At 37.6% G+C, this 60,948-nt stretch overlaps 6 protein-coding genes, 1 long non-coding RNA gene and 1 other non-coding gene across 9 annotated transcripts; 3 read left to right on the forward strand and 5 right to left on the reverse strand.

The window, feature by feature from the left end:
• Positions 1–4,519: 4,519 nt before the first annotated feature.
• LOC116288587 (alpha-1A adrenergic receptor) lies at positions 4,520–6,386 on the reverse strand. The gene has a single exon (XM_031695390.2). The coding sequence runs from the start codon at positions 5,787–5,789 to the stop codon at positions 4,617–4,619; it is 1,173 nt and encodes a 390-aa protein (XP_031551250.1). The 5' UTR covers positions 5,790–6,386; the 3' UTR covers positions 4,520–4,616.
• Positions 6,387–12,145: 5,759 nt separating this feature from the next.
• LOC116288586 (uncharacterized) lies at positions 12,146–21,568 on the forward strand. Its single transcript, XM_031695388.2, has 9 exons — positions 12,146–12,963; positions 15,112–15,434; positions 15,719–15,818; positions 16,624–16,845; positions 17,382–17,476; positions 17,776–17,907; positions 18,657–18,797; positions 20,165–20,452; positions 20,754–21,568. The coding sequence occupies exons 2-9, from the start codon at positions 15,159–15,161 to the stop codon at positions 21,012–21,014; spliced, it is 1,515 nt and encodes a 504-aa protein (XP_031551248.1). The 5' UTR covers positions 12,146–12,963; positions 15,112–15,158; the 3' UTR covers positions 21,015–21,568.
• LOC148909828 (uncharacterized) lies at positions 21,411–28,292 on the reverse strand. Its single transcript, XM_089032154.1, has 2 exons — positions 21,574–28,292; positions 21,411–21,489 (listed from the first exon to the last, which is right to left on the reverse strand). Exon 1 carries the CDS (start codon positions 28,290–28,292, stop codon positions 21,816–21,818), a length of 6,477 nt encoding a protein of 2,158 aa, XP_088888280.1. The 3' UTR covers positions 21,411–21,489; positions 21,574–21,815.
• Positions 28,293–28,400: 108 nt separating this feature from the next.
• On the reverse strand, positions 28,401–30,027 carry LOC148909829 (pyridoxal phosphate phosphatase PHOSPHO2-like). 2 transcript variants are annotated; one of them, XR_016120131.1, is made up of 3 exons: positions 29,985–30,027; positions 28,564–29,374; positions 28,401–28,479 (listed from the first exon to the last, which is right to left on the reverse strand). XR_016120131.1 is itself a non-coding variant. In XM_031695392.2 (2 exons), exon 2 carries the CDS (start codon positions 29,355–29,357, stop codon positions 28,626–28,628), a length of 732 nt encoding a protein of 243 aa, XP_031551252.2. In that variant the 5' UTR covers positions 29,358–29,374; positions 29,985–30,027; the 3' UTR covers positions 28,401–28,625. The 2 variants fall into 2 exon arrangements, 1 of the variants encoding a protein (XP_031551252.2); XM_031695392.2 differs by having other exon boundaries at positions 28,401–29,374.
• Positions 30,028–30,035: 8 nt separating this feature from the next.
• On the forward strand, positions 30,036–36,020 carry LOC116288585 (cilia- and flagella- associated protein 210). Its single transcript, XM_031695387.2, has 16 exons — positions 30,036–30,211; positions 30,281–30,333; positions 30,445–30,600; positions 30,831–30,884; positions 31,104–31,223; positions 31,698–31,814; positions 31,920–32,008; positions 32,491–32,617; positions 32,827–32,877; positions 32,989–33,063; positions 33,151–33,194; positions 33,401–33,521; positions 33,648–33,719; positions 34,108–34,191; positions 34,648–34,728; positions 35,330–36,020. The coding sequence occupies exons 1-16, from the start codon at positions 30,064–30,066 to the stop codon at positions 35,687–35,689; spliced, it is 1,752 nt and encodes a 583-aa protein (XP_031551247.1). The 5' UTR covers positions 30,036–30,063; the 3' UTR covers positions 35,690–36,020.
• Positions 36,021–36,755: 735 nt separating this feature from the next.
• LOC148909830 (uncharacterized) lies at positions 36,756–37,410 on the reverse strand. The gene is made up of 2 exons (XR_016120132.1): positions 37,113–37,410; positions 36,756–36,868 (listed from the first exon to the last, which is right to left on the reverse strand). It is a non-coding gene; the product is annotated as an uncharacterized LOC148909830 (long non-coding RNA).
• A 796-nt stretch (positions 37,411–38,206) lies between these two features.
• LOC116288584 (arf-GAP with GTPase, ANK repeat and PH domain-containing protein 1) lies at positions 38,207–60,334 on the forward strand. The gene is made up of 16 exons (XM_031695386.2): positions 38,207–38,478; positions 41,109–41,173; positions 42,483–42,653; positions 43,649–43,790; positions 44,426–44,560; positions 51,874–52,073; positions 53,824–53,895; positions 54,106–54,210; positions 54,993–55,551; positions 56,014–56,087; positions 56,223–56,300; positions 57,348–57,444; positions 57,884–58,106; positions 58,496–58,583; positions 58,995–59,162; positions 59,486–60,334. Exons 1-16 carry the CDS (start codon positions 38,319–38,321, stop codon positions 59,639–59,641), a joined length of 2,493 nt encoding a protein of 830 aa, XP_031551246.1. The 5' UTR covers positions 38,207–38,318; the 3' UTR covers positions 59,642–60,334.
• On the reverse strand, positions 43,651–45,430 carry LOC116288588 (uncharacterized). The gene is made up of 3 exons (XR_004196211.2): positions 44,882–45,430; positions 44,350–44,441; positions 43,651–43,774 (listed from the first exon to the last, which is right to left on the reverse strand). It is a non-coding gene; the product is annotated as an uncharacterized LOC116288588 (transcript).
• Positions 60,335–60,948: the final 614 nt, after the last annotated feature.

The raw sequence follows: 60,948 nt of genomic DNA on the forward strand, positions 1-60,948 counted from the left end.
TTGTCGGCAAACGTACGGAAATAAAACTGACGGGGGCCGGCAGTTACATAAAAGGTAAAGGTTCTTATAAAAACTTGAAGTTTTAGTAAATAACATTAGGAAAGTGGGTGTGTTGCCAACGCCCGCCACTTTAGGCGGGTAAGATTCAAGGTTATCTAGAAAATCTAAAAAAAATTAATTATGAGATTTACCACTTAGGAATGGACGGCGGAAAGCCTAACAGGTTTTACAACTACTTGATGAGGCAGCCGATAGATCGATGAGAATTTAGAAGTTGATTTTTGCGGACGGAGGAAAACCGGAGAACCCAGAGAAAAACCAAAAACTCTACTCACATACGACACCGAGATTATACGATGTCCAGGTTTCAAGTAAAATGAAGCCTTTTAGGTTTTCCATTGGGAAGCAATGGTGGCGTGCACTGCTAATGCGCCACCTAGCTGGAGCCTAGCTCTGTTGTGATTGTCTCGGCACACTGTGATACACAAGCGAAAGCTTAATTTTTCATTCATGTTTTTTCCCCCATTTATTTGTTTCCTTTTTCTTTTCTTGGTTGTTAAGCCTTTATAATTTGACATACAAGTTCTAGCTAGCTTTTCGCAAAGTATATGACCTGCTGAAATCATTCGCACAAATCGGAAAAGATAACAGAAATATGTAACATCCTTCCATAACTGAAATTGCCGTAACATACAATATTGAACAGTCATTATCACAGTGTAAGGTCATATGTCGTTTACAAAAAATTGTCTTTCATGTTTCAGTTACAAAAAAAAAACACGATTTTTTCCTCGGCCTTATAATCTGGAGGGAAAAAAACGTGTCACAGTTTTGACTTAAAATGCATCAATTATCAGAAACTAAACAACATGTTTAACGAGTGGTCAGTAGGGGAAAATAGATAACTAGTGCCGAAGATACCAAATGCCTCTTAGGAAGCTGGTTTTTTTTAGACATAACAAATTCAGCCCGCGGCAAGGAAAGTCTGGAATTTCTAGAAACGTTCGCTAACACGTATTCTTCATCTTCTGTTGTAGATTAGGATTGTTTGGAGCCTTTTTCGTCCAAAAGCTTTAATGGAAAGCGCAAAGCAGGTTTATTTTTGAAAAGAGGCTGAAGTAGGCGGATGATGATTATTGATGCCCCGAATTGACACGTCCTGAAAAAGCCGAGGGGTTTCAGGGCAACTGGGAGAATGCAATGTCCATCTTTCCATAAAGAAAAGATTTCAATTCTCAAAGAAAAACATTTTTTATCAATTTTTTGCCCCATAACTTGAGCAGCCCTTTTTCTTATTTCTCTGAGTCCGCATGCCTTCAAATTTCAACTTCAACTTCGAATCATGTTTTGGCTTTCACAACACGTGCTTGCTTTCAGTTCAGCATAGTCATGATTTTAGTGTTTTTTGGCTCTAAACGTGCGTGCAGTAGCGCATGCGGCATTTATAGTAAGATTAAAATGTGAGAAAAAGATTTTAGAGATTAATTATGGTTTCAAAAGGCATAAAGTGAACTCTAAAGTGTCCTCAATTATGGCGCTTCATTAAATATGCAGTACTTATCGGAGATGGAAAAGACTGGTAATTCCATCAGCGATACTCGATGCTTCTGAACTTTAAGTCATAATTGGAAGGGCGAAATGAAGAGCTCGTTGAATTCGTAAACTACTTTACTACTTCGTTAAGAAACCACCAGCTTCTAGTGAATTATGGTTAAATATTGTCGACTGATCTATTATACGCTGGTTTGCTAATATAGTTCTTCTCAATATAGCACGCGCGCAATTTACGTCGGTTTTGGTGGACGTCAATGCGTTTCATTGAAGACATTCCATAGGCACATCCTGCCCTTGAAAAATTGTCCACCATTTTCTTTACATCCACCTCTTTTGTCGCGACGGCAAATATCGTACTTTTTTTACGTTTATATTTTACGCCGGTGCGATTAGGAAAGCGCTGTAACGCCTAATGGTGTTAACATCATCAGTGTAAATTAATACAACACGATGATAAAACCGACTCCAACAAACAGAACACCACAGTGGTATTATCATAGTAATATCCGCCAGTGAATTAATATTTACCCGATGATACCATTCACAGTTCCACACAAATGAAAACCATAAGTTTAGTTAAATTTCGGGCGAAACGATTTCTTCCAGAAACCAGTGCACGACGCATTGCGTTCTTTCTGCGTCGGCAGGTGTATTTGTAACATGTTTAGGAGTCACAAAAATTGAAAAAAACTCCGAGATCTTTTGATTCATTGAGTAAATGATTATCACAATTAGTAATTGAAGATTCTATCATTTTCAAGAATCATAACGTCAGTATGTAAGAAATGAATTTCTGTGTTTTTACATTCCATTGAGATAGTGAACTCTTTCGATTCTTTTTGCGATTTACAATTGCAGCTTTATTTTTCATGGCAGCTGGCTTCTCTAACTACTCGTCTAAAAATCTTTATTTCTTAATTTTTCAAGGTTTTACAATTATTATATAAGTACTAGATCCTCGTATAGATAACAGTAAAGCTTACCGTTGCTTATAGTTTACTTTATTATTTATGATGATGTTAAAACACTTTGGTCCAAACGTGATACTCATATGTCAAAACGCAGCACGCGTCATTTAGGCGGGAAAATTTCGCGCCTAAAAAGAGAAAATTTCTTTTCATTTTATCAAACAGGGAAGACAAATTAGGAAAGAATTGCGAAAGAAAAAGTAAAAGGATTACGAAAGAATATAATCTAAGTAATATAATTTCATGAATTTAGTCGGAAGGATTTATTAGTAGGCAGTCATTTCATTAGCACACATACACACTTTACCTCAATACCTGAAGTACCAATTCTACCTCTTAGTCAGTTTAATATCTTCAAGTTTAAAAACACACCATTATCGGTTTTGAAAAGCCGCTTTAATCTTTGCTTGGAGGAAGAAGTATTTCCTTTGTATGTGATGTTTGGTGCTTTCGAGCACGTCGCATTGGCTAATCTAGAAGAAATGCATATGTAGAATTCGCTCAAGATTCTTCTGTCTATGAGGGGATAAAGTATTGGGATTACTCTTTTAGGGCTTGACAATTTTTGACAGCAAGGTTGGGAAAATCTTTATTCGTAATTAGCAAATTTAGGCAGCGTTGATGTATTAGACTGTACAAGTTATTCAAGTCAATTTACAGATAAAGACGCTTTAACCTAATTAAAAAAAAGAAAGAAGGGAAAAAAGCTATAAAATGTATGCATCAAAATGTATTAGACTCTACAATCTATATTTTCAATTTACTCTTTTTGTGTCGGCGAAGTTTAGAATTAAACAAGCCTTTTTATATACTAAGTATTGTAACATTTAGCAAACTACTATTTACGATTTACAATTTTTTTTTTCAATCTACAACAAAAAATCGTACTTTATAAAAAAATAATCCAAAGCAGGATTATGTCGGGAATAAAATTCCTAAGGTTATTGGAATTGGCTTGAATTGTCAATACTAATATTACTAATAATAACTACTAATATTAATTACGTATATTACATTTATGTGATGTCAGTATTTTGACTTTTACCTTTTTAAAATTTAAAATCTCAAATTATATAAACCTATTTATTTTTCTGTAGAATTATTTTCCTTTTTGCAACTCAGTAAAGAGCTTCCTTCTTAAAGAGCATTAACTATCAATCAGATACGAATTTTCTCAATATATTTTTCATAGTTTTTCATGAGCTAAAATGAAAGAATTAAACACTGTCTGTTCGAATGATCGATTCCTTGAGATTGACATTCATTCAATCTGGATAATCAAAGCGAGTTTAATCTAAAGCTAATCATATTTTTTACTCTTGATTTAAGAACTCTGGCTTAATTCCCACTGCAACAGAAAAGAAGTAACTGAAATGCGTTCGGAATTCTCTAGAACTGATTTTTTTTAAGTATGTGAGATTTATTAGTAAAAATTTCGGTCAGATATTTACAGTTTGAACTTTAGACAATACTGAAAATTCAACCTCGTTAACCGTGTTTGAAAACATCTGCAACTAAATTTCTCTCTTCACATAAATCAGGGTCGTTTGTCAGTTGTTTCAGGGTTTAGTGTTTCATTTTAAAAGCATTGTGTTTATAAATTAAACTCGAGACAATAAAATCGAGTTGGTGCGACAGTAGGGTGCGTGATTGCATAACCGTTAACTTCAATATATTTGGATCGCCTAAGACCTATAAATATATAGATATCAATAATGATCCCAAATAGATCAACCTTGCTCAGTTTCTTCCTCAAGTACTCAAAGGTTTTTGGCATCTTTTCATAGCTGTTCTTTGCTGAATTTCATATGAGCTAGTAAACAATAATTTATACTTCAAGGTTTTCCAGATGTTTAGTTTGGACAAATTCTCAGAAAAAATATCAAAATGGTACTCTTTCCTTTCGCTTGAATTACAGTTTTACTACTTTTAATTCAACTTTGCAAACTCATGAAAATTGTTTTTTTCATTGGATTACCTGAATAGATGTACGCATGTTTCACGATTGTTTACGTTTCATCAACCAAAAAATACATTTTGTTTTTCCATCTGTTCGTTAAAACATTGTCTCATTTTTCACTTAATGGTTTTTGATTAAGTCTCTGATACCCCGGGCCTTTGGTCCCCCGTCCTTTGTTTTCCAGCTTGTTTAGTATCTTGGGTTTCTCCGTATTTACCATACATTCTCGAGAAGGCATTTTGAACCCCCAACTCCGAAACACTTGAGTTTTCTCTTGGCCTAACGGCACCCGTGCCTCGTATTTTGCTCGAAAGCACCTCAAAAAACCTGACAAATGCTTGTCGAAGTTTCTTACTGAATATAACGTAGATAAAAGGGTTTAGAGTACTGTTAATGTTAGGAAGTGTATATACAAAGGTTATGTTGGCAAACATTATAAGCCCTCGTTTTGTAGCGTCTCCATAGTCCTGAAAACAGGTTAGACACCAGAATTTAGCCATAAGTATGATGAAAAATGGAGCCCAACAAACAACAAAAGCACCAACTACAATTGCAAGGGTTTTGGCTGCTTTGATTTCGCGGGTCAAGGCTATGCGTTGGTTGGACGTGGTGTTCAGTCCTATAGCAGGTAATGCCGGGACGGTAAGACGCCGTATAGCCCGCCAATGTCCGATAGCAACTTTGAAGACGTACGAATAGGCGATGATTATGATGGTCAGTGGCAAAAAAAATCCGAGACAAGACGCAAAGGTGTAGAAATATTTATCTTTCTTGAAGCACCCATCGTCAATGAATACCACGGGTTGGTTTGGGATTGTCCAGTTGACAAGGCCACTAGAGGCAACAATGATTGAATATAGCCATACTATTGAAATCATGGCGATTTTGGTTGTCTTTGACAGCAAATCTTGGTAGGTTAGCGGATACATGGTGGCCAAAAATCTATCCACGGAGATCAAGGCAAGATTACCAATAGACGCGCAACAGCAAAATAAGTCGATACAGACCCAAAACTGGCAAGCACCTTCGCCAAGACACCATTTCGTGTTGTGTAACGTCTGGTGGATGCGAAACGGTAAAGATAATGATCCAACCATCAGGTCACTAACAGCAAGAGATGCCACGATGTAGTTGGTAAAACTATGAAGACTTTGAGATATGAAGACAGTTATACAAACAGTGAAGTTCCCAACAAGTGTGATGACGAGAATTATGAGCAAAAACCCAGTCTGTACTGCAAATGATCCACTTGTTCGCTCTGAACAGGAATCCAAGCCGGTTGTCGCGTTTACAGAGTCTGAACTCATTTCAAATGTCTTGTGAGAAAACCGAAGGTTCAGTGAGGCAATTAAATATAGCTTTATCACATTCAACTTGAATCGGATTTGACTGCGATTGGATGTATTATTCTGTCAGCTTAGTATGTTTTCTTGATCGAATCAATATCTCTTCAAGAAAAAAAAACACGTTTATGGATCAATTTTGTTCAACAAACATCGGAAGAAAAAAGTTAGCTTATTCTCGGATGTTGAAAAGGCCTTAGCATAAACGGTTGAGATAAGCGCTAGCTCTCGTTTGCTGTATATACGTGGCTTCGTTTTTGTTAAATCCAGAATCTATCAATCAAACTGTATCAAGTTTGTATCATAAGCAAACCAAAGTTCTCTGCTCTCGATCTCACAACAGGGTTTTTTCCAGTTCGCGTTGAAGGAACTCTTCCTTACTGTCGTCTTTGAGACAACCAGCCTACAAGTGTAAGCTAAGCGAAATACTACGGCGTTTTATAGTGCTATCAAACTTGCACTTCTCTGGCGGATGATTAGAGATTGTCAGCTTTGAAGTATCCACTGATTTGATTGGCTACCTTGTATACATCCGTGATAGCTCATTTTGAGCGCCACTGTCAAGACATGACATCTCACACAAAAAAATCAAGACAGCGACAGAATATAAGTTTCAAACTTGATTGACATAACAAATCATATTGAATATTAATAAAAATGTTTAGGAGATCGCTAATGAAGAGGATTGTTTCCAATAGTGACAAGCTAAATTTCGCTTTGTTATTTTGTTCACACAGACGGAAAAGTGACTCATTGACAAAACACCTTTCACATGAATACTAAAAAAAATTATCTTCACTTCAAATTCCCTTCGTTAAAAGATTGCGATATTAGAATCATTCTGAGAACCGTTTCTATAGTCTTTTTGTAAAAACTATTCAATCTATAGGTTGTTTACTTTAGTCGTGTCGAGGGTCTGGTAGTGTGTCATTTTAGAAGCAAAGCCAAACTGAAATTATGACAAGTATTGGTGCGATTGCCAATACCACGTCGATAGGAGAAATATCACAGGCCTATCTGTGTTGACTTTTCCACCCGTCATTAGATATTGCAGGTTTTCTACTCAGTAATTAAAGGAAAAATGATTTTAATCTGACACGACACCGATAAAAAGGAATAACCCACAAAAATACAGAGAGTTAGAAAAAAAAGACGATAATCTAGAAAACCCATCGCCGATCAGTGCTTTTATTATTTGTGCCATTGAGATAGCGAAGCTAGATTTTAGTTGTCCTAGACCTTATCTTTTTTCATTATTGCGCTGTCATATAAAAGTCGTAGTGCGGGGGCATGGAAGTCATTAGTATACCAGTTACTAAAGATCTGCGCTTAAGGACTCGATTCATGCAACAGAAAAAGATAAGAAACATCGAAACAGCTCCTCCGATAGCCGCAGTTCGGCTTTCCATGGTAGATCTAATCATGTTTTTGGATTTCATATATTTTGAGTGCCGACAATGAATGCTAGAACTTTATCAGCGCTTAATGTCTTTACTGTGATGCGATGATGTTAATCTTCGATTCTTCTGTCAATCACTAAAACCGCAGTTTTTTAATTGTTTTTATTTGGTAGTCATTTGTAAGGCTGGATCATTTCTAGTGTTTTCTTGATGAGAGAACGTAATTTGTGTTTTGCAGTGTGATTAATATGTTTTGATGAAGATGTGTCGGTACAGCGGGATTTGGTGGGTGGATGGGTGTCTGTTGTTATTCCAGTACACCAACACATGCCTCACCTGCGAACAGCTTAACAAACTTACATGTCACGCAGATATAAACTCGAGTTTAAGACACCTGCAAGAATCGATCGTAGCGCACTAGATATCAAGCCATAATGGCTCTCACAAAATGAAATATTCCTTTTCTGGAGATGAAGAGAGCTTCTTAGCTTGTATATCTCGAACTTACACCGAATTTATGCTGGGTCCACCTGCCATAGGTTGCCAAATAACACATAGGTATCCACTAAAGGCTTGAAGTGCGCATTCGTCTTCTGCCACCATCTAGATAAAAGTACTCATTATTTCTTATGAACCTGAACTAGGCATGACCTTCCTTCAACCACCTTAATAACACATAGGTATCCACCAAACGCTTGGAGTGCGCATTCGTCTTCTGCCACCATCTAGATTAAAGTACTCATTATTCCTTATGAAACTGAACTAGACATGGCCTTCCTTCAACCAGCTTAATAACACACAGGTATCCACCAAACGCTTGAAGTGCGCATTCGTCTTCTGTCACCATCTAGATTAAAGTAGGTCCTACCTCACTCCAATTAGCAGGTCCATTATACAAATTTACTCTAAATTCAATCAGCCACACTTGCCATAAAAGTATAGCACGTCTCGCAAAACTCTTGGGGCACGCATCCATCTGTCCAAGGTGCTAAGTATTCTTTTTGGAGACAAATTGAACATGACCTCGAAATAGAGGGTTATAGGAATACAGAAATATTTTAAAATTTCATCACAAAACTTTAATAGAAAAAGGCTAAGGCCAAGGGCCATTTCAAGCGCTTACACTGCTTTCAATTTTGTACTTGCAGTATCAGCATTATATGTAATCTGTATGTACTGTAGACTCGTATATTTATTTTATTTTGTAATCATATTTATCTATACATGCCTCCATTTAAACTAGCCTATGCTTAACTGGATGTTCCTGTTAAAATATCGAAATAAAGAAAATTCAATAAAAAAGGTGCTGAGTTCCAAAGATTTTCGGGCAATAAGTAATTCTCAAACACTGAAGTTCTTCAGAAAGTTCTTGGTTTTAAATATCAGCAATATTTTTCCTGTGCAGTTGTTTGTTTGTTTGTTGTAGAGTACAAACAATATATCCGTGAAACACTAATTACTAAATTGTTCAAAATAGTGCTTATTAAACAATAGAAAATAATAGAATTAGCATAAAACAGTGTAAGTTAGTATTACTAATATTTCACGGATATATTGTTTGCACTCTATGTACGTTTGTTTGTTCGTTTGATTGTTTGTTTTATGTTCTTCGTATTTCATTTGTAATTAAGGCAATGTAGTGGAGGCAATTCAAAACCGCGGATGGATTTGAACTAAAAAAGATGGTCCTAATATACACGATATCTGCCGCGTTAGAGTGAAAAATAATGACCCAACTGTAACTTGCACGTTTACTATAGATTCAAACGACAGAAAAAAATCAAGCTTGTGGATTTTTAAGTGTATGCTCAAAAGTGCTAAGTCAAGGTGAGGAAGTACAGCTCTGGTTTTATATGGTCCAATTTCCATTTACAACATCAATTTTTAAGAAGCCGTATAGTAATGGCACCATCTCATTGCCAGAACTTCCGACTCTTTGGCACCCCTTTCCCCAAACATTTTCCAATAGCGCCGATAAATCAGTGCCAAACGCTTAAAAGGTGCAGTTTGTAAAATAGTCTTTGTCATTCCGCCGACTTAGGAACTTTAACGCATATGAATGAGAAGGGAAAAAAAGAGAGAGACAAGTAGAATTACAAGAAAGAGCGAGGCTCGCATAGAATAAATATCACAACAATTGTTATTGAAAAGAACGAAGTCTAATGGTGCAATTATCAAAAACTGTACAAAACGTTTAGTTCGGTTGGTTAAAAGTAGTCTGTCATTGCTACTTTGGAAGTACTGTGTTAAAGTAAAGCTTTGTTAAGTAATGCTGTGTTGAAGTAATACTGTGTTATTGCTATAGGTGCTGTGCTGAAGCTCTTGTCATTACTATGCCAACCAGAGTTTGATTCGTTGGTGAAACAAAGCAACTTGGCACTAGAACTATTGTGATAATGGTTGGCAAATCAACATCGCAATGCTAATGTTTGTAAACACCATCTAGCGCTATACCGTGTAGAGCATGTGCAGGTTACGTCATAACCACCATCTTGGTTGACGATAATAAAGCATTCCTCATTAGCTTTTCTTGTTAGGTCAACCAACATGGCGGTTGTTTCATTGTTATTTATATCTCAAGGGATTTTTGTTGCACTAACTTTATTTAAACGTTTGAAATATTTGACTACATTTGAACACTGAAATCTTGCTTACCGTATTTTCTGGGTACTGGACTACTTTAGAATTAGCTGCAGCGTTTTGTAGTTCTTTATTCGAAAAAAAGCCTTGAAACTCGGGAAGAAATCTCAGGTAATTGACACGTGACTTCCACTCCTCTTCATAACTGGTTTTCAAAACCTGTTTCAAACAAGAATGTCATGTTATCCTTAACATAACGACCTTTAGTGCTTTTTGTATGCTTCTTCCGCAGTCTCCTTTCCTTAATATTATTTATGGAGTTTTATCTTTACTTGCGCTATTAATATACTCTATGGCCTTCAATAACTTGTCTATGTCATATATATTGAATGACTTGAGGTTCTTTTTATCCATTTTCGGACAAGTGAGTAAAAGAATTGTCAAGTAAAACACTTCAAAGTAAAACGCTTTATATCTGGTACTTTATCTCTATATCCTCTCAGAAAAAAAAGGGCTTTATGTTTCGATGTACTTTTATTTCACTGTCATTCATTTAATAGTGAATCCCCCATTCGCAGGATTCTGTTTTCTCTTTCCCTTTTGGGTTAGGAAAAAGTGATCGGTCGCTAAGGCCATTTGCAGGAAATAATCACCTGACTGTTACTTGTCGGTGAAAACAGCGGACTTCCTTTATTTAAATAACTTTAGCTGGATAACTAATGTTAACTAAACCTTTTCCGAAATACTTTTTTTCCCTTTTTAAGGCTGCGTTCATAATGTATGTCACAGGGGGGCAGGTGAAATTTAGGGGGGATCGGAAAAGGGGGGGGGGGGGGGGTTTGAAAACTTTTATCAGAGAATTGGGGGGTGATGCAACATTTTTAGAAGAAGCTACGTGACAAGCCTCGCTTGTCACGCACAAAGGTTTCCATGTGAGGCTTCGTGCATAATGCCCAGTGATTCGTGAACGGACAAAAGAATAAATTTAATTTAGCACGTAGCCTCGTACTGAAACCTTTGTTGACAGGCGAAGCATATCTCGAAAGTGGGCAATTGATTCGTTTTCAAAGTGAAATATCAGGTAGTGACTGTTTGTTGCAAATGGCCCATTAATGTAGAATCGTATTCTTTTGTGAATGACACGTGGTCTGAAATAGAAACACTCTACGCCTAAGGTAAGCAGAGGTATAGATGTTAGCGGAGTCAAAGTGGAGATGAAATTGTGCAATCATTCTCACCATATTAAAATCTGGTTTATCAATCCTCAGGAATTCGGATCTTTCTCTGCATATGATTGTTGCTGTTCGTTCAATGTTATGTAACAGGGACACTTCTCCAAACATGTCACCAGCAAACATCGCGGCAACAGTCTGATATGGAAAAAAATAGCACGATGCGGGTAAATCTTGGAGAAACAAAGCATTCAAGATAACATGTTGGATAAAACTGCGATTCAACAACATCATCACCACTATCAGTCATCAATATCTATCATCATCATCTCCACCACTAACATCATCATTATCATCATCGTCACCATCAATGATTATCATCATCATCACCAATATCATTCATCATCATCTATCATCATCATCTCCACCACTAACATCATTATTATTATCGTCACCATCAGTCTTCATCATTATCATCATTATTATCATCATCATCCCCATAAGTCATCCCTTTTATCATCACCATCATTATTTATCATCACCACTATCATTACCGTCATCACTAACAACCAATATCGCAGAATAACAACATATTTCACTACCATGCAGAGCAACATCACTAAATCCATCTCTTGCTTCTCGATATTGAATTTTCAAACTAATGTCAGTCTACAGTTGCCATCGCACATTTATACTAGATACTAGTGTACGGTTGGTTGGTGATGCTCCGCATGCCTAGTTTGTCATATTGTGTCTAGTTTTTCTACTTTTGCCAATAACCTTCTCGAGTAGTGCAAGACGCCAACCCTTCGTAGGATCCACGTTTGATGAGTTCTACTACACACCTGTTTTCGACTCTCATGAAGGTTCGTGTCGTCTTCAGCGACTACCACCGAGACACTACCAGTCAGAATGAAGTACAACGAATGACCAGTATCACCTGATATATACAAAACACAATGACAACGATATAATGGGGTACTTCTATAGCGCATTTCAAATATCTCCATGCGCTTTACATTTACGGGCTGCGTATTAAGGCGCCATGTGTGAATTGTTAGTAGATTAGTATTATGCCTCCATATTGGGATAGGCTGTTGACAATCCCCTAGTCTTACTCGAATAATTCAACAGGTTCTTTTATGTCCCCCATTTACTGTAGGCTAGGAAGGGTTGGGAGACAGGGTCTACGGTTTTTAAGTCCTTGTCCGAGAAGAATTGAAGGTCTAACCATTTGCAGATGTAATTACACCTTCTCCTCAATTATTTTAAGAGGAGAGTGTTGGTGAGTGTTGGTCCGGCCGAGGCCTGAACCACGACCACCCGCACAACAGACCGACGCACTTACCAACTGAGCTAATAATAGAACCCTTTCAAAATTACCCTCAGTGGATGCGAGACTAATCCCATCGAGATAAGGAGTGATTTCTTTTGTATTTTTCAGGTTAGCCTTACCTCCAAGATAACGTTAAAAGGAGTTGAAGTTAAGATATTTTATTTGAATAACAATAAATGTCACTTGTCTCCTATCATTTAGGGATGTCTGAATCAAGCAAACATTTTGTTGCAACAAAAGAATTGGTTCCAAAAACGTGTATGGTATGCGGATGTCATTGGTGCCAATGAATGCTTGTGTTTGGCCAGTGAGCTAATCTATGGAAAGTAGTGAACATAAGCTGAAAAGCAAATTATTTAATGACAAGAAACTTGTTCACTGTCCATAAGTAAATACCTTGTCTAACAATCACCGTCCCTTCTTCACAAGCTTCATAGTTAGCGATCTTTGCGAGTCCTTGTCGAACACTATGTGGGTAGGTGGCAAATAGTTTGAGGTTATCGATGATAGCAGCGAACACCTTTAGATGTGTGGCAGTTCTCTTGAGGCGTGGCATCATAAGGTGCTGTCTGGTGGTCTTCGTTAGGACGAAATTTGGACGCACGTGTGACTTGAATGCTGGAGAACACCAAAAACAGTGTTAAAACAAGGTAAGATGATCATATTTGATTGCATTGCAATCTAGTAATAGCACTGCTCGACGGTACGCAGTGGCTTCATGACTGACTCAGACAGCAATCCAGGCTAGTGATTTGGCATGGCGGCAAATTTAAATCCTCGCCTTCATCGATAAATCAGAGGGAAAATTCGTCTTTCTTGAGTGAGCTGAATGACAAGACTTCTGGTTCAAGATTTGACAGTGAACCTGAAAGCTATGTGAGTCGTCTAGGACGTCATGGCGTCATTGTCCTCTACTACCAGACTCCCTTGCACACTTTCTTTTGTTCAGTTAATTACCACAAATTGTCTTACTATTCTTATGAGGGAATACAAATTTAAATAAGGAAGAAAATTCGCGAAGAATTATGGTAGTGGGAGTCAAATGACGCCAGCATGCAAACGTCCTATTATAAAACGCTATATTTAGCACGCACGGTTGCGCAGCGCTGATCCCCGACCGATAAAGTCAACAGCAAATGTAATTATAATGTGATTCCACTATGAACACTGGGCGCTTCACTATCCAAAGCGGGTTTTTCAATTAATAGTTATTAGGTAGCCTGCCTGGGAGGGGTTCCCTCTTTTTCCTCTTGTAATATAGATCTGTTCGTAAAATAGATCTGTCCGTAATATAGATCTGTCCGTAATATAGATCTGTCCGTAATATAGATCTGTCCGTAATATAGAGATGTCCGTAATATAGAGGTGCAAATAAGGAAAGGTTTCAATGTAGTTAACTTCGTGGTATTTCACTTTTCAATTATCCATCCAATTAGTTTTTCTAATTGTAAATTAAGAGCATTTGTAATTCTGTCGGTGAAATAGCTATCAAATAGCTATGAACAACTTACCATTCACATTAAAAGTCAACCTTTGCTCGTCCTCTTGCTGCGACGGACCAAGCCGTCTACAACCTTTACGTTGGCGAGTTTCAAGGGATTTTAAATTTTCGATAGCCCATTTATTTTGTGTCCTGATAGAAACTCGATTGAAGGTACCCATATCTTTAAAAATCATCTTCGTCTTTCGTTTAACAAACTCATCGGCTTCCAAAGTATCAACAGTCTTCTCTATTTCGTTTCTAAGCATTTTTAACAGGATTTTGATCAATTTTTAGCAATAGAATATCAGCTTTTGCTTTGCTTTGCTTTTCTATTTTATTTTGACAAAACGATCGAAGCCTGACGTCATAAAGCTGGAAGTATCGACAGACTTAGAAACGCGCGCGTGCATGATACCCAATGGGACCACAGGCAACCCATGATATCAAAATGAAGAGATCAAAAAAAAAAAAAAGAAAAAGAAAAAGAGACTTAGGACGTATGACAGTCAAATAGATCAACTATGCAATTTCAGTACAAAATGGAAAAGTGCCATCTCTTACATTACATGGTCTACAGCTTATTGAAACTGCATTCAATCAACATTCAAGCTTGGTTCTCCATCTCGACCGAAGAATACGCATGCGCAACTGAAAACTGCCTCTGAGTTAAATGCGCGCGCCAGGTTGCCATTCTTGCGTAATGAGTTCTATCAATTAGAATATCTTAAAAGAACATGTTGATCATGTTGAACACGATGAAAGAGAAAATCACGAACTCTGCTGAAATCTACTTTAAAACCATTTTCAACTCAGGTAATGAAGATCTCATCAGAAGATTTTTGTCCTTTAGTCTTGTTCATTGATGAAAAAATGAATGCACCTATGTGAGATTTTTAAAACATTTGCTGACCAAAACATCGAAAGAAACGACACATTGACTTTAATACAAAAACCAAACATACTCGGTTTAACATGGACCTTTCTCAGACGGCAGGCATTGGTTTAACACATCTATCCATCCATCTCATCCATCTCATCCATCCATCCATTCTATCCCAAACGGCACATTGACTTTAATACGTAAACCAACCTTACTCGGTTTAACATTGACCTTTATCAGCATGTTGGCAGCCATGTTGACTGGAAAAATAATATTTTCTACGCTTAACCTCGCATTCAAATGCTTCAGGATAATGTTACGCGTGGTTAAACAAAGGTTTTTTAATTCTTTATTTGTTTTGTATTGCAGTGTGATAAAGGCCTATTAACTTTTCACGATAAGAAACACTAATTTTTGTATATCTTTTCTCATTAGCTTAAAGTACACGGATGGCCAATCACAGCTAACCAATATATGACGTCATGGATTTAGACATCGAAGACGAAGACAGTCATTCAGGCACAGAGGATATAGGGTTTGGCAATGCTGGTTCCCGAAAGAGAAGTTCAGTTGATCATTATTTGTTGTCATCTTATCGTATTTTGAAAGAAAAGAAAGAAACTGAGGATAAAACAGAGCAGCATGATGAGAATAAACCACCCTCTGAAGAAAGCAAAATGCGTTCTGCTGTCAGGAGGAATTTTAAGAAAGTTGCTAAGGCTATTACTAAACAAAGAAAGCTCAGTTCATTACTGGAGGTGAGCATTCAACCCATTTATTCATACATCCATTCCATCCCATCCGTCCGTCCGTCCGTCCGTCCGTCCGTCCGTCCGTCCGTCCGTCCGTCCGTCCGTCCGTCCGTCCGCCCGCCCGTCCGTTCATCCATCCATCCCACCCCGTCCCATCCCATCCGTTCATTCGTTCGTTCGTTTGTTCAGCCCCTTTGTTTCGTCCCTTCTTTTCCTTCCTTTATCAAATCCTTCGTACCTTCATTTATTGATTAATTTTCTCTCATTCTTGGTATAACTTTTTTTCTCAGGACATCGCTCATCAAGGTGATGATCACACTAAAGCAAAAGGATTCGTAGCTCAAACTGGAACAGAACAAGGTCAGGATAGGGCAAGTTTCAACGTTAATGGTAAGTAAACGGCTTATTTGATAAAACGTTAAAATTAAGCGGAAGATATACGTTGCAATCCCTCCTTTTTCGGTGCGATGTCTGTCATGTCAAAGTCAAAAATTGTTTTAAATATAATTTTAAACGATTTATTTTTATTAACATGTTCATTTTCGCGAAACATTGCCGCAGTTGCGAGATATTAGAGACCTTTAGCAGGACGTTCTTGCTAACCTATCAGGTGTTTATAGCAAGGCGTGATAACGAAAATGAAAAAAGCTGCATCCACAGCGCAAGGAATGATTGTGGCGCACATTTTCCACCCAAAAGTTTATTCCAATTCCCCGCACGGCAGATGATAAATATACCTTTTTAGCTTCATATGCAATATGACTTTTTCAAATCACATTACATTCCCTTGAGAATTGATCTTTTTGAAGTTAAAGTATTAACCAACGAAAGAATCAACTTCAACAAGTGGCATGCACAATAAATGATTGGATTGTGTTTCGGTCACCGAAAGGTTCGGACATGATTTTCGGAGTTCTGTACGAATACGAATTATTTACTTGATTTGTTTAGTTAGCTCCCTAATTGCAAGCAAAATATCATTTTAAAACTTAATCAAAGCTTTTCTTACTGCTCTTTAGAGAGACAGATAAACAAAGGTTACGGGAATCTGAGAACAATGTCCGTAATTTTTGGTGACCGTAACACAATACCATACAATTTGTACCACGTGATGGCTAGCGCGAAAATGGCGAATTCAAACCGACTCTTAGTTTGTCAATAAAAAAATATTGTCTATTTACTCAACCTTTCCCAGCATTCAAAGCGCACATCCAATCTTGTGGAGCTATTCCTCCGGACGTCAAAGCTATCTTGGTGAAGCAATCATGGAATAGAAGCAAAGAAGAAGTAGAAAAAGTTCTTCGAATTGTGAAGAGGATGAAAGGTTTCAATAGATATCCCCTGTATGTTAAGCGAGAACTGGCTAGGGTTGTTTATCATGGCAAGTATCAGTCTGGAAGGTGTATCATTAGACAAGGTTAGTATTGGTTAGTATTTTGGCTGAGTGCACAGTGGTTTAAAAGGGATTTATAGCCTCTACCTTAAATGTTCAACTAAATTAAGCCTAAAAGTAACCAAATGACGGTGACTGACTGACTGACCGTGTGACAGACCAACTCACTGGCTGGCCGACCAACAGACCGATATAAAAGGACTGACCGACCAGACAAACCGACCTATTGACTTACTCACCAGTTGTTGCCTGATTTACTGACTAACTAGCTCTGACTTACCGACCGACTGCCGACTGGTTCAGTGCACGATTGACTCTGTTACTGACTTCCTTTTAATTTAACTTGCTCTCAACTTAGCTTTTCATGGTCCTTCCTCCTATGGCAACCATGCTGCCTGGATCAACACATTTGTGTGGGTTAGACTCGCATTCGCGCGCATCAGGGTAACTTTACCCGGCCTCAGCGCAAGCGCAAAAGGTGAGGTCCTATTGGCTGCCATGTCAAAAAGGCACACATGATATCCATAATCTTTTTTTCAATAGATTTTCTTTCTTTGTAGGTCATGTTGGAATTTCATTTTATTTCATCGTGTCGGGAACAGTAACCGTGGAAAGGATCGAGGAGGATAGGGTTACGGGCGAAAAACATATACAGGTAGCAATTTATAGCATTTCCCAGCTCGAGCGTAGTAAGTTCACGAGCTGTAAAAGCGAAGTCAAAGCATTTGATTCTTGTCTACGATCTTTGTATAAATGTGCCCCTCTCCCCCTAGAAATGTTGGCCTATGAAACTTTCTAGCCTATGAAACGTTTGACTGACACATCATTGCTACGGGGGGAGGGGGATGGTCCTTGATAATACTAGGTGGCACATTTGATTTTTCAGAAGATTGTCAATTGAATTAGGCAAATACGTGAACTATTTTGAGGTTCGTTTTGTATGTTTTTTCACAGATTGTTGGTGAGATGAGTGAGGGAGATTCTTTTGGTGAGTTGGCTCTCCTTCACGACATCCGCAGAGCAGCGACTATCATCTGCAAGACTTCCTGCGAATTCTTGATTGTTGACAAAGATGATTTCAATGAGGTACATGCAGTCGCTTCGTTTAATGGTATTTTGATTTATGTCTGTTAGGAAAGTGGTTTAGTGCAGCGATATATTTAGACTTTCTACGCGAAAGTTAGAGTTCTAGGCCCGGCTGTACGAAGCCTGGATAGTGCTATCCGGCGGATAAATCGTTATCCAGTGGATAAGTCGTTGCTGTTATCCAATAAATTGATCCACTGGATAAGATTTATCCGTCGTATAGCGCTATCCACTCTTCGTACAACCGGGCCCTGATCGATGCACTAATGTTGTGGTCTTGGGCTGCAAAGCATTTACTCCACCCAAATGTCTCAGATGTATGATTGTGTACCAGGGAGTTGTTTGGATAGCTTGGAAAGAACATGACGCAGTTGTTGGAAATACTGACAGAATATTGAGGCCTTACGGCTGAGAGCTAAAGCCCTAGCCAATGCCTTTACTTGTGGTTTAGGGCAAAACCCTAGCTAATGCTCTAACTTGTGCTTTAGTGCAAAACCCTCAGTCGCTCTGTATCTCTCCACCCAGATGCATGACTGGGTAATGGATAGAACTTGAGATAAGATGAGAAGATGATGTGAAGTAACCTGTTATTTTGGACTACCATCCTTTCCAGGGTATAGGATCCTATTAGTTTCAATAAGCACCAGTACTAATGTGTATACCCCCTCTTAAATTGAGATTGGGATAACCTTATATTATTGTGCTATAGATAATATCACATTGAAAAACAATTCAACTTGTGTCATCAGGTGCTTCGAATGAGTCATCAAATCGAGTACGAAAAAAAGATGTCCGTTCTTTCGACGCATCCTGCCTTCGCTACGTGGACAAACGTCGAGAAAAAACAGACTGTTCCTCACACCAAGATACGTGTCTTTCAACACGACATGGTAGTTAATACTTTTACTTCACCCAGGAGCGAATCCAGGGTTTTCTAGGAGGGGATCCGTCACTACCAACTAGGCTCAACAAACCACCCCCAACTCCCCCCCCCCCCCCCCACTTTCCCCGTGGTCTCTCCCCTTTCCAAAAAATATATACCTTTTCAAATAAACTGCTAATGAGAAAAGGGAACACAAGCGCCGTAGTTTCTCGATCCTGGATGAGTTCCTGTTTACTCGATGACCACCTTATTCGTCGTTATATCTCATTTTTTCAAACCCCCCTAGATTTCACAAAGTCCTGGTAAATAGCTTAGGTATGGACGCAGGACTCAAAGCGTTGTTATCGATGTGCGTGCGAGTAGGGAGGAGGCAGACCTCGAGCGAATCTTGTTTCCTTTACTTGAATTTTTCTTTATATCTGCCTGCATTGTCGCATCGTGCGCCCGAAATATTATTCGTAGATTTTAAATGAGGGGAAAAGAACGTGGGCAAATGTAAAGACAAAAATGGATTCGCCAGGCATTTGTCCCCGTTTTAAACTTGCTTAAGGCCCAGGTAGGTGAGGAGATTGGTTCGTGCTCTGACCGACAGTGTAGAAACTTGAGGGACACTTTCGTTAGAAGGCAGAGGAAATATTAGTATTGCCTTGAGGCATACGTTCTCCTACTATGTAAAGTAAATCTCTCATAAGAGAACAGCAGAGTGGAAGGACTTTTGGTGGAACTTGTCGAGTTATGTTGTTAGAAAGATTCGTTGTTGAAGATGTACCGAGAAAGCCTTTAGTGCTTGCGTAATGAAAAGCCTTAAGACGGGTTTGTCGTGCTGGAGCAGATTTTTGTGCATGTTAAATGTAATCTGCTCTAGATCACGCCACAACATAGCAAGGTTTGTGATGAGTTATGATAGTTCTGAATAAGAATTTGGATTGAATGCAGGGGCGGATCCAGGATTTTTTCAAAGGGGGGGTTGCAGCATTGATTGAGGTGGTTGAGAGATATAGCAGACCAAAGGGTTAAGGGAGATGATTATTTGCTGCTGGCGAGCATGGTTGTTTCGGGTCCCACACACGGCGTATAGAAAAAAAAAAGCGAGCGAAATGTGTTCGGCACCCCTGTTTTAATAAAACTCGCAATGCTGTTGGTGTTGTTAGAAAATAAGTAAATAAATAAATAAATCACGATGGCTCACATAGGGGGGGGTTGCAACCCCCAAAACCCACCCCTAGATCCGCCACTGGAATGGTAGGATATTGTCGTGCTGTTAATGGTTTAGTGGATGTTATCATCACCGTACAGTAACCGTGTCATTTGACATCTTTGTCCCAGTCATAAAATTTTCTACTCTATTTTTTCTTTCCGTTTCTTTTTTGTTAGATCATCCTTGGTGGTAAACAAGCATCGTCAGATTTTGCTTATTTCATCATCAGTGGAAAATGCAATGTGGTCAGGGAAATTATGGTCGTCAAAAAACTCTTCAATTCTGGTAAAGCGCGATATTCCCTCCCATCTATAAATGACACCAAACATGGCATCTTAAGTGTACAAGATTATGCCAACAAGAAAATAGAAAGGAAGTTGTTGATCATCCGTACACTTAACGAGGGGGACTTCTTTGGTGTTGGCGAGGACTTGGACAAAACCTACATCATAACTGCAGAAAGGGTTAGTGCTCATTCACAATATAGCATCCATCAGAAGCCTATAATTGGTTATAGACTTCTGCATCCATTGCATCTTAAAGATGGTTAGACCTTTACATGGCTTGGATGACCATATTAATGGTGCTGGGTCCCGTCCCTAATCAACTAGAGACATTCAAAAAGGACCATGAGTTTATGAGTTGAATTATTGTCAAGTTCCATCCTCTATAAACAAAGTTGATTTATTTTATTTATTTGGAGGCTTTGTAGTCCCTGAGTTAACAAATGAATTTAAACTGAAGATATTGTTATTATATTTATAGGTTAGTTGTGTCCTAATCAACCACTTAGCTTTGCTGAAGAGAGACAGAGGAAAATATATGGAAGAAATGAGACAGAGGCTCATGAAGTCTTTCCCAACACAACAAGAAGCATTCAAGGGTTTCTTAGATGACTATAACTGGAAACAGTACAAAACAAAGTGCATAAAAGATGTAGTTAAAAAACTCCACAAACCCAATTGTACAACATGTGATGACGTACCACTGGTTGTAAGAAGAGATAATGCTTATTATTTTGAATGATTTCTATGATTGTACATATGATGACGTGCCACTGGTTGTAAGAAGAGATAATGCTTATTATTTTGAATGATTTCTATGATTGTACAATGCCAAAATAAGACGCTGGTGCAATGTGCTTCAAAGTGCTTTGCAACTTTGATTCTATAGCTTGTGAATGTCCATTTGTTATCACCCTTGCAATTTTAACTCATTGTACAATTACAATGTGCATTAATCAATATGTAAATTTGTACATATTTCATAATTATAACAGAAATTTTACTTGCAAGCTTCCAATCATTTATCAACCATTTTAAATTTATTTATTAAGGTATACTTAATCACTTTTTGAAATTGTTGCACAACTTTTTAACCAAATCTGTAGTCTCCAACTACATAAATAGTCGAGCCTTCGTACACATTGACTCCAACATACGTATTTATTAGCTCCAGCTTGACAATTGTTCGACAATTACACGGAAGATTGTACGATTCGCTACAACAAACAACTTATAATTAATAAGCTTCACAAAAAGGGGCAAATTAAAAAGGAAAAAGAAAAAAAAAGAAAACTACTTACAAGTTAATGATGCACGCTCGACTGATTCTTGATGTTAAATATTTATGGCGCCTGCGGGGCCTCTAGTCTGCGGAAATTCTTAATCTTACACGCTCCCCCGCCAAAGACTATTCTGGGTCTTTTCTGCCCATCTAAACACAATCATTTACTAAATTACTTAACACTTTTTAACGTCTCTTGTAACTTAATTATAAACAGTTCAAGTCTTGAATGCTTTCATTCCTTCGTGTTCACTTTTGTGGCTACTCTTTCTTCTGCGGACTGCTTCTTGCTTGGTCCTCGGCTTCAGTCTTGGTCTTCAATAATTCTTCTTCTAGCATACAAAGCTTTCGCACGTCTCGGCGGTACTCTCCATCGGCCGTCCTCACGATCACTTGTCTTACAACTCCGTCGTTATCCGGCATTGTCTGTTGAATCAATACCTTTGGCCATTGACCTCTTGGGGTATTCTTGTCTGCTAAGAGGACTAAGTCGCCAACCTTGAAATTAGCTTTTTCTCGTAGCCATTTCTGTCGCTCTTGCAGCATCGGCAGGTATTCTTTTGTCCATCGCTGCCAGAACTCGTTTGCTAACAGGTGGGCGTGCTTCCATCTTGCTTTATATTTGTCGACATCCTTTATCTCGTCTGGGGGTAGGGATGTGTTCTTGCGGAGTAGCAATATGTGGTTTGGTGTGAGTGCCTCCAAATCTCGGGGATCACTTGAGACGTTCGTTATGGGTCTGTCATTCATGATCTTCTCTACTTCTGTTAAGAATGTGTGAAGCGTTTCATCATTTACAAGACGCTCTCCTAACATGGAGTGTAGAATTCTTCTGACTGATCGGATAAGACGTTCCCAAACGCCACCTTGGTGACTCGCTGCGGGAGGATTGAACTTCCACTGTACATCTCTTTGATTCAGCTCGTTCTGTATCCGATCTTGGTTCCACGTCTTCATTGCTTTGATGACGTCTAACTCTGCTCCCTTGAAATTAGTGCCGTTATCACTGTATATGATTCTTGGGGGTCCACGTCTACTAACGAAACGTATCACTGCGTTGATAAAACTATCAGTAGATAAGTCTTGTGCCACCTCGATGTGGACTGCTCTGTACCTTAGGCACGTGAATATGCAACCGTATCGCTTGTTCAAGGCAGGATCTCTCTTGGATCTTGTATTTGGTCCAATTTTGACGTACAGCGGTCCAAAGTAGTCCAAGCCGACTGCGGCAAACGGATAGACTAGTTCTTGTCCGTCCGAAGACGATCTCACTTCAGGTAGTGGAGCTGTAATCTGTTCTCCTATCCTAGCATTCTGACGCCTGCATTCGTGGCACTTGCGTAAGACTCTTCTAACCGACGACACTCCACTTATTATCCAAAAACGTTGTCGTATCTCGGCTAATACTTGATTGGTTCCAACGTGACCATTGCGATAGTGATAATGACGTATTATCAGCTCTGTTACTGGATGTTTTCCAGGCAAGATGATGGGATGCTTCGCATCATAGGACAGATGTGAACGATCTAATCTCCCTCCTACCCGAATCACTCCGTCTTCTAAAATTGGCTTCAGGTGGATGAATCGTTCTTTAACTTCCTTGCTCAAGATTCCTACTTCACTGTCTTGAGTATTTAAGAACGACTCCTTCTGGATGAATCTCGCGATTCTTCTCTCCGCTGTTTCAACTTCCGAAACTGACAAGGTCTCCTGACTGGGTCGCAAGCTCTTGGCGCTGTCGCGCTCAGCTTTACGCGGCCAAGCTTCAATCAACTTACGAACAGCTCTGATGAGCCATGCAACTGCTCTTCTTAGCCTGTTCCAGGTCGAGTACTTGCGAAACAGTGAGTCCCAAAAGTCCTTCTGCAGCGTCGTTGCTCCGACTGTCACTTTCTCCTTCTTAACTCCTTCATCCGTTTCTGACAATGTTGCCGATATCTCTGGTGGCTGTGGAGGCCATTCTTCTTCTTCCGTCCACAAAAACTCTGGTCCTTGTCTCCATATCTGCAGCTTTCTTGATTCTGTTGCCTTGATCCCTCTTGAAGCATAATCAGCTGGATTAAGCTCGGATTTTACGTGTTTCCACTGTTCTGGAACCGATTCTTGTCGAATAATGGCAACACGATTTGCGACGAAGGTGGTAAATCTTCTCACTTCGTTGAAGATGTATCTAAGAACGATAATAGAATCTGTCCAATAACTGACGTTGTCGATCCTGAGTCTTCTTTGCAACGCTCTGACAATCAACTTATTCATCTGAACAAGCAGGGTTGCGGCTGTAAGTTCCAGCTTGGGTACGGTCATTGTGCTCTTCAAAGGTCTAACACGAGACTTTCCCATCACAAAGCTACAATGAATCTGACCTCTTTCGTTTATCAGTCTCAGGTAGGAAACCGTTCCGTAACCATGTTCTTGTGAAGCGTCAGCAAAATGGTGGAGCTCCGCCCTCACTACAGTACCAAAGTTCTTTGGTTTGAAGCAACGTGGAATACTTAGATCTTTTAAACTTGCAAGTCCTTTTTTCCATTCTATCCAACTGGCAAGTATATCTGGTGGGAGATTCTCGTCCCAGTCATATCTCCTATGGCAAAGTTCTTGATTTATTTCTCTACCGGGTAGGAGAAGAGGGCTTGCAAACCCGAGGGGATCATAAACAGTTGCAACTGATGACAGGACGCCCTTTCGATTCTCCGGATGTGCCTTGCTACTCGTAACTAAGTTAAAGGTATCTTGTTCTACGTCCCAGTGGATTCCCAGGGCTCTATCTACAGGTAGACTTTCTGACGCTAAATCTAAGTCCTTGATCGCTGGTGCGCGTTCCTCTACTGGATATTCTGACAAAACTTGGCGATGACTGGACATCCACTTTGTTAACTTGAATCCTCCTCTAGCTAGCAAGGTCTGTAACTGCTTGCTCACTCGTATAGCTCGATCAACATCAGCAAACGATTTCAACAAGTCGTCAACGTAAAAATCTTTATACACAGCATCGATGGTCGCTGGCATGAAGTCGTGCTCGTTGTCCTTTGCGGTTCTTCTCAGTGCATATCCAGCGATGCTCGGCGATGATGTTGCACCAAATATATGTACGAGCATTTGGTGAACTTTGGGTTCTTTAGTTAAATCTCCGTTTGGCCACCATAGGTAACACAATGCGCCGCGGTCCTCTGGCACTACGTGGACTTGATGAAACATTCTCTTAATATCTGCTGCCACAGCAACTTCGTTCACTCTGAATCTTAGGATTACTTCAATCAACGGACTTGTATTCTCTTGTCCTTGAAGTAACTGTTCATTCAACGAAGTACCTCCACTCTTGGCGGCGCAATCGAACACTACTCGCGGTTCCTCTGGTTTCCTTGGATGCCAAACTGCATGGTGAGGCAAGTACCATACTGGTTTCAGGTTATGGAGTTCCTCTTCCAGCACTTCCCTCGAAGAACCTTCACTTTTGTACTTTTCCATGACTTGATTGTACTTCTCTTTAAATTTTTCATCTTTCTGCATCCTTTTCTTCAACCATTCTAATCTCCTTTCCGCGGTCGCTCGGCTATCTGGAAGAATCGGGCGATCTTGACGAAATGGAAGTCTTAATTGATAATGTCCGTCAATTAACTTTACTGATTTGTCCATAATATCTTTCGCTCTGTGGTCTTCGATGGACATACCTTCATCTGCGTCATTATAAGAGTTCCCGAACTCGTCGTTATACATGCGTTCTATTTGAAGGTTTAGCTTCTCGTGTTCGGTGCTAGTAAGACTCACATTCACTTGACTTTCTGTAGATTCTACTATAGGTCCATAGACAGTCCAACCGAAGGGGGTTTTCACCGCAAAAGGCTCTCCCTTACCACCTTCTCTTCTATCCAGTTCTTTCTCTATAATATCTGGACGGTCGCTACCGATGAGGATGGTTACCCTTCTTCTGTCGATTTCTCTTAGGGTAAGATCTTTAAGGTGCGGCCATTTCTTTATTTCTTCATTGGTCGCCACATGCTTCGGCAGAACAGGAAGATGTCTCGTGGTCAGTACGTTCTCTAAACGGAAGTGTGCGTCTCCAGCCAAAGATTCTACTTTTAAGTCTATTTCATATCCGCATTTCCTTTCCTGCGAATTGACGGTAGACATCGTAAATCTTGCTTGCCTCTTGGTTTTGATCTCTAATTCGTCTATTAAGCTCTCCATACAGAGGGTTGCGTCCGAACCACTGTCAAAGAATGCATATGTGATGATCTGCTTGTCACTCTGAGGGGTGCTGACCTTGACAGGTACAACCTTGAAGCATACTTTCGGTCTGCAAACTTCTAGTGCGCTGACTGTGACGGGATCACTTGGCTCTACTGCTATAGCATTTGGGCAGACGGTCGAAGGCGTTGACTGACTAGTTGTCTTTACTGAGTTTGTTCTTTCCTGACTCCCTGATGTCGCCTCTCTTACTTGTACATTTCTTTCGACGCTCTTCCGAGTTGAATTGCTGTTGTCTTTCACGCGATCTCCTTCGCTGTCTTCGATGTGAATCAAGTAGTGATGCTCCTTACCGCATCCTGAGATTCTACACTTGAATCCCTTTGTACACGACTTGGCGCAGTGTCCTTCTTCAAGGCAGGCTCTGCAAAGACCGTGTTGCTTCACCGTCTTAAGACGATCTTTTAGAGAAGAACTTTTGAATTTCCAGCATCTCCAAACTCCGTGAGGTCCTGAACATTGTGGGCATTTGTGAGCGATCGCAGATGGGCATTGGCTCTGATCACTTTGAACGGCTGCTAAGGTCGTGACTTTATATCTTTGGTCAGATCTTTCTTTCTTTGGATCTCTTCTTTCCTTTTCTGTCGTCGAGGAAGTCACCCTTAGTTCCTGTCCGTATCTGTTGTTAATTCTGTCCGCTGTATTCTTAACGAACTGGACGAAGTCTGCATACTCAGCTCTGCCCTTTATCTTGATAAGATCTCCAGCTTTGTCGGCCCATTTCCTCTTTAAGCCTTCGTCTGGCAGTTTTCTCATCAGCATGACTATGGTCTCTTCGTTGTCCAAGCGACTTGAATAACTGAAACCCATGTTAGTAAGCACTCTCCTTGCGTCTTCCAGCTTCCTCGCGAACTCCATCAGGCTGCTAGCGTCAGCTCTTCCGATCAGAATCTCTTTCAGTCTCCTGACGTGAGATTCAGCTACCATGTGCGGCTGTCCAAAGTTCTGATGTAGAGTTCGCCACGCTTCAACGTATCTTTCGCAAACCGGGAGGTTCACGCAGCTTCTAATTGCTTCCTTCGCCTTTCCTACGCATTGTGCTAGTAAACGGGTAAGTCTCTGCGACTCGTCCGACACTTGACTTTCGATGTTATCCTTGAAATTCGTAACGAACTCTGCGTACTCCAGGGGGTCTCCACTAAACTTCATTAATTCCACTTTCGGTAGGGACGGACCTTGTTTGATTGCTTGCGCTATCGTCGTCCAAGCGTCTACCATGGAACTTTCTCTGGGTAGTGATGGAGGGGCATACGAGGGACAAAACTCTGTCGGCGTTGGATTTTGAACAGCTGGAACATACGGCGACGCCGATGCTCTCAGCGCCATCCCTTGGCTCACTTGCGGCGAGCTAGTGAGTTTCTCTGTAAGGGTAACGGGTGTCGACGCCATTTTCGGGCTCGTATAACAACAATTAGTATAAACACTGGGAATGGTATGGTGACACGATGGAAGTGGATCAGGAACCTGCATGTGCGTACCTTTCATCGCGAATTCACTAGTCACTACAGGTACGAAAGTTTTCTTGGAATACTGGTCATCTCTTTTCAATGGGGATTGAGGCCGTGGGCGGCTGAACTGGGGTGTAATCTCAATGTGGTTCTCGCTTTCCCAACGGGAATGTTCAACGTTTTCTTCCGTAACGTATTGTTCTAGCATCAATTCTAGAGCAGCCTGCTTCGCCTGGGTTTCCGCGTCTATCAGCTCGATTTTTCTGCTAAGTTCTGCCTTTTGCTTCTCTATCTGCTCCATTTGGCGATCTAAATCTTGTTTCTGCTTCAGCGCATTTACTCTAAGTCTCGCTTCTTCCATAAATTTCGTTTTCTCTTTTATACTAGACGAACTAGAAGCACGACTGAATCCAGATTCGGATGGGGACTTTGGTCTTTGCTTGTTGGCTCTCCACTCATTCAACAAGTTTTCTATCTGCCACTTCATGTCTCTCTGGTTTTCATAACTATCCATTAACAGTGTTCTCCTCTCTTCGTCATCTTCAATCTCCATACATATCTCGTGGGCATCGACAAACTTCCTGAACGCTTCATTGTACTTTTGGACACTATCTTCTAGTGTTACCACGTCGACTTCAGGGCTCTTCATCAATTCTTGTACTCTGTTCCAATTCTTCCTCAGCTCTCCAAGATATCCTGATCTACTACGTCTATACCGAATCGCTCGTTCGGCTCTGACTTCTTCTTCGCCAAATTTCTTTGGTTCTCTAACTCTCGAAGATCTTCTAACATCGGGCTCTCGTTGTTCAGCACCAAAACCAACTAAATCTTGCGTTAATGATGGCCATGTCACCTTTTTTCCACCATTCTCTACGCTTGGTTTTGCTGACACTGCTCCCTTAATTTCTTGGAATTTCTGGTTGGGCTCCCTGTGTCGCACGTGCGATTCTTCATGTACTTGCTCGTGGACTGATTTTACTCTCTCAAATCTCTCTCTTAAATCTTCACCAAATTCATCCAAATTTCTTCCATCCTGGTCGTACATCTTCTAGTTTAGATAATTTCGGCGATTTCGATAACCAAAGTCAATGATAAATGACATTAACTTCGAATGAATGTAGTCTCCAACTACATAAATAGTCGAGCCTTCGTACACATTGACTCCAACATACGTATTTATTAGCTCCAGCTTGACAATTGTTCGACAATTACACGGAAGATTGTACGATTCGCTACAACAAACAACTTATAATTAATAAGCTTCACAAAAAGGGGCAAATTAAAAAGGAAAAAGAAAAAAAAAGAAAACTACTTACAAGTTAATGATGCACGCTCGACTGATTCTTGATGTTAAATATTTATGGCGCCTGCGGGGCCTCTAGTCTGCGGAAATTCTTAATCTTACAAAATCCAAAACTTGAAATCCAGAAGTCCAAGGGACAATCTGTGCTTCCACTCCAGACTTGACTGACTGTTCCTTCAGTAGATCAAGCAACTGGTACTCTTCTCTTGCCAAGATATAATCCTTACTCTCAAGAGATAATGCAGGGCAGAAGTCTCCTTTCCCATCACCAACATAAATAATATGATCAAATGGATTATTCTCTTTCATTTGTTCAGTTACATAATTAGTCAGCACCTCCTTTTTGCACAAATTCTTTGGACAAAAGCTACAGCCGTGGCTATGGTATCTTGTAACTTGAAGGCGACCATTTTCATTCCACTGAGCAGGATTAGTAGCTACATGTGAAAAAACATGGCTTAAATTGTCTCTCTTCAGTAGATGATCAATGAAGTATGTATTGGAGTCAGAAATAATGATCGCAGGGATTTTACTGTCACAGATATGTTCACAGGTTTCCTTCATTCCTTCGATAAACTTCAGTGTTTCCAAGCATTTTTCAAGATCTTGTCTAGAATAGTTTTGTTCATGTAGTTGTTGGAACACTAGATCCATGATATTTGTCCAGCACAAGCCCCTCTTTCTGTTAATTTTAATGGCAGCCATTGTTGGTTCATGTAGCTTTGTAATCCATGTATCTGTGTTACCATTTACTAATGTATGGTCAAAATCAAATACTATGAGGATTCTGGGCCTGGGTTGTTCCATATTCACCAAAGCCAGTCCTGAAGAACAAGACATGCCATACAAGTTTTTCAGCAGATGGTAAAGTATACTATTGATATATGGCTGACAGGTAGGTTTTATAAATAAGAGCCTGTTACGTATTACCAACTACCTCTATCAGAGGCGAATGGGAATCCAGAGGGGTGTCCAACAGTGCATCATGCAACCCCCCCCCCCCCGCCCTAATGTTAATGTTAATGTTAATGCTAAAAAAAATCTGGATCTAAAAAAATCTGGATCTGCTCCTGTCTATGACAAAGCAACCCAATCAGCTATTTCAGGATATCTTTTTGACTACCGCTGTTCAAACATCAGGTTTGGAAAGATTCACAAACATTACAACTTTTCATGAGCTAGCACATATTTCTACATCAATTGAACTGGAATTCAGCGCATTTGTTTTTTTCCGATTTAAGAAACGTGATTGTAAATGTATGACACGAAAGTCATCAGAGGACATTATGATCAGAGTAGAAGTAAAAATGCAAAAGTATACCTTTTCGTTTCTAGAAAAAGACTTAGCAAATGGTTGAAAACGTTGTTGGAAAACAAAAACTGATACATAAATTTAAAGAAACTAGAGAAAAATGTAAATAATTCATACTTTACCTTTGAAAACTCTTCAATTTAAAAAAATATAAATAAACCCCAAGATGCTTTGCGGTATCGCTAAATATCCCATAATTCAATGCAAACCCTGTTACCCAGAACCCCTCGCGAGGTTTTGGTTGAAGCACCATGTTGCCATAACAACGATTGCTTACACAGAATCTTCAGCAGTACATTCATGATGGCTTCAACGATAATGCATGGCAGGAGAGAGGGCCAAAAAAGAGGTAATATCTCCCAGAAAATAAAAAGTAACAACCCAAAACCTTGGCTAATGTGTGGAATATTTCTTTTAGAGTATGGAGATCCATCGCTTAGCGTTGTTCCAAGCGGATGTACAGAAAGAGATGTGAGTAAAGAGGCCACTTTACTTTCTGGGGGTTTCTAACTTTTTTATTGTCTTCTAAGGTTTTATTTTTTACTATTTTGCCTTGCTCAAATAATAATTTACTTTCTTAAGGTGGTAGTTTTGCAACCAGGTGACTGGAATAGGATTCAAAACAGCCTGTCAGGGTACAACAAGGAAGAAGCGAGGTTAAGAGCATTACATGAAGAAAGAGAAGCTCTTCATAATCTATCGAAAGAGACGGTCAAACACTGGGACAATACAATCGAGGTACGGCTCAATCTAAAAGAGATAAATCATAATTATAGTATTTTTCATATTTAAGATTAATTCTCAACAAAGCAGAAAAAAGTGCGAATGCCGTTGTTTTTTACCTCAAAAATATTCCAGATAGATGATCGAAACCAGCTGAATTTTACCTTACATAATGAGCTTAGTAACAATTATTGTGAATATTTCAAGACACTTTGGTTCTAATTTAATTCTATTGCTACTAATAGGGGCAAAGACTTAAAAAGCTTCAAGCAAGAAGAATCAGAGAAGAAAAGGAAGAGGTTAGAAAATAAGCTAAAATAATGTTTAAAAAGCGAAGTGCTTTAATATTTCCATGATCCCCTCCCCCTAATGCTGTTGTAAATAAAACAACAACAACAGTATTTTCATATAAAAGAAACAGATCTAATTAATGTCCCTTTAAACTTAAAACAATCTAGCTTTGAAAAATGAAACTTATTATTTAAAAAAAAAAAGTTATTTTCTTGCAAAATTTAAAGGAGGAAAAAGTTAAAATTGACATTGAAGAAGCCAAACTTCAGGCTAAGAAAAGGAAAGAAGCAATAGAAAGAGCCAAGACCCAACAATACTACCAGACAGACAGAGTGAAGACATTCCATGTAAGTTAGTAAAAATTATAATTACCACTATTTGCCAAATGTGAAAACATTATCAGTGAAACTTTACTATAGCCATGAGTTTTATTGAGTTGGAGGTAAATATTCACTGTTAAACACTGAGTCTTAAACTGCTTTAGTGTCATTACACAGATGATTATTTGAAAGAAAATAGACATTGGCTTATTTCTGAAATTTATTTATTTATTTTGTTTTTTTGAGAGCTGCAAGCACCAACCAATAGTTTGCACAAAATCCAATATTCTCCTTATGTGATTTTCAAAAATGCTCTAAAGCTCTCAATGAATCAGCCTGTACAATTTTCTACAATTGACCATCTAATGATACTAACAATTTTAATCACAATGATGGTGAAAAGTTCTCATATGGCACAGTACATACACATATACATACATTTGGTACATGTACATATATACATTTGGACTAGTATTGATATTGATTCATATGATATTGTAGGGAGCAATGTTGCTTACAGAAGTCATGAAAGAAAGAGAAGCACAGGTAAAGATGAAGAACAGCCAAGTGAATGCTGATAAAATAAGAGATCAACACATGATGAGATTACAGAAAAGGGTAAGACATCAAGAACTATTTGTGTTAATAGTGTCATACATCTAGGAGCTTTTTTTCAATTGAATACTTTAAATGAAAGATTTATAAAATATTTTTTATTAACAGCAATATGAGGAAGCTATAAGGCAAGATCAGAAGAATGCACTTAAAAGATATAATGATAGGAGGGATCTGTCTGCCTTCCAACTTTTGCAGTAAGTTATTTGTATTAACATCTAGATATTGATAGAAGAATAATCTTCATTATCATAAGCTGGGTTTCATGAGTTGCCAGAAATTATGGTAGATATATAGGTCAGGCTAGTTGCTAGGGATGGTTTGAACAAACCTCACCTCTCCACTTTTGTAGGATAAGAAATAATGTTTGATGCTATTTTCGTTTTTCAAAAAATGGCATAACTAAGATTTGTAGACAAATGAACCTCCCATTACAAGGTCCTAGCTATGGGCCTGTAAATAAGGTGTATAACAATGAAACCACAAATAGTGTACAAGATCCTCCTTCCGTGCTGTATTAAATAAGCATTTGGAGAACTAGAAAGTGGTTGAGTTAGATTTGTTTAGTTTTCTACAGACTGGCTCACCATAGAAGAGAACATGTAGTAGTGATTTTCATTGAAATTTAAGACATATGTTGTATTTTTTTATTGATAAAATTTCATTCCGATTTCTTCAGGATTTCAGATCATATTGAAGAATCCAGTCTTGCTAAGAAAGCCGAGCTTCAAGAAGGCAAAAACGTGAAGCAGCAGATAGAAATGTATGAGGCAGCAAAGGCAGCAATTGAGGAGCAGAAGAGAAAGGTACGTAAGTGGGTAACATCAGTTAATGACAATGAAGCATAAGGTGCTTATCTGTGTGGAAGGCTGTAAACCAACCTCAAACTAAAGGACTTTACCTTGACTTTTCCCCGAAAAATATCATGTCATTATCTTCATTAGCCACTCTTTCTATATATTGTAATCATGAAGATCAGTCTTTTCATTCTAATTCATCCAAAATTATCTTCTAGGACAAGGCAGCTCTAATGGAGGATCACAAATATCACCTTGCTAATAGAGAGGTAAGGAGGCAGGCCCAGACACTTTTAAGACTTGAAATTTCTTAACTAAAGCTGATCTGAACAAAGCAGAACAAAATTCATTGGTGCCAATTTTTATTTTTTAAACAACAGCGCCTTCGTAAAGAAGAACAGCAACGACAAGAGGAGGAAGAAGAAGAAATAAGGCAGTTTGCAAATGCTAAAAAGGTATATTATTTATAATTATTTTATTATTAAAGATATTATTTTAACTTATAGAACAGTATCTTACTCATGCTTTTCCCATTTCTTCAGAAAATGGCCAAAATGCGCAAGGAAAAGGAACTAGAGTTGTTCAAGTAAGTGAAATGGGAAAAATCTGCTGTACTGTTCTTTGTGATTGTTTTGTTTTGTTTTTCTCTATTTGCAATTGTCAAATTGATTGGGTAAATCAAATGGCTGTTGCATACTCTTGTGCAACGTAAGTTTTGAAAGCAATGTAATAAATTTACAAAGTATAAATTTTTCACACCAAATGACATTTTGTTTTGGTATTGTTTTTCAGCGCATTTCAAGAGCATACAGAACGCATGCGTAAAAAGCTACATGATCAAATGGTACAGAAGGTGGATGATGAAGATGACAGAATTGCCAAGGCTTTGGCAGAGAGAGAAGCTAAACGAGAGGTAAACAGGTTTTTGCATTTACATCACTGAGCAGTCGTTTCTGGCTATGGACATTTAAGCTATCAATTTTGGAATATCTTTTACCCTATTTTATTTGATCTCATTCTATTTCATTCTCAATTCTAGGCAGAAGAAAGAGAAAAGATGGAAAAATCAATGAAAGAACAGAAATCTATACATGAACACAGAGTCAACAGGGTATGAATATTGGTTCAATACTCATGAATACTCCCATTTCGAGTTCGCCTTTGCTCAGTCTTAGCCTCGATTGTGTACAAATGTGTTCTTTTCTTTCATTAAGGTCCATTGTATAGTAAGAAATGTACATACTACCGTACAACACATGTTGATTAAAATGCCACATGTTTTGTTTGAATGACTTAATAATTTTAACACACAACTGAGGCTAAGGCTGAGCAAATGGGAAGTCGAAACTGGAGTTTATAAACCTTCTCAATCGTACACGAGGAAGATTGTTTAGGCTGATTGATTTAAATCTTCAGGAGTTTTTGATTGCGTCTTCCTGTTTGAGAAATAATTTCACAAATTTATCATTTCCATATAACCATGGACATTTCTTTTTTAGATGAAAGAGCTGGAGAGAAAGGCTGCTCTTGAAGCAAAGACAGATAAAGAAATCCTACGAAAACGCATTGAATCTGATAAACTAGTAAGTCTGTTTTAAAGGGAAAAGGATTCCAGGGTTGTTATTATAATTAATCCACCATGTTAAGGGATTTTGTGAGAACATGTGCCCCCGTTCCCACTCACCCCACCCCACGTTAGTGTATCTCAGTTACCTATAGGTTGCTATCAATAGACGTCACTTCCGGTAATAGCTCTTTTTTGATGGCTTGTAGAATCCTGGAGGTTGTTTTGATCTCTTATCTTCTGGTTTGATGTCGTGAAAATAGTCAAATACAATAGATTGAGGACTTATTTTGATATGTTTTGACTTAGCATCCGCTAGTTGCCCCCCAGCCAACCGCTTGTTTGCCCCCCAGTCAACTCCAAAATGCACGTGATTGATAGCAAGCAATTATGTCATAATACAGGGTAATTATTAATTTAGTCCTGATTTGTGCTTTTGGTTTTGAACTTTCCTCTACATATTTTTTTAATCTAGTACCATGCTAAACAAGAGGCTAAGAAACTCGAGAAGTTACATGAAGCAAAGGATCTCAAGAATTTCCAGGCACAACAAGTGGTAAGTTGAATATGTCTTTTGCTTGAAATATGATCGCACCACACCCAATGAATTTATCCCGTTTTTAGCTTCCGAAGGGCTTGGGAAGTCGGGCCGTTGTTGAGCGAAAAACAAAAGAAATGAAAAGTCTTGTCTAAACTTTTGATGATCACAGGAACGTTCAGATAGGGACTTCCTTAATCTTGACACATCGATAATCGTGCAACCTCCGGATAGTCTACGTAGGTCTACAGCTCCACAGTTTTATCAAAATTATGATGGTCGTTATGGTTACTATTTTGATACAAGGAAGACAAAATACTTATTGCTATGGGGATCCTGGGTATTTGATTAGTATCGAAACAGGTGTAAACCTGTGGTTCATAAGTTTTAAACCGCGTGAAAGCTATTGCAGGTTTTCAATCATTACCAAGAAAACGAAATAACAAAACTGACCCAATGGCCATGTTGGATGATATAACAAAAGAGACTAATGACGAATGTTTTGTTAAATTCATCTAACATGGCGGCTGTGAGTTTAAAATATTTGTCCTCAGGGTACCCGATTTATTTAGGTGAGGTGCAGACTGTTCTCACAATTTTCTTCCATTTTTATTTCTAGGACGAGCTGATAGTACAAAAGGAAGAGCTGCAAAGAAATGACCTTCGCATTGACCACGTGAACGAAAAGTCCATGTTGGAGGAAGAGGCCCAGTTCCAAGAGTACGCTGCTAAAATAATCAAGAATGCCCGAGATCGTGAACGAAATCCTTATCCTCTTATCAAGGCCGCACGGGAAGGCCCAGGCGGAGGAAGAGGACCTAAGTTTGAAGGGAAAAACGGTCTGAGACCCAGCTTATTGGTCTCTGATGGATCTGGGGTACAACTGCCTAATTATTCCACCGCTACCATACAAGGACATCATACGAAAATCTATGGTGATCCGGCAAAAAGCAAAAAGAGGCTTGGCTTTACTTGGTAAAAACCCAAACTACTTACAGAAAGTTAAATTGAATGTGTACATACAATAATCATTCTACTCAATGGTATAATTTTATATGACTTTTTATTGAAAAAAAGATTTTCTATCGACCTCATGTTTTATTGACATAACATAATCTAATTGGTTCCCAACATTCCAGTTATCTTTACTATGACATGAATTCAAACTTATTTTACCATTTGTTCACTGTACATAAATCTAACAATGTATTGGTATTCAAAGCACGATCCCTACTCCCTCAGTGATCACATTTTGTACTTCGGGTGTCCAAGTGTGTTGGTCGTAAATAAAAATGTCAAAATATTCTATACTAAGGGGATTTCTTATTTTCTGTTTAAGTTGCTTCGTTTAGTATTATATTCATTTGATAATAACTGCGGTTTCTCATGGTAGAGTGGGATAAAGACAAAGTTGTCTCCGAGCAACTTACAAAAACAATTGACGGTTTGCGACCATTCTGGTACAACAAAAGACGCCAACTAAAAGCTAGTTTGTTAGAGACGATCAACATAGCCACAAAGACGTGACTTGCAATTATTGTTAAAACTGAATAGTGCAAATGAGTAGGTAATAAGGAATCACACTTCACACTTTGTGTTGGGCATAATTCCTTTACCCTTATACCAACTATTTTTACTCTTTCTTAAGGGGAGGGGGGTACTCCAGTTTTTGTGTAAAGACGCTTCATGGACACCTTGCTTTGATCTGCCTCTGAGACAAAACAAAGTGGTAATAAAAAGGGATGCTAATAAAGTAAGTGCGGCTTAGTCTATAAACAAACAATTGCGTTTGTACGATATTCTATGTAATATGGATTCTAGAGACAAGAAAGTGGAGCTGTTTGTACAAAGTAACAAAAAATTTGTAGCCCAATTAAATCTCTTATTCTTACCGGCCACTCATTCAAAGCGATCGCACATTCTTAGTTTACAATTCCGCCCTTTTTTTCTCGTTAATAATTAATCAACTCCTGCTTTTCCAAGCGTATCTTCAGCACACTTCATATTTGAGGAAGTTGAATGAAAAGTGTCATGGTTTTCCCGAGTTCTTGGTTTCGAATTCCTTCTAGATCTACACCTTTCTACCCGTTCTAAACAATCTTTTCACCCGGTTCGTGCGTAACTCAACAACTCTAATCAACTGATGTTATTTGACGGCCTGAAATAATAACAACTGAAAATTAAAATACACTCTGAATTTAAAAATTTGTTTTTTATGAGTGAGAAACGACACGGGGGAAATTCCGTAGTTGTAACTTTGCGTTGTGAGTGAATGACTACTGGAAGACAATGGGAAGTCATTTCGAAGTACGGCTTTTGTACCGTACCGTGCCGTGTACGTGCTGTAGTGTATGTTTCTCATTAGAAAAAAACCCGAAAGAAATGAATAATAATAATAATACCTTGAAAAAAGTAACTTGCTCTCGAAAATGCCTCCGGTTTAAGGTGGCTGCCACCTTTATATTGACTCGTCTTTGGTGAGCCTATTTTATACTTGCGCTGCATATAACCGAACAGAACTGAAAATCTAAATTGAGTTATGGTTGACAGAAACCATCATTTAAAATGACACCTGAGTAGCTTTTTCAATTCAGTCTTGTTTCATAAAGGTTCGATGACTTAGTCTCGATGTAAAAATAGTCAAATAAGAGATTTTCCAAGTCCCTGCTTTTTATTTATGTATTATGTTACACTGGGTGTGGTCTGACAAGGTGTTTCTGTAGGGGGTCTACATAGGTCATATGCACTAAATAGAATCGGAAATATTTTACCACAGATTGAACAATACTAATTCCTGAATGCTTGAAGCAGAAATCTGCTGGAGACTATACGACAATAATGTATGTTTTGGTTAGAAAGCGAACCTATAGTGGTCTCAGCTGTTATTGGCATCGCTATTTCGATTTTCTATTCGTCACTTCGTTTATGTTGACAACCCCATGTGTTCACCATGCCAAACCAATCTAAATCTTGCCGAGCTCAGCTCATCTAAGGATTTCTTAATAGAATATATATATGCACGTGACCGCGATAAGAAGATTAATGGCATAATCCAAATACTTTGTACATGCATAAGTCAGTTAACAACGACGTATAAGTACATCCTTTTTGAGCAAGTTTTCGGTTTTGAGTCCTAACTTTTTACTATAAAATCTAACTATTTAAGAAAATTGAATCCTGGAACGTAAAGAGTTCAAGGGTTCCTTGAAGCATTTCGAAACTTAGTATTCTGCATACCCCTAGGGATACCCCGTTGGGATAGATTTTTGTATTTGATGTCTGTACCGTCCAAGTGGTGAAAAGGAACCAAATATTTAAAAAATACAGCAGTGCTTGAGAAAGAAGCGAAGGGTCTTAGATTTTGACTTAAAAATACTTTGTTTAGATTCGAAAATTTTAGGGGTGGGGTGGTTTATCTGAAAGATTGGTAGCAATATTGACCCAAGGGACCACCCCATTGTCTAGACTTTAGTCACGGCCTGGTGACCTAGTTTAGTTAGTACCAAACAGCTGAAGATCGACGTACTTTAGTTCGGCCTTTTCATCATTGTGATGAGTTGATTCATAGAAAAAATGTTGTTCGCAGTTTGATTTCTTCGTTTTAAAGAATGCCTGTTTGTGATTCTCTCGAGGCAATGGTCATTTGCCAGGAGGCCAAAAGATTCCAATCGTTTTATCCTCGAATTCAACAGCTATCCGAACTGCTAGAGCAAGTCGATAACGTTCCTTTGAAACGAAAAATGCGAGAATTGGTCAACGGTTTAGAAGGTAAGCCTTTCTTGTTTATCTTATAACAGATTAATCTAGACTCTCCAAGGTTTTTAGGGTCCAGATTATCGAGGTAAAGTGATATTGAATAGCCCTCGAAGTTTCTTCACCAAAACGCGCTTACTACGAGAACAGGTAGCTACAGATCGATCACTCTATTGACTCAAAAACTCTCAAACGTAAACACAGTTATTCTCTAAAGTATATCATTTAAATCATCAATAGCGCTGAAAATCTTAAACCTTTTTCATTCATCAAAATTGGATCTTTATGGTAGGGAATTTTATAATTTTTGAAAAAAATACTGCTTCACATTAGTGCGTACAAGCGTGAAACGTTGTGAAAACATTGAAAAAAAAAAAAGATTGAGTTATCTGTGGTGCTGAACATTACTCTCTCGTTTAGAGTATTTTATATTTACAAGAAAAAAGGAGTAACGGGAAAAACATCTTTAAGGCTTTTAGATAATTTTAGAGTTGCATAAATATACTCTAGAGATATCGCCCAAAACGTCTGACAACTTGTCGCTACTGATTGATGAAGAACTGACAGAATAACCAATCACTCTTATAGATAAGCTTATGATTAATTGTTTTTACAAATTTACTAAAAAGTCCTGTTTTCTTTACATCGAAAGGTCTATTTTATAGAATATAGCTGTCGCTTGTCTTTGCATTATGAAGTTTTCAATTCACGTTTTTTTGTTCTAACAAGAGATCTATTCTATCGACCGTCATTAAAACTCTATCCTGAATAGAACCCATAAAAAATGTCGAGAATTAAAATCCACTCATATTACAATATTTGTAATATTTTTGATCTTTCTTAAACATTTCCTGATCCGCAAATATATTTAAGTTAAAACCAATGTAATTAACGTCTTGGATTTCAGAGGCTTCGCGCTTGCAAGACGTTAATGTCGTTAAGTGTCTTTTATTTTCTCATTGAGAAAAGGTTCAAAGGTTCATCGAAAATGTACTATCCCCCTAAAGTAATTTAGTTCAGATTTATTCCCTCATTTATACAACTATTTCTGCTGTCTATCGCAATTTTTTCACCCCCAAAAAATTTTAAAATCTTTCTTGACCTTTCTCCCCTTCCCTTCGATGGAAAGGCCCCAGGACATTGACTCTTTTAATAGCTCAATATTTTGTTGACATTTTTCTACTTAAGGCAATGTGACAATCTGCATTTGTAGGTCATAATGTCTAGCCTTTAAATTCTAATTCAAAATCAATTCTCAATACTCAGGTTCCAATGATGAAAAACATGCTTACATAAGTGCGCATTCAAACTTGGATTAGAATGTTTCTTAAAAAAAAGAAAACGGAAAGAAATTTGGGCATATTTATTCATTCCAAGACTCAATTACAATGTGTTTTATATTAAGATGTAATTATATATAGACATATACATTTAGTGAGCGTCTATGTCCAATTATTCAACTCATCTCCAGTTTGCTAGTGACAGACAAACAGACAAATGTCTCAAAAGATCTGCAGTAACACAGTTATATTGTTGAATAATCCTCAAGGATTATAAACCAATAATACAAGATATAAGTATCAATAAATGCTTATTTTATTGCTTTAAATTTAGAAACCAAAATGTCTGAAGAGGGCTTTTTGTATAGGTATAGTCGTCATTGTCTTAGTTGATTGGCAACTTCCTGTGCAGGCCAACATAAGGTCAATATATTCTCATAAACATTATTTACCTCATTGTAGCTAATCTACCTCATAATAATTATCAAAACTATTTTTTTTATTCAATTTATACAACTTCCAGAAAAAAATTAAACTATCTATTATCTTTATTTTTTTGACAAGTTAAATGTCCGGAATCAATGTATTGAATTTTTGTTAAACCATATTTTTCCCCATCGTTCTCTTCCAGAACTAGGGAGCTCATCTAGAGAAATTTAATACAATACTGAAAGTATACATACATGTATAGCCTTGTAGTAATTATACCATTATTGATATTAAAAAACATAAGATGTAAAGATTATACAATGTCCTATAATGATAAGAATCTTATCACATTTCACATGTGATGAGTTAATAAATTGTAATAAAGAGACACCAGCAGCAGCTAAGTGGAAATCAAGACTCTGTATCAACTTACATTATTAGCATGATAAAAGATTATTTTAACAGAATTATTTACATCCAGAAAGTTATATGTATCTATTATAAGTAGAATTTACACATATTTTAATCATTGATTATAAGTTATTCAAGAATTATAGTAATTGAAAATTTTGTGGTGAAAACACATAAATTTTATAAAACATGACGTTTCAGCTATTCTTGTTATAGCATTTATCAGAAAAAATACAATATTACTATCATTTCCAAACACAAAAGCCATTTCAGTCATTTCTAACTTCATAATAAATGGTTGAACTTTGCTGACCAGCTTTGGAACTTTGGCTCCTCTATGTAATTGTCATCATTTCCAAGAGAATAAATTTGAATTATGTACACGTATCAGCAGTAGTACTAACAAATTTTTAAACCTTGCGTGAAATCCATTGCAAAGTACATGCATCAACAGCATGGCTTTGATGATATAACATGAAAATGGAGGACATTTTCTGTTACTAACTTTTTTCTTTATCTTTTCAGAAACCTTCCTTAATAGTCCTGAGTTTACGGCTAGCAAGATCAGCAGTAACTTGGAACTGAGACTTGTAAGTAATATGTATTGTTGCATTGTTTTACAGCATATCCTTCTAATAGGATATGCGACCCACAGAAAGATTCCAAAAAATGCATAAGGAATTTAAGTTCAAACAGGAGTAAAGGAGAGAGAAGGGAATATGAAGGATGAAACTGCAGAAGTCACCACAGATTACATTTGGGTGGGAGAGTTGTCATATAAGAATATGAACCAGATTGTTTAATTATTTTATTTTATTTACTCTATAACTTTTTAACTGGTCATAAGTACTTGATTAATTAATCTTGATTTTTTTTTTAGAATAATGTCTTTTATTTATGTATTTTCATTCATTCATTCACTCACTCACTCACTCACTACCTCACTCACTCACTCATTCACTCACTCATTTGTTGGTTCATCCATTCCATTTACTTATTTATATAAATTGTTAGTATATATTGTAGATAGTTATATTAATTTGTTTTATGCATATTAGTTGTTAAGTGGTCTTGAACTATACTGAAACATCGCTATATATATATTATTATTTTATAAAGTTCAGATAATACAAGCCATGATATCTGGCCAAGACCATCAGGCAATTAGTTTTAGCTCAGTTTTTCCAATGTTACTGGTCAAAAGGACCAGTAAGACAAAGTTTTGACTTTGCAAGATCCAATTCTGACTGGACATTTTGAAGTCCAATGACATGCTGTTATTAATCCCTGTATAAGAAATTTTAATGAACAATTAGACCTGAAGCCTAAATGGTTAACAAGTCACAAGCTCATTAGGCTGAAGGGCAAATAGATTATTGACTGAAAGTGATAGACTGTGAGGACTAGAAGTCTAAATGTTTTAGTCTAAACCTATTACTGATCAAATAAATAGATACAAAGAATTTTGAAATTAGGCTGAAAACATGAGTTAGCCACCATTGTTTTGGATTTCAAAACTGGCACTTTTCGCTAGAGTGTATAGGCATAATTTTATCTGTGAAAAAGTTAACTAACAAACTTTTACAAACTAGTTCAAAGTGTTGTAGGTCTACAATCTACTGAACTTACTAATTTGTGCAAATTTGTGCAATTTCTTACGAAGTTTTTCATGGAAATATGGTGTGCAATCTAGTGGTGTATATCGTTAATATAAAAGTAGGACAAAATAGCAGAATTGTCAGCAAAAATGAGTGGGATGGCAGGATCTGTGAACCCCTATTGTGGATACTCATTAGGTGGGGTGTCACAATCATATCCAGATACAGTGTAACTAGAGTCAATTTGAAATTGGTAAAAATGGAATTATTTGAGCTAAAATGTTTTCTTAATATTCTCCAGGGTATTGTGGGGAGCTCAGTTTCTGGCAAGTCATTTCTTGTTCAAAGATATCTGACTGGTATCTATCCTAAAATGGAGTCTTTCAGTGGTAGATATAAGAAAGAAGTTCTTCATGATGGTCAAAGTCATCTGTTACTTATAAGAGACGAGACCGGTCCACCAGATCTCCAGGTATTGTACTTGACTAGTAATAAGGCATTTTTTATGGGTTGGCCTTTTGTATTGTTATGTTGGCTCATTAGAATTATTGTAATGAAGCCTTTAAGAGATACCACTTTGGGAATTATGAAAGCCATTTGAAAGGCATTTGGGGACACCAAGTATGTTAAGGCCTAGTTTTTCTTTGTGAAAAGATCTATCAATGTGGCAACGAGAAATAAAAATAAATTTCGTGAAATAAAGGAATAAAACCAGGCCTTAACATACTCGATACTGATACCATAGTAGCCATGTATAGCATTTGAGAGGCATGGAGGAGAATGGATACTATTTGGAAGGCATACAAGCCAATTGAGGGGTGTTGATGGCATTTGGGAGACATGGATACCATTTGTGTGGCATGGGTCACACTTGAGACACATAATTCCCATTTGGGAGGCGTGGAAGCCATTTGAGGGTAAACACCATTTTGTAAGACATGGAAGCCATTTGAGGGTGGATGCCATTTGGGAGGAATGAAAGCCATTTGAGGGTGGATACCATTTGGGAGGCATGGAAGCAATTTGTGCATGGATACCATTTGGGAGGCATGGAAGCCATTTGAGGGTAGATACAATTTGGAAGACATGGAAGCCATTTGAGAGTGAATACCATAGGTAGGCATGGAAGCCATTTGAGGGTGAGCACCATTTGGTAGGCATGGAAGCCATTTGAGGGTAGATATGGTTTGAGAGGCATGGAGGCTATTTGAAGTTGAATACCATTTGGGAGACATGGAAGCCATTTGAGAGTGAAATGACCATTTGGGAGGCATGGAAGCCATTTGAGAGTGAAATGACCATTTGGGAGACATGGAAGCCATTTGAGAGTGAAATGACCATTTGGGAGGCATGGAAGCCATTTGAGGGTAGATAGGAATTATTGATTTGCATTTAGGCCACTCACTGCCACCATCAAAAATCTATATAATATGCCATGTTAATGAGTTTCTGTTTGTTTTCCTCCAGTTCACTCAATGGGTTGATGCTGTGATATTCGTGTTCAGCTTGGATGATGAGCTAAGCTACAGCATGATCCCAGGATACTATGCTAAAATGGCTCAGTACAGGAATATATCTGATGTACCTGTGATTCTGGTTGCAATGAGAGGTAGGGAGAAAAAAAACTTTTTGTGACCTTTTGGTAATTGCATTCACATCACTCATAGTGCATTTCGGGCTTGGCATGCAACTTAAAGTGCCTATCACCCTTCTGACAATATTCACAGTATTGATTCTACATGGGGTAAGATGTTGAAAAGCCCGAAAATATTTCATAGTTTGAGTGTGGCTTCTTGAAGTTATAAAGGTTTTTCCATGCCATATGCTATTGTTATGACGTATGAGGAGTAATAATTTAATATACAAAACATTACTGGCACACATAAATAAAATTTGGAAGTCACTGTTTTTCCCATTGCTCTTATAGAAATTATAGCAAGTTAGTTTTCACATAGAAGCCGGTGTTCCAAATTACGAGGAACAACAAACAACTATAAATGCCTCCTCAAACGTCACAACATTAGCATATGGCATGGAAAAACCTTCATAATTTCAAGAAGCCGCACTCAAACTATGAAATTTTTTCAGGTCATTCGACATCTTACCCCATGTAGAATCAATACTGCAAATATTGTCAGAAGGGTGATAGCACTTTAACTTTCACCAACCTCCTTTGAAATGGCTTTATTTTTCGTCCATTCTTCTTCCTTCTTAATATTTTATCCATTCCGGTTCTTCTCTCAGATGGTATCGATGACTCCTACCCAGGAACAGTAAGCATACAACGAATAAAGAAACTAATAAATGATATGAAGCAGTGTGTCTACATGGAAGCTTCTGCTCTCACTGGTGATAATGTGGATGCAATATTCCAGACAGGTAAGGGAAAATAAAGATAGTATTATACAGGGAAATTGTCGGCTTTCCTCACGCTGGGCCGTAACGAATGCTGTGTTTATTGGGCAACGCCCTGTTACAGATTAGGATGCAGGAATTTTTTTATCCGAAACATTTGGAGGAAAAAAAAAAAAAAAAGAAAAGAAAAAAGAAAGAAAAGAAAAGAAAGCGTACCTTTTGGTTCTCATAGCGTTTTCATATCGTAATATTTTACTTTTGTCTTCCGTCTCGTGGTAAGTAAGGCTTTCCATGTTTCCACATTTGGTGGGGTAAAAAAAAAAAAGAAAAGAAAAGAAAGCGTACCTTATGTTTCTCATAGAGTCTTCATATCGTAATGTTTTTATTCTGTCTTCCGTCTCGTGGTAAGCAAGGCTTTCCATGTTTCTGTGATGCAGACATTGTTTGGCATTCCTCCATCAAATTTTAAACCATCTGGGTTATTGTTTATCTCGTGGCGAAAGCCAAGAACCTAGACAGCTGCTAAAGGTTGTCGAGGTCGGCGCTGAAACACGAAAACTTCTATAATGAAAAGTAGATTTTTAAATTTCTAAAACAGTCTTCTGACGTTTTTTGGTAAACTGAACCCATGATGTTATGTATAGCAGCAGTTGCTATGGGCTACGGAGGCTCATGTTGCTTTCCTTCATTTCATTTCCTTTCCTTTTCCACTCGCTATCACGTCCAGTCATTTACCCACACAGCCCACGTTCCCATAGTAAAGATTATCCCGTCTTCTCAAGGGTGGTGGAAGAGGAGGAAGAAGGATTTGTTGTGTCGATGTCAAATCTGTCTAAGACTTATGTGATTCAGATCTTTCACTTACGAAAAAGATTTTTATGCTGGTAGGCGAGAGATAGCAAACACAGTGAAGTTGTTATCTATTAGGAATGTTGTTTTCGATGACGTAGCTCGGCCCCCTGCTCTAAAAACACCATGAATCATGTGTTAATAAGCTAATTCCCGCTTCAGATGTATTATGTAGACAGGAAATACGTAAAGAGTTTGTTTGTTTAGTGTGATCTCAATTGTCTTCTTCTCAATCCACTGTTGAGTCTATTGTTGGATTGGATTCAAAACTCCAGCACTGAAAAATACAAGCGGAGACTGAAAAAATCTAAGGCACGGCCTACTAAACGCTAACTTGTTTAATCTGGAGATAAATAGATTTATCTCCCTCTTTTCGAAAGGTATTATATTCGTAATTCTATAATTAATATCTGTAATCTTATAGTTGTCGTATAATAGTTGTTGGCTCTAAAGTGGGGTGATGTTGTCATTGATCATACCACCGACCATGATATACTAGACGTTTAAACCTCTTTATATTGAACCATATTGATTGTATTTAGCGGGATATATACATCACGTCTTGGCTAGTAATATCAATCATTACTTGACCCTATCTTTCACGTTATTTAGTCGTGACTGCCAATACGAGCCCTGCCAAGTGATACGTCATAGGTCTGAGACGTCTAGGGTACAAGAAAACTCAAAGTCGTAAGAATATGCGATAATATAATATTATGATTTTCTATTGAAGATTGTTGTGTTTAAAAGATGTTGACATTATTATATTACCGGAAAACTAGCCCAAAACCGGCGGCAGTATTTAGCGGAGTAGTGGGCCAACGACCGCGGGTGTTACCGGGTCATCCCCACTGACATCCGGTGTATTGCCTTATTTGGACGAGATTGTTTAGTATATCGCCAAGACTGATAGACCTCTATATTGACTACCAGAAGGCCACTATCACTAGTTCTTTACCCATACCGGCTTATTAGAGACACTTGGCATGGCTTTAGAATGTGTTTCTGAACTTCTTTTTGATGAAACTATCTGGTAACTACGAAATTCTGTGTAGTTTGGGGACACCTTGAAGGATAAAAGTAGATAGCTTGGACCTCCAGTGTATGAAATGCATATTCACGTACCAAAGTTGAATTTCTTTGGAACGCGTGGGTACGCCGATTTTACTACCGTCGACAATGGTAGGTTTTAATACTCTTAATATCAAAAAGAACATCCATACAGACTGAAGATAAAATATTCTTTATCTCAATGAAATCACTGAATGGTCGTCTCAGTACGTGCCATCTTGGTTGCTGAGGACTACTGTATTTGCAGTGGATTTGCTTGTCAATTTTCTTTGGCCGAGTTCAAAATTCATGTGTTTTAAATTCTACGGAGACGTCAATATCGCTTACATTATATTCCCGATACCTTTGTAGTGAGTGAGACACTAATGGACTAATTGTGAGTTTATAATTTGTTAAGGAGCTGAAAATGCGCTTTTTTTTCCTCACTGACTTTTCGTGCGTTTAAATTTGAATATTCTATTTGCGTTCAAGGTAAACATTAATTGTTCGTTTACATAGGATACGAAGGAAAATTATATGGAGAATCGATTCTCGAATTCTTGTATGTGTTTGGTTCGTATTATTCGAGGGCGACATTTATTTGTCGTGTGTTGCCTGACAACCCGCGGTTTTTCCTCTAAAAAATGGTAAATTTTGCTATGGAATTAAAATTACTTTTTCTCATGAGTAATCTTGATTTCATTTGGGACTTTTTTGGCTACTTTGAAATTTGGCACACGAATATTTGTCGATATATTTAAGAATGTAGTAAGTTATAACGAAAAGAACGTCTTGTATTTTTATACACTCACGTATCTAGAACCTCACACCGTTACCATCAACTAATGTTAAATTTAGCACGTTATACCAGTGTAATATTGTAGATGTCAGAACTATTATTAGAAATTTTCAATCCATATTTTATTTATAAGCACATACGAGCCTTTTTGTTTAACTAGTTCTGTAGTTTCAGCGAATTCGAGGAAGGAAATTATGAACTGTTTCCTCGTTTCTCAAGATATATACTGAGTATATTTATCCGATACTAGATATGATACCGTAAGAGCAGAGTTGACTTTCATGTAAGAGATTTTTTATTCTATTGATATTTTTTCTCTGCCAGAGTCCTTTAATCTTTCTAGGTATTTTAGAATTCCAATCGTTGTTTTAGTTTCAGCTTGCAGCAAGCTAGGTTGTTTTTTTTTTGTTACAATAAAATTTAGCGAAAACTATGCCTTTTAAGCATTCTTCCTTTCTCAATTTTATCTCATTAGAATTTTTTGAATGAAAATAGCTTGAAAGTATGTTGGTGTACTCGCTTATCTCAAAACCATCTCATAATAATAAAAATTAAAATAATGTGGTTTGGTTTTGACCAATAGAAACGTTTAATGACTTTCTCTTTTAAAACAAAAATTTTGACCATTATTTAAATATAATTGTGTCACAGTCATTAGCTGATTCTTATTGTGAACGAAATAACGAAGATAATGAATGATATAAAATATCTCGGTACGAGCTGCCTGGGGAAAAACTGCCCAAGATCCTAAATACAATCCCTCAGGCTACATTTCTTCCTTGGAGTTAAGCAGTATTCTTACTCTATAAAGGGAATAATGAAACGCCTCATCTGAATTCCCAGCGTATCAGATTGGATATAACATTTAATAGAGGGTAAAGATTCAAAGGCCCGGCCTTAGCTACCTTAGAAATGATAAAATAAACGTATGTATATTTAAGGAATCGCGTCATAGAACCGGAATTGCTGAAGTAAAATGTACGTGCCTTCGTAGTAACACGTTTGCAATATAATAACGTCATCATGAGTTACATTTAAACTCTAAATTAAGAATTAAAGGTAAATAGAGCACGTTTGTTATTTCTTGCTTTTTTGATTGACAAAAGTCTACAAATATTTTGGCGTCAAAACTTCTTTTTTGAAAAAAGATCGAAGCAGCTGGCCGGAAGTAGTTTGCAGTTTGCAGGCTCGTGATCGTGTATTAGCATATTTTGGTTTATGGCATGCATGTGGAAATAAAGTTGTTCAGAATACTGATCTCAAGTTGTTCCCTTTGTCATCACGGAGCGGATTCTCTTGGATTCTGTACGGCTAGACGAGCTTGTAGCCTTGATAACTTACGAACTATAATTATTTGTGGATGAAGAACGAACAGAGAAAATAATAAATTAGCACTGCACTTCGGTGTTTTTGGGAGAAGAGTTGAGCGGAACCGAGTCTGTTGTAAACCAAGAGCGGCTGAAATTCCATTGCTACTGTACGATCCCACAGGTGTTGAACAGAAAGAATATATCATCGTTTTTAATATGGATATTTTCCACTGTTGACTTCAAGAAGACATTAACATCAAAATTTTGTACCAGATATTGCTATAAAATGGAACTCTCGTTTGGTGTTTTGTGCCTCGGTCGAAAAGTGGGCGCGTTGTGACACTCGGAACTTTTCTAAACCCTAGAATCTTTTGAGAAGGAATCAATTTTTAAAATAAGAAATTTATATTAAACTTTCATTCCAAGTCTACCATGATTCGACGGAGCTTTCAGCTTTCTGGTTCGTACGATGTGATTAAAGATATTACTGATTTGGAAGGTGAGTGTGGTGTAAATACTTTGTTCACATAAAGCCAGTCCTCGAATGAATATTATATTGATAAATTCACTGTATCAACATTTTGAGAATTCAAGATTTCTATCGATCTCTAGATCTATCGCAGGAAGTGTTGTGATTGATCGCGCTGTTGAAATATGCATCATAAAAAGTCGTTCACAATTATTAGACATGTTTATTGTCAGCCTGCTGTATTTATTTATTTATTTAATTAGGTTTATAACTTGAACCTGCCATGACCCTGTTTAGAATTAACATTATCGTAAATTTAGCTGATTTTCCACCGTGTTTTGCGTGCCCCAGAAGTGACAACACCAATGATTTATTGGTTACCGACTGCCCCATACCATTGCGTCTATAAGTTCCCCTAATTAAGACTCCAAACTCTATCCTACTCCTTTACAATAAAATTTAATTGTCAATGGGGGATTTACCTGTCTCTCTGTAAATGAAACTTTGCATTTTAAAGCTTCAATTATAAAAAAGGTAACCTACTTAAAGTTACATGTCGATGCAATGTTAGAACTACATAAACAAGCGTGAAACCTTTGACTTGAGATAATGTTAGTAACTATTTGAAGCATTTAAAAAATATGTTTGAAAATTCTTATTCCTTGCAACCTGTGACCTTATAAACTTGTAGATAACTCTAAAGTATTTCCCGTGTGTTTTTTAAAAATCTAAATTCGTTTATTTGTTAACTCGTGTTTCAATAAGAAGTTATCAATGATACACGAGAACTTATTCAGCGCGAAAATTCTGGATTGAATGTAGTAGCCAGTATGTAGAAATGTTTTGAGATATCTTTATCTGTTTTTAGTAATAGATAGCAATATGTTTGGTATTAATGTTCTAAACACTTTTTCGGGAAGCAAAGCAAAGGCATGAATTGATATCATCATTATGAATATTCAAGTATCATTTCTCCAACTGTGTACAACAAGAAGGATAAATCCTTGATTGGCATTTGTCACACATGGTAATTATCACTTTAAATATTTGGAATTAATACCTACTTATCCCACATTTTAGTCACTGATTGTTGTGCCTTACAAGTAGTAACTTCATTTAAGACTGTAGCATCATTCATTAAAACAAAGTAAATACTTTTAATTTAATTTGTGTACACTTATTTGTAGTTATTTGTTATGGTTGATATTAGCTTCTGTAGTAACGATGTATTATATTTCTAGTTATTCATACATAAATGGTAGATTTGACATCATGCAACATCAAATAATATACAAACATCATTGAAAACAGTGCAAAGTGGTTCCTTTTAAATTCAGGTAACCAAAATAGCCATTTACGATCTTTCCTTTGCCAAGCAATCATGAAAAACTCTCAATGACAGTATAATGTTAAAGCTAGAAAAGTCTCATACTTCATTAGAAAACTTTTTCTTTTGCATTTGAATGTGTTTTTCGAAAAAGATGGCATACTTTGGCTATGAAGATCATTTTTTTATAAGATAAACTTTCTATGAAGTGCTACTTGTTTGTGTTGAAAACTATAAACATACTATATTGTGTGAAATGTACAAATTTATTTACTTATATATTTATTTAATTTATTACATGTAAACTTCCACTGAGTGCTAATACCAAGTAGTAATAATGAAGCAAAATAGTAGAAAAGTTAAAAAACGTAATAACGAAATACAAAAATCTGAGTGATTGACAATCACATCAAAGTATGCCCCAACTAGGTGAAGGCCCATATGATTCTTTTGATTTAGTTTGGATGTCTTGAAAGCATCAGCACTTAATCCTTAAATGTGAATAATAGACACTTGTGAATAATGAAAAAAGACATTGAACAATTTTGTTGATATTATTTATTATGTACTTAATACCCAACAAAGCCTGAATAGTATATTTTTTCTTTGGCTTCAGGAAAGTGAATCAGCTTTCTTGGAAACAATGCATCTTTTTGTTATTAATTATTCTTAAGACTTTCATTTTGGCTTCTTAATTTTCCAAGTTTGATGTCAACCCTTCTATACTTTCGATTCATGTCTTTTATTCATAAGATTGATTGCTTTATTCAAAAATTATATTAACGCGATAGTATAAATAGAATTCAATGTGTGAATCTGTAATCTTCTTCCGGTGTGATCTAAAGTAGTCCCTATATTGTTTACACCATGTTGTTCTTTGTCTACATACATACATGTCCGTACAGCAATTATTGAAGGTTTAGAGAAAATAAATCACACAAAAATGATTGCAATGTAAATAAGGTGCAACTACAGCAATACCCATGTAAATTGTATAATGTGCCAGTTCAATGGTTGGTGTTGGGTAATGAGTTTTTTGTATACTGTTGAGTGTGTAGTGAGCTACTGTATCAATTTATTGGGATATTGATAGATGATATTAGATTGGAAGTTTTATTATTGGTGATATATCAGTGGTTGATTGGTGGATTATTGGTAGGGTCAGTGGGTTATTGGTGGGTTGGTGGGTTATTGGTAGGGTCAGTGGGTAGTAGAGATTGTTGGGTAGGTTGTTGATAGTATGTCACTATGTTAATGTATAATTGGTTGTTGGTTTGTGGGTAGTTGGTAGAGTATCGCTGGGTTGGAAGTCATGTAGTTATTTGATGGTAAATAAGTGATCATATGTCAGCAGATTAGTGATCAAAGTTTGTGGGTAGATGTTGTGTTGCTGTTGCGATACAGTGTAACAGGACACCCTGTTGACACATTGACACAGGGAACGAACAATATAAACAGGTGGTAACCAGAGGTCTAGCTCTTGCCTTTTCTACAGTACATTAGTATTGAGTGTGTTTATTATTTCTGTTTCAGCTATTGAGAAGTTAATCCAGTCTAAAGAAGTACCAGTACTAAAGTCCTATGATGAATTCCAATCTCCACTCCCAAAAGATGGAGATCAAAGCAATGTACTTTCCTCCAGTCCTGGAAATAGTGGGAACAATAGTCTGGTATCGACTCCATCATCAACTTCAAAACGATCAACAAGAAGGAGAACCATGTTATTTAGCTCGGTAAGTAAAATAAAAGTTGTTTGTCTACCACCATGGCAGTATGGCTCAGCTCCCTCCTCATCCCCTGCCCCTCCCCCTCTCCTTTGAGATGCACTGGGTATTATAAAATTCTACCCTCATAAAACAAGGACAATTCTTTTAGTTATTTTTTAAGGCAAAAATATTACTTCCCCAATAGACCAGTTTCGAGTTCCAAATTACCGCTGTGTTTCTTGATCACAGACTCATTTACACAGGGTTAGCCTTGATTTTGTGCAGAACATTCACATATTCCAGTCAAGGTCTGTTGAATTTCAAAGTGTATTGATGAAGTTGTGCATTCTTTACTTTACTGTTGGTATTTGTGAATATTTAGACACCGATTCGAGGCTAACCCTGTGTAAATGAGTGTGTATAATTAAGGAACACAGCAGTAATTTGGAACTCGAAACTGGTCTATTCTTCCACCCTTTTTTCTTCCATTTATGGATATTGAGTTGTTCCTATCATTTATGCAAAGTGATTGGTGATTGACATGCATGTTGTATGAATATGTTATGAATACTATATTTGCATGATAGAGTTTATGAAAAAATTGGCAAGTTTTAGGTCAAGTGTTTGGGCATTGTTGAAACCAGACAATCAAATTCATTAGTTTTTACTTTTTTCTTTTTCTTTTATTAAGACATCAGGATTTTTTTTCCCTTTTTTTTTCTTTTTTTTTTTTTTAATGAAAATTAAGTGTGGGGTTTTTACTCAAATTTTGTTTCTGAACAAAAGGAATATACGAAAGTAACCACACTTTTGAAAGGTTTTTGGATGGAATGTGAGGTGATTTCTTTTGTATTTCCCTGCTAGCAAAAGTGTTCCAGGCTCAAAATATCAGACTACTTTAGAGCTTTAAGTGAAAAGTATGAAAGCAATACTCAGCAACACTGCAAAACAAGAAAGATAAAAATATTAAGTTAAACAAATATCTTATAATTTAAATCTAAGAATATAAAATTATGATAGTCAATTACACTTTCTTTGTAGGAATTTTTTTATATAGAAAAATCTATGCTACTCATATTTCTTTTACATTTAGATTTTTAAAAAAACTTAATTAATACCAGATGGGAAACAAAAGACAAAATATGAAAATAAAGTTCCTTGCAATATCCTTACAACATTTTGCAACGATTAGCCCATTGATTGACAGCTTTACATTTGTAATGGTTTTTCATGTGGTTTGAGATGTTTCCTTTGAGGTCACTTGTTTTTAGTTGGTAATAGAAAAAGATAGATAAAGCAGCTATATGTTACGCAAGGTGGTTTAGTATATAGGTTGTTATAGATGAGGGTAACTATAATAAACAGCAGCTAATTCAAAACAGCTGTGGAATTTTTTTTCTTTCTTGACAATTCGTATCGAAAATATGATAATTTGTTAAAATGATAATAGTTCCTTTTCTCATTTGGTAAATACCACTGTGTTTTATGACTAGAGACTTATCTGCACAGGCTTTGCCCTGCAAATCATTTGCAAAAGTCAACTGTGATGCAAAGAATGTGCAGCTTGAGCAATGCGTATGTTTTACAATCTCACAGAGTTAATGGTATCTGTGAACAGCTGGCTTATAAAGGAGGCTAAGCCTGTGTAAATGAGTCTGTGGTCTTCAAAAACAGTGGTATGCATTGAATACAAAACTAGTGTATCGTAATATTAATTCAAAAAAGTGAATACTCTTAAACTACCACCAATAAATATTTTTGATTTTGCTGTTCACAGAAAGATAAAAAGGAAAAGGAGGTTTTTCCAGACACAGATGTTGGCAGTGGACGGGATATTCCCATCAAGCAGGTATGACAATTATTGTTATATTATGATAGGAACTTAAATGTCAGATTGCATAAACTAATCTCCCAATCTCTTTTAGCTTTGGAACTCTTGCTGCACCGCGGTGGAAAATAATGTATTAACCCTGCAATTATACCACCTTGCACCTCATCAAAACAGCGTTAACATCTTCTCAACATTTCAATGTTAATAATGTCCTTTTCCTATATGTAGGGTTATCTTTATAAAAGGAGTGCCAACTCAATGAAACGAGAATGGAAAAAGAAGTATGTGACATTACTAGACAATGGAATGTTAGTTTACTATCCTAACTTACATGTAAGTATTGAAACTATTAAAATGACATCATTAACATCTTACATAACGTTTCGGACGCTAGTCCTTTGTCGGAGTACTTTACTCCGACGAAGGACTAGCATCCAAAACGTCAGTCTTTTCATCTTTTCACGGTGTATAATTTACCTTTTCATCATTACTGTTTCATTAGAAACACCGACGCAGCTCACACTAGTTTTTGGCTAGTTATAACATCTTACATAGTTTAATCATAAGAGATCTTTAAGTTTCTCAGGGCTGCATACTTATCAAAATCAAATTTGACAGGCAATAAAGTGAGAATACAAATACCATGGAGCACCCTGGAAAGTACATATGCATGTGGGTGGGGGGCTTAGATCTTAGATTGCAAAAATATTAGGCCAATATGTTTAAGACTAAACGTTTGGTGTGTGGATTTGAAAATATAAAAAACTAGCATATATATGACTAAGCGTGAGGGAGGCTAAAGACTTGAAAAACAACTTGAAAAACTTAGTGGGTATCAGAGAGACTTATTGCCCTTCCAGCCCCTTCCTGCTCTCTGCAGTTCCAGAAACAGTACGTTTTCGAATGAGAATAGATTTTCTTTACGAAATATGAAAAAAAGATTATCCTTCCTTCATGCATAATTTATAGGCAATAACTTTTCAGTGTAGTTTGTCAAGTTTGTACGTGCATGCAGCCTATGAATGTGTTTTTTATGGGCTACCAACTTAATATATTATATATTATAAGATATGAATTATCATAGCGTGGTGTTTAATTTTTTTTCTTTTTCTCAGGATTATATGGCAGAAATACATGAAAAAACACTCAATCTCAAACACACAACAGTAAAGATCCCTGGTCAAAGGCCTCCAAAAGCATCAACAACAACCAGCCAATCACAGGCCTCAGATTCTAGACCCACAACACCTGTCGAATTCTTATCAGAAAACAACAATAGCGGAAACGACTCTTTAGGAAAAAACTCTATCGTAATACAAAACGGTCTTGCAAGTGACTGTTCTCAAGTAGATGGACCTGTAGACCTTGATACTGCTCTTGCAAATGTAGGAAACCAAGCGATGATGCCTGCGGCATCGACAAACACAAATTCGTCAGTGAATTCAAGTAAGGGAGACCCAAACGCTCCTAGTGTAGTCAAGAAGAAAAATAAGAGAAGTAAACATACAAAATCATGTGAAATAGACTATGAAGAGCTTGAGAAAGCTTTGGCATCGGCAACCACTGGTGTTGCTGTGCCACCAATTATGAGAAATGACTCACAGACTTCGAGTTTGAAGAAGAAAGGGCATCGAAGAGCTAAGAGTGGGAGTGGCAGATTTGACACCGATACAGGTAATTAGACTTCTTCCTAAGACGTAAGTTTTTTTTCGATTTCAGACCACGTGTTATTCTCTAGAATATCATTTCTTTGTTTAACATGAATATAAACACATGAATAGACCCCTTGCAGTACGTCGGAATGCAGCTTAATTTGGAGGGCAAAACAATAGGTTTCCAATTCTCAGGAGATTGAAATTTTTTTTGTTTTGTTCTCCAAATTGAGCTCCTTTGACGTCACATGCAAGGGGTCTATATGGTTCAACGGATGCCTTCATTTCCTTCCTGTGACAATAAGCGTTTCATAGACATATGAATTCAAGGCTATATAGCTTTTAAGTCGCATGAAGAAGTGGCGATAAACGCTCCCTCCCAGTCGTAAAAGTCATTGAACGTGCGTTTTTCGTAACGATTTCATGTCACTTCCATTTATTTAAATGCTGTTTTTTAAATAAATTGTCCTTCTTCCATTTTTAGAGAATTTAGAATTCGAGTTTACCATAATATCACTTGATGGAAAATACTGGAACTTTGAAGCTGGATCACAAGAGGTACAGAAATGAATAAGTTCGATAATCCAGAGAGTCACTCATTTCTCTCAACTTTTCGTTTTTGTCAGGGTTATCGTTTAATCCTTTTCTTTGAAATATTGAATGAACAAAGCTTTACGTTATATTGACTTCCAGGAGAGAGATTCTTGGGTCCAGGTAGTGGAACAACAAATATTGACAAGTTTACAGACAAATGAGAGTGGAAAAGGAAAGGTACCACCAAATATGCGTCGTTTTTTCCTCTCCTTTCTTACAGGATTGCGTTACCCATCTTTCACAGCTCATCTTTTTCTCACCCCCATCTTTGCGTTACTCATAGTCTTTCCCTCCCTCCATAGCGATGCGTTCCCCATTATCCACGGCTCTTTTCCTTCACCCATTTGATTGCGTTAATCATAGTCTTTCCCTCTCTCCATAGGGATGCATTACCCATTATTCAAGGCTCTTTTCCTTCACCCATTTGATTGCGTTACTCATAGTCTTTCCCTCTCTCCATAGGGATGCGTTCCCCATTATCCACGGCTCTTTTCCTTCACCCATTTGATTGCGTTACTCATAGTCTTTCCCTCTCTCCATAGGGATGCGTTACCCATTATCCAAGGCTCTTTTCCTTCACCCATTTGATTGCGTTACTCATAGTCTTTCCCTCTCTCCATAGGGATGCGTTCCCCATTATCCACGGCTCTTTTCCTTCACCCATTTGATTGCGTTACTCATAGTCTTTCCCTCTCTCCATAGGGATGCGTTACCCATTATCCAGGGCTCTTTTCCTTCACCCATTTGATTGCGTTACTCATAGTCTTTCCCTCTCTCCATAGGGATGCGTTACCCATTATCCAGGGCTCTTTTCCTTCACCCATTTGATTGCGTTACTCATAGTCTTTACCTCCCTCCATAGGGATGCGTTACCCATTATCTAGGGCTATTTTCCTTCACCCATTTGATTGCGTTATTCATAGTGTTTCCCTCCCTCCATAGGGATGCGTTCCCCATTATTCAGGACTCTTTTCCTTCACCCATTTGATTGCGTTACTAGTCCATTTTCCACCCGGTTATAAAGAGTATAGGTAATGCTACTCTGATAAACGCAGGATAGTTATTTGTTTGAATAATTAAAGACATGACCACGGGTTTTACGTTGGATTGTAATTTAATTGAATAAACTGAACATGTTAGAAAATGCCAATCGTGGATCTCGTAGCCATTAGTGTTACTTTGTCTACACTATACCTCCCCTAATACTGTTCTGTTATTTTTCAGTCCCGAATAAATAGTGCAAATTCAAATGAAGGATCCGATATCCAAGCAATCAGAAGGGTACCTGGTAATGATATGTGCGTGGACTGTGGAGCACTAAGTAAGAAGGCTAAACGATATATAAAGAGGTTCTGTTATGAGTGAGAAACGCGTGCGATCCTAACTTAAGGCATGTACGTGGTACGACTCGCCGTAACACTGAAATGGTTTCCCATTGTTTCGTTGCATCTTGTCTCGTCCAATCACAACATGTCAAAGTACGCGCTCGGTTAGGGTCCGGCTGCGGCCAAACACTACGATTACAAATTTTCTGTTTTGTTTATCGTTTCTCACTCATACAAAAATCCATATTTAATCTCGCAATCATCAACAGAAAAAATATTTCAAGTTGCTCAATTGTGTCAAATACGCGCAGTTTTCTTTGTGATTTCCATCGTTGACCATTGCGAATTGCAAAAAGATGATGTTAAACGCGTATAGTTTTTTCAGTTTGGACAGGGAAAAAATAAGGAGCTTCTAAAAAAATCTTTGCCTTTTAGATCCGGACTGGGCGTCTCTCAACCTTGGTGCTCTGTTGTGTATCGAGTGTTCTGGTGTACACAGGAACCTGGGAACCCATTTATCTAGAGTGCGTTCTTTAGACCTGGACGACTGGCCTTCCGAATACACAGCTGTTATGTGTGCCATTGGCAACGATCTGGCTAACGGTATTTGGGAAGGACGATGTAATGAAGAGGAAAAGCCTACTTCTACGTCATCGAGGTAAAAAATATACAACATAGCATTACCAGAGGTTTTTTTAAATTATACTTTCTATTAAGTACCATAGACGCAAAGAGCGCGAGGAAAAGAAAACTGATTCACGATTCCTTCTCAGCTCCAAAGAAAACTTCCTCCTAACCGCAAAAAATAAACCTTGAACGTTAAAATATAGTTATAGTATCATGAGAAAGAACGTAAAGCAGAAAAGCAGTAATTTCAGTTTGACATAGAAATTTAGGATGAAGCTATTCTATGACCAAGAATTATAATTTAATGATGTAGTCAACGACGACAACGACAAAAATTAAAAGACGAAAGGTTGACGGAAAACATTTTGCGCATTTTAGAGACTAACTTTTCGAATTAACACTACTTCTTCTTTATCGCAGGGAGGACAAGGAACGTTGGATAAGAGCCAAATACGAAAGCAAACAGTTTTTATGTGAACTACCACCGTCAGAATTCTCTCTAGGCGAGGTGAGGCTATAGAGCGAGTAATGTTAATTTTTGTCTGTAAATAATGGCCTGCAACACTCATGAAGGGTGGACACACCAACCAGGACGTTGTGTGGAATTGGTTATTCCACCCTTCATATTTTGTTTCTCCCAACCCATCCCTTCCTTTTCCCTATGAGGCTTTTTCTCTATAAGTGTTCCCAGTACCCAGAAGACAGTAGGCTTAATTAACTTTACAAAAGGCAACGAAAAACTTCCCACCATCCTACAGACCTAAGAATATTCCTTACATAAATATTCTGGAGAGTCCTCTTTATTCACCTCCTACTAAACGCCGAGGACCCCCTCCCCTTTGGAAAAGCCAATGACAAGTGAAATGATCCTTTTGCGTTACTTAGTTGATTCATTATTTCATTCCATTTTCCCCCCCAGCAATTAAACGACGCTGTTACCAAGGAAGATTTACCTTTATGTATATTATTACTGGCTCACTGTACGCCAAGTGACGTTAATACAGTAAATGATGACAGAGACAAGCTTACACCGCTACATTCTGGATGTATGCTTGGAAATATTGTCATCACTCAACTTCTTGTATGGGTAAGTAAACCCACGCTTGATAACTATGCATTACGCATAAACTTCCATATGTCCATATTTTGGATTAGCATATGCTTATAGACTTTGCTTTCTTAGAGTACATAACATATATCCGTGAAAAAGTTAACTAAGAAAATTGTACAAATTAGTACAAAGTTTTGTAGGTCTACGGTCTACTGAGGTCTACTGAACTTACTAACCTTTTTAAATTAGTGCAATTTCTTACAAAGTTTTGCACGGATATATTGTATGCACTATACTACACACTCGTTTAAACACGAGAAATTTAAATGGTTTATGCCTCATTTCTTATTTGTTTCTAGTATTTTGCAGATGTTAAAGCTTTGGATGCGAACGGTAGGTCACCCCTGTGGCACGCCAAATCTTCTGGAAGTAAAGAGTGTGCGGACATACTGCGATACAATGGTTGTAATGACTTAGGAACCTTAGTACCTCAAGCTGATGACGTCATACTATAGCCACGTGACTACCACGTGATGTGGTGAATCAAGAATTATGCTGTGCTATCGACACTGTTGTATCAGGCTACATTACCAGCGTTGGGTTACCTTTATATTAAATCTCTTACGTAGTCGGCGTTGGGTTGCCTTTGTTCGCGAAGCCAGGTCAACGTTGATCGCATCCGAAGTATACAGAAGCCTGCGCTGGTAATTTGTTTTATGACTTGCGAGATCAAGTTGGGTTGACTTTGCTTTGTTTTATGTGAAAAGAGTGGAAACAAGTTGTCGACGACTTCCGTCAAAGTTCACGCATGCGCAAGAATTATTTCCTGTGGTTGTCATGGTAACAAAACTCTTACTTCTGAGTACGACAACAAATAGATGACGAAATATTTATTGATTTTTATTTACAATCAAAAGAAAATGTATATAAATCCTAATAAAGTCGAAAGTACCGACGATTATATAGTGAGTGAAAAAAGTGATTTTTAAAATGAATATTGAGTTGAGAAAGTTTTTCATTGGATAGTGAGTCCATAGTTTGTAGACTATGGTGAGTCACACGCTTTTACAACGACGACGATGACGATAACGACAACAAGGATAATGACGACGTATTTAATTGACACTTGTGTCAAATATTTCAGGATGCCTGAATTGTAAAATTTACTACCAAAATACTTGTTATACAATTAAAAATATTTGCTAAAATTGGTCAAATTCTTTCTTAAACTTGGTACACAGGCTTGTGCGGTTACTCTCTTCATATCTGTCTTCTGTATCCAAAGTATGTGTACTGTATGGCTTGCCAATATTTCGTACACAATTTTCCACCGCGACAAACCTGTAGGCATACCTTGCAGGCAGCCCTGATTAGACTATAAGTCTCCGCTGCTGTCAAAAGTATCGGTAACATCCTCCCGGCCTTTCCCCAGTAAGTAAGGGCTGGCAACGTTTCCCCGTCCACCTATCGGAAACATGTCATAAAGTTATCACTTGGCAAAAATTTAAACTCATAAATTCGTTTTTCTTCCCTGAATCCGAGTGTAGCTGTTGCGCACAAATGTCATCACTGAAGACGCATGCACGAGCACGGCTACGATGGTGACAACCTCGACAACTAATTCAAAAATGCAATTTTCCGTTTACCGCTTTGCAGATTTCTACAATTCCCTTCAATTCTCTTTCTCAGTCCTCTCGTCCTCAGATGGAGGTTGGCAAGCCTTGGGCGGAGTCAAAACATTCTAAACGTGTTAATAAACTTTTCTTTTACAGTAGTGAAAGCTGCATGCTCAAAAGGATTCGACAGTCGGTGGTAAGCAAGG

This window comes from Actinia tenebrosa, unplaced genomic scaffold (genome assembly GCF_029948245.1).
Source record: "Actinia tenebrosa isolate PJP-AT-01 unplaced genomic scaffold, QUT_ActTen_1.0 PGA_scaffold1__47_contigs__length_23844297, whole genome shotgun sequence".
In the NCBI taxonomy this organism is placed as follows: domain Eukaryota; kingdom Metazoa; phylum Cnidaria; class Anthozoa; order Actiniaria; family Actiniidae; genus Actinia; species Actinia tenebrosa.

What these genes read in the sequence shown, in the direction of transcription:
- LOC116288584 (XM_031695386.2), top strand. Translation starts at nt 38,319, where the DNA reads ATGCCTGTTTGTGATTCTCTCGAGGCAATGGTCATTTGCCAGGAGGCC. An exon ending in GAACCATGTTATTTAGCTCG is followed by an intron (nt 52,074 to 53,823) that starts GTAAGTAAAATA and finishes TGCTGTTCACAG; the next exon opens with AAAGATAAAAAGGAAAAGGA. An exon ending in TTTACTATCCTAACTTACAT is followed by an intron (nt 54,211 to 54,992) that starts GTAAGTATTGAA and finishes TCTTTTTCTCAG; the next exon opens with GATTATATGGCAGAAATACA.
- LOC116288585 (XM_031695387.2), top strand. Translation starts at nt 30,064, where the DNA reads ATGCAAACCCTGTTACCCAGAACCCCTCGCGAGGTTTTGGTTGAAGCA. An exon ending in GAGAGAGGGCCAAAAAAGAG is followed by an intron (nt 30,212 to 30,280) that starts GTAATATCTCCC and finishes TATTTCTTTTAG; the next exon opens with AGTATGGAGATCCATCGCTT. An exon ending in ACTGGGACAATACAATCGAG is followed by an intron (nt 30,601 to 30,830) that starts GTACGGCTCAAT and finishes TGCTACTAATAG; the next exon opens with GGGCAAAGACTTAAAAAGCT.
- LOC116288587 (XM_031695390.2), bottom strand. Translation starts at nt 5,789, where the DNA reads ATGAGTTCAGACTCTGTAAACGCGACAACCGGCTTGGATTCCTGTTCA.
- LOC148909829 (XM_031695392.2), bottom strand. Translation starts at nt 29,357, where the DNA reads ATGGAACAACCCAGGCCCAGAATCCTCATAGTATTTGATTTTGACCAT.
- LOC148909828 (XM_089032154.1), bottom strand. Translation starts at nt 28,292, where the DNA reads ATGTACGACCAGGATGGAAGAAATTTGGATGAATTTGGTGAAGATTTA.
- LOC116288586 (XM_031695388.2), top strand. Translation starts at nt 15,159, where the DNA reads ATGGATTTAGACATCGAAGACGAAGACAGTCATTCAGGCACAGAGGAT. An exon ending in GGCAAGTTTCAACGTTAATG is followed by an intron (nt 15,819 to 16,623) that starts GTAAGTAAACGG and finishes AACCTTTCCCAG; the next exon opens with CATTCAAAGCGCACATCCAA. An exon ending in CGGGCGAAAAACATATACAG is followed by an intron (nt 17,477 to 17,775) that starts GTAGCAATTTAT and finishes GTTTTTTCACAG; the next exon opens with ATTGTTGGTGAGATGAGTGA.